Source organism: Liolophura sinensis, chromosome 11, assembly GCF_032854445.1.
Source record: "Liolophura sinensis isolate JHLJ2023 chromosome 11, CUHK_Ljap_v2, whole genome shotgun sequence".
NCBI classification, from domain to species: Eukaryota; Metazoa; Mollusca; class Polyplacophora; order Chitonida; family Chitonidae; genus Liolophura; species Liolophura sinensis.
Genome location: NC_088305.1, coordinates 14587732 through 14656344, shown reverse-complemented (window position 1 = coordinate 14656344; position 68613 = coordinate 14587732). Strand labels below are relative to the sequence as shown.

Sequence of the window (68613 nt, the reverse complement as noted above, 5' to 3'; positions counted from 1 at the left end):
CTGAGTCATTGCGCCGCATGGCCATCTTAGCCGTTAGGGATGTTTCTAGTTTATCGCTAGTACATTGGTGAGCAGCATCCTGATAGTAACTGACTTGAGAACGCTGGTAAATATTTACAATGTAAATAAACACGTTCTATTTTATTTTGTTAAGCACATTTAAGCCACTGTCAGACCACTGACGTCAGTTGACATTGTCATATTCACCATCTACTCCTCGGTCATTTACTCCAGATCAACCCGTCAATGAGTCTAAAGTCTAATGGTTGTGTCACCAAGCCTGGCACATGCAATTTGTGGTAGTATTTGTCGAACATTGTTATCTTTAGCGAGTGCAAATATGAAAACGTTTTATACCAACATCATATTGCAGGCCTATACGTTGTTAGTACCGGAATATGATTTGTTGACAAGCATTATGGTGATAAAACGTTGAAGAAATTCAATTAAGTTCTTTGGCCTGCACTGTTATTTGTGTGTATATTTGTGCACTCGTATGTACGTAACGAGAGAGCTATAAAAACAAAAACTTAACGTATTAAACACTGCATGTTTATTGATTCATTTGTACGGTGGTGGGAAGATGTTGGGGTAGAGTAAACAAGAGTGCCCATAAAGGCGTGCACCAAATAATATTGCTCTCTCGTGACCTTCTGTGTGGCTTATTTATTTGATTTATTTATTTGATTGGTGTTTTACGCCGTACTCAAGAATATTTCATTTACACGACGGTGACGAGCATTATGGTGGAACGAAACCGGGCAGAGCCCGGGGGAAACTCACGACCGTCCGCAGGTTGCTGGAAGACCTTCCCACGTACAGCGTGGCTTAAGCAAGCAAAATGAAAGACAACATTAAAGAGTTAGATATAACTGCACAACTGTAAAAATTTTCCTCAAGAATATTTCACTCATACGACTGAGAGAAAACCGGGAAAAAACACGACCATCCGCGGGTTGCTGCAAGACCTTCCCACGTGCGGCCGGAGGGGAAGCCAGCATGAACTTACAGCGACCACGTTGGGGAGAGGCTGTTAGATCATCGCACCGCACTGGCACACTAACCATCTCGGTTCCCCTTTTTTCTTTTACATATGCATATCTATATGTGTAAACATACATGTAGTAATGTATAATATTAACTCATCTTCATAATACATGTATTTTGAAACATAATTTACACAATAATTATTCTCACTATTTTGACAGGGATTATAAGAGCAATTCTACTTCAAGTTTATATTTAATGTTCATCTTCATATTGATTTGGTCGCGCAGTTTGATAAAATATTGAATGAATAAGCTATAGCATAAAAGTAAAGCAATGTCACAAACTAAAAATATAAGATAGTTTAAGTTGATAAAAAACTAGACTAATGTTAAGACGTTGTTTCAGTCCAAAATGATAAAATTTTGTAATGCTCGTCTCAGGGTGAACGTACCTTTTAGAAAGTCATTCAGATTAAGCGAATCATAGCACTATAATGTCTCTCACACTAAAACAGTTCTATCAAAATAATCACGTTTTCCATATAACAGGATACTATTGATATCCCGTCTGTCATTTCTGTCTTACGCGTGTGGACAATGGCGGCAAGCAAAAAGCAAATAACGAAGGTGAGCTCGTAAAAATGTGAACGGATGAGTGCATAATTTACAAAAGGAATGATTTAAGAATTTAACATTAATTAGAAATTAAAGTCAGATATATGTTTATGAACGTGAAAAAGATAACAAATTGATATTGTTTTTTAAACTGTTTTCTATCAGCTTGTGGCTATACCCCAAAACCCATTTGCCTTCGTGGCAATTGTGAACGACTTAGCTAGTAGAATGACACTTGCCTTAGATTTATTGTTAACAGCACAGACAAGGTCAATATGTGCCAAAAACACCAGAGTGAAGGAAGTCTTCAAAGTTAAGACCAATGCTTCGAAAATGTGTTAGCTATCACTGATATGAATCACACACAAGGTCCACATAACAGAAAAAGCGAGGTAATGCACAGCTTTTGCCCATGGCGAACCCATGAGACGGCACATTTCATTCTTCAGTCTTGTCATGGCAATGAGTTATGCGATAGTAGGCTGATAGGAGCTATTTTGAATTGATATATAATTCTTATTTCAGCCTGTTGAGAAATGAAATTTACGCTGCCCAAATGGAAGTATTAATCGGTATCTTTCTTTCCCAATTGACCTGACAGAATAACACATAGACTGTGTCTCATAGTATATTGCGCTGGTATAATTTTACTGGATGATATAAAAATATACATATAAAATACAACTTCTATGGGTAATTGAACTCACTGGCGCTTTTGTTTACGTGCGTACGTTTTGACCTGGTCCCTTCTGCAAGACAGGCACAGAATTTCTTTGTGCCCTGTTTTTCCAAAATATGGAAAAAATAACGTCTGAGACGAAGTGAGCGTTACGGAAATATTTTCTTCTGGGGTCAGTTTCACGAAGCATACTTATTCTTAAGTAGCCTTCAGCATACGTGCACTTTATATCTCTACAACATACGTTTTCGTGATAGTTAAGGGGTTACTTAGCTGAGTGTAATTCACTAAACTGGCCCCAGTTTACAGATTTAGATTGTAGACTTTATAAAGTATTGAAAGCCTTTATTTTGAATCACAGCGAAATCCATATATACCGGCCGTCAGTGGGTGGATGGATCGAGGTTTGGTCAGGTACACGTCTTTTTCAAATGGCCTGAGGTAATGCAGTGCAGATAATTACATTTCTGAAATATATCTTCCTGAAAGCCAATCCAAATTAAGTGTACAAGAATATCTTACTATAGTCTATTTCTTTTAGCCAGTCACCTATATTCAAAATTGCCTTTTGTCAATGGCACGTAACAACGCAAGCTCGACACATATGTTGGACGTCCATATTACTACCAAAAAAATGCAGTTGGAATACTTTTTCTAACATATAATGTTGAATTCCATATAAGCTTGGTTTCCACACCAAGAACTCATTGCCTCGGGTGACGTCATAATTATTCAAAAGCAAGTTGCATGCTGGGAATGGGCATGGAGAGTAATTTGTGTTACAATAGCTGCACAAACTAGCGGTTGGAAAACACTCCACGCAAAAACATCCAACCAAATCGCTTTAATATCCTAACATCGATCTGTAAATCTGTACTGTCTTGAGATCATACACTACAGGGATCAAATAAAATTCATTTATTAAGGTTATTTATACTAAAAGTATTAACAGTTTCAAATATATTTGTGTCAGTAACGGTGTTTACAGTTAACTGGATAGCTTTTCATGTTACTAGTGTCGCCCTCCGTCAAAACATAGTGAACTCCGCCCAATATCCACCTGCCACTGCTTTTTTTAATCATCATGACGTCACCCGAGGCAGTGGGCTTTTGGTGTCGAAGCCGTGGTTATGAATTAGAAAAAGTGTTCTAACTTCATTTTCCTTGCAAGAACATGGACTTCCAACATATCCTTGTGTACATCTTGTGTCGTTACGTTCCACTGACTAAAGCCTACCACAAACCTGGGGATGGTTCTATAAACCCACAGCCATCAGCAGGTTGCTGGTAGACCTTCCCACGTTCGGCCGGGGAGGAAACTTGACGTATACAATACAATTAATATTTGCCTTCTATCAATATGACGTTATATAAACACATGTGGTAAAGTACGGATGTGACTTGTCAAGGTCGGTGGTTTACTCCGGGCACTTCCGTTTATAACATCTGCCTTTCTAGTGCAAGTGAAACTTCTTGAGTAAATAAATAGATCACCTGGGGACCAGTCACAGAACGGCTATTCTATTATACTATGGATTTCCTACCACATGCAACGTTGAACGTTAAGACGTTTAAAATGAGACATCGGAACATACTCGCGTTACGATTTGCGTCACAACGCACGTGCCCACTTACACGAAGCCCTCTTAACGTTAAGAGGCTTCGTGCCAGTGGGTTCATATCTTGGGTGACGTCGTTTTAAACTAGAGGGATCTCAAAGAGATACACATCACGTTTATTAATCACATTCATTCACAGAGACGCTAATAAAATCACGCAAATAAATAAACAACACAACATGACCACAAATACAGGGAATGGATTCGAAAACTGATAAGAAATTCAAGAAACAAGTAAAGAAAATTGATTTGCACGTTTGTTGATAGCGAAAAAGTTAATGTAGCTGTGGAGGCGGGTATTGCTTAATTTGTGCTTCGTCAACTCTGTTTTACTGCCTAGTAAATATGTAAAAGTTTAAAACAGGCATAACAGAAAAGAACTCATGAATTTTTACCCAGTCACTGTTTTTTTTTTATTGTACATGTAGCTCGGTAAATTTGGAAGAGTTAGAATTTTAGAAGGAGGTGGCTTCGAAAGCTGCGTGTCGCCTTTACAGGTGGGGCGGGGGGGCACTTCCTAACAACGGTTGATACCCACCCATTTGACTTACAAGGTGGAGGAAGTATGTTTATGTTGGAAGGCTCTGTCTTGGGTACATACTACTATTGTTCAAGGATACATATATCTAGACTTTACCTAGTGTTAAATCATCCGAAAATGAAAACGCTTATCTCAACGCACTGAAATCTTACTATATAGGAATATCTTTCCTGATTAGTAGCATATATTATGCCGGGTCTGGGCCAGCATCTCGTTCACGTATATAAATGATCGCCAATCATTGTGTAGGTCGAAGCGCGTTTAGCTACACAGATCTTCGCCGATCGTGCGTACCATGTGGCTGATCCCGGCTCCCTAGCCCCGGGTCCTAGGGCCAGGGGTAGATGTATAAGCGGCAACCAAAAGGCGTAGCCTCCTCTGCACCCCCTGGCGGGCCAGTCCCCCCCCCCCCCTCCACCCAATCCCACGTTCAGCCCATGAAAGGAAAAAAATTTTATCTACGCGGCCTGCCAGCCTCCTTCCGTTCTCTTGATATACCGCCCCCCCCCACACACACACACATAGGATGCTTTACGTACACAGCTAATCACTAAGCTGGGTTATCTCGTATGCCTGATTACCTGTTTCCTCTCTGAATCGGGCTATTCCATATGTCTGCTTTTCTGCAGTGCTTACAGCGCTGTACATCATACACATAAATGCACCCCACTTGGCTGCCATCGAGGTCACAACGCGCATCTGGGCTAAGGGTGTTGGTGCAGAATGTGACATTATTTATTGAATTACTTGAATTTCTTGAGTCTATGTAAAATTCGGGGATACCCCGAACAGATTTACCAACAGTGCATAGGTATTAAAATGGGTACCAATTGTGCGCCTCTTTTGGCAGACCTATATTTGCTTTCATATGAATACGAGCAGCGTAATGACCCAGAAAGAATCCTCTCACCAATGCGGTCGCTGTGAATTCAAGTCCAGCTCATGCTGGCTTCCTCTGCGACCGCATGTGGGAAGGTCGTGGGTTTCCTCCGGGCTTAGCCCGGTTTCCACCAACTATAATGCTGGCCGCCGTCGTATAAGTGAAATATTCTTGAGTATGGCGTAAAACAACAATCAAATAAATAAATAAATAAATAAATAAATAAATATGAATACGACTATATGCAGAAATTACTTAAAAGTAATATCTTTAAAGCTCGATCCTTTTCATTTACCAAGCGGTATGTTGATGATCTGCTGGTGTTAAATAACCCCCATATTGCTGAAGCGGTGAAGGAAATCTATCCGCCTTCACTGGATTTAAAGGAGACAACAGATAGTCCTAATGGTACATTTTATTTGGATCTATATCTGTACAAAGACGAACAAGGTCTCCTTTCACGCCGCCTTTACCACAAAAGGGATAATTTCAATTTTGATATTGTAAATTATCCTTATTTAAATAGCAATATATCAAAGGGTCCTGCATATGGCGTATAGATATCTCGCCTTGCAGCATTTGTCAGATCTTGCGTAAATTGTGATGACTTTCATCAGTTGTTAGTTCAAAAACTAGTTTGTCAAGGATACTCCGTGAAACGCCTTCATTCTAGGTTTCTCAAATTTTACAATGAGTATAACACTCTCGTTGGCAAGTAATGACAGAGCGTTCAGAATCTCTGGCGATCTGCATTGTGATTAACCACATAGACGGCGCTGTTTATCCTTATGTACATATCTATCGCGTACATGGTATTTAACAACATACATGGCGATGGTTGCCTAGCATAACCGTCTATCTTGTAGACAGCTTTTATACAGACCAGCATGTCATGTGTAACATCATAGATGGCGCCTCTTGCAGTATGAGATCCTTACATATTAACGTTAAAGAGGTAATCGTCCGTTACTTTGGAATCACAATCTGTTGGGTTAAGATCTTTAACGCTCGTCATTTTTCGAACTGTATCTAGTACCTCTAATACCGCTAAACCTGGGGCTAGGGGCGGTAAAGGCAGCCATGCTCATTACATCGGCATGATGCCTTTATGAACAGTTTCAATCAAAGTCCGACTGAGACACATTGTTTAATTGTTATTTGATCTGGAACTCATTCATGGACTACGAATTTGAACTTTGATATGGAGTTCATGCCTGAAATATTCACTGTCTGCCCGGCATCATACTAATGACCGCTTCTCTCTTGCGTGTTGCCGGATCTATTTCCCATTTTTATAATTTCTTACATACCTTTGTCTTTGGGAGCTAGTGCTAAACGTTGTTTTGGAAATGGATCTTGCGATTATCAACTTGGAACGCCCATTACGGACTACAAACGGTATACGAATGTCGGACATGACGCTTATATCCGGTATCCCTCCTCTGAGACGAGCAGTCTGTTTGGATAGTTTTTTCATGAAGGTCGCCGGAGCTTTGTCCCGCCGCCGTTGCAATTACTTTTCTTTTGGTTTCTTCGGAGTTGTACCTACCCGAATCTGCTGTTTCATGTTTCTGTACTTATCGACTTCGCCAAGGATCAGCTGAAACTCGGGGTCCGAAATGTTACCGTCATTGAGCGCTGTGGAGACGTGGTCTGTTATGATATTAAGCCTACTCTCAGCCAATAAGTGGATCTCATTGTGTTTATTGGTGGCCAGGCGCTGGCTGACAAACCTACCCACCCCAATGAATAGGCCACAGGTCAAGGCCGCCCCTTCCATACCTATAGCTATGGGTGCGGCGATTATGGTGGACAACACCCCAACTCCCTCCACAACCAGTCTCATACTGGCCTCGGGTAGTGTGGTACCAATGCCATGGACCACGTTGACGGCCCCGCGGTATTTCTTATATAAACTGGCTATGGCATCCCTCTAAGTTTATAGCTGTTTTTTTCAGAGCGCTTATATGATGTAATCTATACTCGTGGTGATCGTCGGGGGAAGGGGGGCAGGCGGGGGCATAGGGTGGTAATGTTGGATACAGCTTCGAAATCTCTATGTGGACGCAAGTGCAGTGTTTAATTCTAGTTCTGACATGGGGCTAGTTTTTATTCTTAACCGTTTCAACTGAATGCCATGCTCTAGATCCTCCATTAAGCAGTTTTGTGACGACGGTCACGTCCTTACTGACATGCCCTTCGGACCATCCAATTCTCAAGACAGGAAGGACATGGAAGGTATCGGGAAGTGCTTTAGGACGCAATACAATATCCAGAATGATTACGGACCGCGCGGGTCTAGGGAGGTGATGGAAATGGTGAGTTGGGATCGAGCCAGGATTTTGAGTCAGGATCTCCTCCGATAGTATAGCAACTTCCGGAGACCCACTCACACAAACGTTGTCCCCTAGAAGTATGTACGACAGGAAGCCGCGCCGCGATTAAAAACTTTACGTACCACACCACCCACTGATGTGTACACCAGGAGTAGGGTCACAGCCAGATCAACCTCCCATTTGAGTGCATCCAATTTAACGAGACCCCATCTTTCATTCTCTGTCTGAACCAGGCAGAGTTTTTGGTGTAGATCCGGAGCCCCGACAACTATATCGGCGATCTCATTCAACTTCAGTGGTTCTTCATCGGATCTCCCCAATGGCGCCTTCCTTCGTATATAAACATCTCGCTGGAATTGGAACTAGTTTATCTCCTTCTGAAACGCCAATGAAACGCTTCTGTATACTTCTTTGTGAAGCGTGAATACATCATAGTAACCTCTCAGCACTTCATGCGCTTACGATCCAACATGAAGCCCGTCCCAGCGTTGATGTTCACCAAGAGTGGGTACAATGTTATTTCGAATAGGGCGTCCTCGTACTGGCCTTCTTGATTGTCCAGACATGATGGGAGGAGGGCACTGTGCCCTTGTTGAACATCGCTCAAGGATACAAACATCTTCAGCGTGTATGTATCACCATGAACAGAATGGCCTTCAGCTTCAATAGGGAGGCCACTTACAAGGCCGATGCATTACATATCGTCCAAACCCACGCAGATCATCTTGTACGTTCTGACATCTACATGAGCGAGAGCAAGACCTTCCAGGTTCAATTTACAGATATGTTCTCGAACTACTGCCTACCGTTAGTAACCAGCGTCTCCACAGTCCAAGCTTGGAATACCACCTCAATACAGTTCTGGCAGAGCCACCTGAACTTTGCAGTCTGGTGCGCGACTAGGGGTTTGCGGCGTGTTCTGCCAAAGACTACCTCATCGCCCCCAATCCTCGAATAGAGGTACCTCGAATAGAGCTACGGAGGCGTTCGACAACTCCTAAGACAAAAGGGCTTATGAAAGGATTTGACGTGAGTTCCCCGTCTCTCCACATACGGACTGGAGGCGCAGTGGTGTAAATCACGGTCTCGGGAAAGCATACTACTACATGACCTGGATCGGTTACGGCTCTGTTGGCGACGGAACTTTCGATCCGAGCAGGATGTCGTTCTCTAGCCGTTCTGCACGTAGACTAAATCGAACAGGAAGATGTGGCTGTTTTAGGCGCCCAAGCCAACATCGAGGACGCCATCTCCTCCCCAGTCGACTTGCCGTCCGCCATGAAACGCTACCAGGATGTGTTACAGTACGCTGGTAGTGCAGTGGAGTTTGTGTTCGGCATAGACCTATATATGGCGCCGAGCGACATGCTTCTGCAGATCGGGAAGATAGCCAACTATAACAACAAAATCGTCGTGACCACGGAGGATCAGACGCTAGGCGCCAACGAGGGTGTGAACGAACAAGTGCCACCTACTTTGCAGCCAAACGGGAGCGGGGAAAGGGGATTATGAAGCCACAAGAAGCTGTCCCCTCGCCCACGTTGCAAACACGACGGCGGGAAGGCCCACCAGACAACTCATTCTCGTTAGCGTCGTACAACCACGATGTGGAGAACACAGTTCTCGTGGTAGCCGGGGCTGCTATTGGGTTACTGCTGTTGTGTTCCCTATATTAGCAAGCCTCGTACGGTCACAAGCAACATGCTGCTTACAGCCATGATCAGATCCCAGAAATTCTCGACCAGCCATCCAACTGTTTTCCCGAGAAGGTTCAGCAGCCATGACACAAAACTGCCGATAATGCCAGGCCACGCTGCAGCCGCTTTCCCAGCCAACTTGCCAAGGGTGCGCCCGATGGCCTGAAGATGCTTTTTCACCCACTGTCGGTGACCGCTAACACCAGCGTCGAGATCGCCATGCCAAGCGCCGTGAGGTTGGAGATGATAGTGATCCCTTGCACCCGGGAGAGTGCAGATGCGCCTGGCCAGTGTGGGGTGGTCGTGCAGGATGCACTGGGTGGTCTCCCTGGTGCGGTTTATTTGGGACCGCAGGGCTTCGCGCGTCGAAGAGGCCGCCTCACGGCGGACCGTCCTCTTATCCTGGAGATCACATATCCGTTCCTCGATGCGGCGCAGGAAGAATTCATCCACGGCCTCTCCCAGTTTCTGCTTTTGACTAGCAATGTCTTCATCGAGCCTTGACAGCTTTGCGAGGTCATTCGTGAGCTCACCCCGGATAGCATGCAGCGCCTTGTCCAGCCCCCGTATTTCTCGGAGTTTGATCGGTGGGTCCGCTCGATGTCGCTATCGATCAGGCTTGTTTTTATTCTCTGGGCAGCTTTAGAGGTTTCTTTCAGCGTCCGGCCCAAATCCTTGAGCTCAATGGTGTCTACCCTGGCAGTTCATTGGCGGATGTCTGCAGGGCTGTGGCCGCCTCTTTCGGCAAGGCTGACTTTCCTTTAGGGGGCCGCGTCCCGTCGACAAAGCCCAGATCACACCGAATAGCGTTAAGCTCACTGCACCGGCTTGCTAGTGTGTAAGGTGCCAAAGGCTTACCAGTCCGTCTGCTGACGATGTCCAGGCTTGGAGGGGCCACGAGGAGCAGTTGTCCTTGCCGATCTACCTTCCCCCCAAGCTGGGGTGAATTCCTCCCCAGCCAGTGCGTTGTAGTAACCATCCACGGCCGTTTGTATCACCTCTCGCTGAAGACTCGTCCTGTTGGCGGTTCGCGTTGTGTCCCGTTGTGAGGCCGTATCGACATCAGGTAGGGTAAGGGCGTCATCAAGATCGGCGTTATCAGGATCAACGTCATCAATGTCACACGCGGGATTGTCGAATTCGCCGTAGTTCGCCATCTTCTATATTAGACAGTGCACCTCGATGTCTAACATGGTAACAGTGACTGCCAGTGAATACGGTCGCAAGATCAACCCCTTCAGAAGGCTCCGTAAGGCTTTGTTTGTAAAAGGCTACAGTCCGTTGTCATCACAAATAACCCGAGCATGATCGACGAGAACCAGCAATTGCTGGTCCGTTTTCGAGCCTTGGCTCAAATGACGTCATTGTGTCCGGAACCGCGCGTCTGGCCTTCACGATCAAGCTCAATTCGACCGACGAGAACGCCACTGTGGTCAATAACCTAGGAGGCCCCACAGTCAAGAAGACCACGATTACAATAAGAGGGAATGTAATGTCCATCGACTCCGATGTGTTCCAGTGCTATGGTTATGTGTGGTTGGCATAATGCAGCTTACCAAGGCATCAGTAACCCCAACATGCTCAAACTCCACGTCGAAGTGGGAGACGCGGATAATGATGATGCTAGAGTGCCATCGCGAGCGTATACGGCAACCGGTTCTACATCCCGCTGGATTTCGAGCCCATGGAGAGCCTTATGCCGTACTATCAGAGCGCCTTTGCAGACCGGCTAGAGTACGAACAGACATTCACCAACTACAGTGGGGTCATACTGTTGTGGAAATAGATCTTGCAATTATCGCCTTGGAACGCCCTTTACGGACTACGAATGGTATAGGAATGTCGGACATGACGCTTATATATATAAGCGACAGATGATGTTATTTAAAATAAAATCTGCTGGTTTTGGTTACTTTTTTGTGCGGCTAAACTGTCGTGTATTTCGAACAAGCCATCTCTTTATAATACAGACAGTTTGGGTCGTAACAACTGTTTGATGGCGTTCTCCGGCACCGTGGACGTGTGAAGGACAAATAGGACGTGCTCTGGAACATAAACCTTAATGTGCCAGGTAAATCGCTGAAGGGCGTCTTGATGCTGCTTGAGACTGTAAAGATTGTTTGAAGACTGTCTACAAGAAAATGATGATTTGACACAGAACCAAAGCATTCATCCGCACGGACTCCAGACTTGGCACAGCACAGGGACTGCCTGGCTGCACTTGCGTTGGGCGGTACTTGGGGAAAAAGGTGTCAGCCATGAGCGACGAGGATATGGAAAGGCTGTTCTCCCGATGACGCTCGTCTGGGCGCCCAAATGACTAAAACTTTCGGGAAAGCCGCTTTACAGGCTTATGGGATGGAGGCTAGCAGAATTCTACCTATCCCACCCGAGAGTCGAGCGAACTTGGTAGAAGAGCTAGAGGCGGATCCCTTTGTTTTGCACAAGAGCTCAGCAGTGCTGCGTGCCGGCTGTATCACAGCTATGGCAAGTACTTAACCCCTCTAAACATGGCGCTAACCACATTGGTCGGTTAAACACATCTGCCCTAAACGGGATGAAGAAGAGTATGAGCTCTACAAAAGCGCCGGGGAAAGCGGAGTCCAGGGAGACAGCGGCAAACAGTGAGGGGGAACAAACAAGCGCAATCTATTTTCATGTTAAAGATCCCAAGGGAGTTGCCGCTGGGAAGGCTGAGGCTGGAGCGCGAAAGGCGAACGCGGCTAAGATCTTAGATGAACTTCGGAAGGCGAAAGCTTCTCTGCAACACGCGCAAGGCTCCGCCCACAACTCTGTCGCAGCGCCAGATGACCATCCTCGCCCCCACCCCGGACCCCTGCGGGACAGAACCAGCGAACGTCAAAAGCTCTACTGAGTAGAGCGGCGGTTCACCTTGCTTATGGCCTGCATCAAGAGATGCGACTCATAGCCCCGCAATTTGTGGAAGACAACTGGAATGGTGGTGGTTTTGGGGCTCAGCCGCAGCTTCAGGTTGCAGGCGTTGTGTGCGGCACCTCTGTATTTTCCGGTGATGTGGCAGTGGTCGCGGAGTCCAGTTGCTCTGCAACTACAAGCAGCATGGCTGGTGGTAGCAGTGTTGTATGGCCGCCAGTCCTCTTGGGTCGTGACCATGGCTTTTGGGCTGGCTAGCTCTGTTTTCAACTTGCGCTCTTCTTCCTGCAGCCCGTCGCAGCCTACCAGGACATAGCAGTAGCTGTAGGCCTCATGGTGCTGCGTTTTCCTTGTGTTGCTTTGGGCGGGGTCGAGCCCAGGCACCTTGATTTTGGTTGTGAGAGCCACAACGTTGCCGCAGATGATGTAGGAGCTGGGAGTTGCTCGTGGTGGTTCTGGAAGGTGAGCTTGTTTTTACTCTCTTCCGGCGTCTATACCCTTACACCAGTATGGCCAATACCCGTGGGACTCGAGAAGGTCTTCCCGGAAATAGCCGTGGAGGCAGCGCTCGCAGAAGTGCTGTCGATGTTGGTGTTTGAGGTCTTTGATCCAGGTGTAGTGGAATTTCCCGGCCTTCTCCATTAGTAGCAGGTTGATCCTTGGTATGTCCTCTGGCTCCTTGCTGAGCCGATTGACAATCACCCCTTTATCCCAGTCGAAGACGTTGATGGCTAGGTTGGTCTACTTCTCCCTTTGATCCCATCTTCCCCATAGGTGACAGGAAACAGAGCTGATCGGAGTGCCCAACGGAGGCAGTGATCATCCTTGTTCTTCACGTAGACGACAGCCTTCTTGCTCCTCACAGCTGTTGGCAGTGGGATGTAGGAGCCTCCTCTCAACGGCTGGTATCGAGATGTCCAGCCAGAGTGTTTGGACGCTATCCACAGCCCACCCTGAACCCTTTTGTTTCCATTTTTATAGTGTCCCTAAGATTTTTGGGAAGGTCTTGTCTAGAGCCTCGTCTGTGTTTGGTGCCTCGAGTAGAACCTCCTGCTTGCTGCAGAATACGGGGTTGGTGTACTTTTCTTTGCCGTTGGGGTTGTCCTTTGGCAACTGGACTGGCTTGCCCGGATCTGGGGGCGTAGAAGAAGGCTCTTGGGTCCGTTCTGACACCTTCTGACACAACCATCTGCCATCCCCTGAGGTCGTTCTCTACTCATGTGCCCCCATCTGTCTAATAGGGGGAGATTTCGATAGCAGCTAGTTGTGGTGGTATGGTATAGCCATGTGTCCCCCACTTTTCTAATTGGGAATTTCGATGGCTGCTATTCGTGCACACTTTGCTCTGAAAGTGCGCCGCTTTTCGCGCCAGATCTTTTTGCAAAGGAGAGCAGCGCCACAGCCCTTACTCCGAGCCAGAGGTGTTTTGACTCCTACCCCACACCCTTGACAGGGGCAGAGGCACCTACTACCTTATGCTAGCCGGGCGTTGTGGATCTTGCAGTACTCCTTCCGACAACTTCTCCCACACAATTCCGTCTTTCCCCACAACAGCCGAGCACATTTGTTCGTCACTCTCATTGTAACAGATTGCTATACCCTCACTGATGGGCATATTTAAAAGGCCTGTTTTCTGCTGTGTTCTCTGATTGTTTATGTAGACAGACAAGCTCCGGCGTACATTGCCCAAAGTTTATGTAGGTACTTTCCATTAAGACTGAACATGGTTGTGGGGAGGGGCTCGCAAGGGTGGCGGAGCCTTTTGGTTGCCGCTTTTACATCTACCCCTGACGCTAGGAGGACACATACACCCATTATAACTTCCGTTTTTCGGGAGGGACCTATGTAATTCAGTGTGTTTTAGGGTGTAAAGTTTGTTTTTGCTGCCAGCCTGCTGTTTTTGGTGTACAGGTGCTTGCTTGGTATCAAAACGCTAGAAAATTGTCTAAGCTTTGGGCAGGTATGAGTTTTACTGATGAAAGTGTGAAATTCTGGGTCAAAGGACACAAGGAGATAGTTGGTGTTGAAGCTGCGAGTGACGTCCCCTTGGCGTTGCTAGGCACCCCTCCCAGATGCCGGCATAGAAAGGTTCAGATTTTGACGGACTACCTGCGTCAAGATTTTAATGGCTTCTTTCTCACAGGCTGGGTCGGGTATGTACCAAATCTTATTGACCACGGAAGGTTTGGGGCTATTTCATGTACGTGAACGAGATGCTGGCCCAGTCCCGGCATAATTTATACTGCTAGATTACCGCCCTGAGCTTGGTGTACACATTTTTGTCTGTGACCTCAAATTGATCATATAGTCTGATAAGATAAAATATGCCTGTCGTGACGAAAGTTAATACAGACATTATTTCGCCTGTATACTTAATCGCAAAAATTTCCTGGAGAAAGCTGCATACATTTCAGGTTTGAAAGAAAAACTGAAGCCGTTTCAGTTCTTTTCAACATAATATAATGTTGCTTCTCTGCCAGGCTACAACATGAAGAGAAAACCCAGTGTAGTGGTAGACAAATGGAGACACATAACCTCTAGTTAATTTACCTGGGTTAACTGTCTTATAAACGTTTAAATAGCTGCATAATGCCTTAAGTAGAAATATATTAAAATGAGTGATGCAGGTTATTATGGACCCGCAGTCCAGAATTACTCAAATGCTGTCGACATACCCTGCATTAAGGTCATGTCTAACACATAACAGTTAACATTACCATATTTTGTTTTCAATTTTTCTACCTAATTCTGCTGGAAAGCATTGTATTAGGGGCGATGTAAGTTTTCAAACATTTACACGAGCATTGAGAATAAAAACCTGATGTAAAATAAAACCCCATGTAAAATGACCGATAGATTTGACTGTACCACTGTCGCCGATGCTCAGATTGTTAGACGAAATAAAATACTATAACATATGGGGTAAAATCCTATTTTCCCGTAACCCTTTTTAGTTCAAGAATTAAAGGCAGCCTAATCAGAGTGAACGCGAACAACGTCACGGTCACCCATTGCCAGAGAGTTATACTAACAGACAAAATTGCAATTTATTATACATCACCAGCCTAGAATTACTCAAATATTGTGTCCAAGTTATTCTAGACCAGCATTGACTAACATATAATTTTTTTTTATATTTATAATTCCGCTTAAGGTATGCGCTTTTATTTTGTCCATTCCTTTTAGTTGATGTATTCAAGGTAGGTTAATTAGAGTGAACCTGGATTACGCCACGCACTCAGCATTACCTATAAGAGTTATATCAATATTTGTTCGGTATTTTTCTTGACTGATAAAGTCTTGGCATTTGCGTAGCAACTCTTCTCCCACAGGACTCATGAATGGCACAAACCGTCTTTTTGTAGGTCTATCATAATTGTATTACGCGTGTTTACTTTGAATGGTTTGTCTTATTTTATTGCCAATAAATAGCCTTGACATAAAGATCGTTTGGTCAGTGTTTTTATATGACTGGATATTGTATAGGCTATTGAAATGGCTTGCAAAGCTTTTGGCTGATTATATTTACATCATCATCTTGACACACCCACATAAGGTAAACAGTTTAATGGATTATAAAATAGATGAAAACTTAATTAAGCCTTTTTACAGAACGACTGACAGAAGTTTCGAGTTTGCCTTCAAAACATTTAGAAAGTAAACTAAGCGTCCTACTATAATTACCCCACATATTGTCACCCCGAATGGAATCGATGGGATATATGCAGCTGTGTTTAAAATAGTTTCAGAGCCGTTCCATTAATTGAAGTGTCTCAGCTGTGTTATGACATAAATGAAAGCAGTATTATAACTACACTGTTAGATGTTAGGAGAGCACATCATATTAAGTCATTCTATATCAGTGAGGTCTAATAGTCTAAATGACACTTTCCTCATTTACCTAATTCTGCTTAAGCCATAGACCAAGGAGATGGTGTAAGTTACTTCTATTTAAGCATTTACACCATCAGTTGGAATAAAACTCTGACCGAGATAGACTGACTGGAAGTCGTATTTCATCTGTTACGTGTGACCATTTGACAGCCATCACACAGTCGCCACTTCTCTCGTTTTACTCTCTATATCGTTGATTTTTTTACCACAACGACTTTTAAAAGCCTTGGGCATTTTCAAGTTTTGGTATGTTATGATAGCAGCCATTGTGTAGTTGGAATATTTCTGGAGTTTCTTGTAAACGAAGTAAGCATTCAGGCAATAGTCTACCTGTTAATGAGCTATCGTATTTTAAATAATGACAGTACTACTTGTTGAACGCAGACATCAGACCTATCATTTACCTACAGTAAACTGTCGCGTACGAAGCTTTATTTAAAAACAACATTATCACCGTATTTCACTCTCCTGGTTCCATCAAAACAACAAATTGTTATCATGGTGTGGACGGGTCTTCTGGAGGAAGATTACGTCTGCATCGGTAGATACCGAAAGAACCCTGACTGGTACTAATGAGCACTGTCTAAGTTTTTAATGCAAAGCAGAAATATGTCAAACAACCCAACTGAAAAATCAACAACCTATGGTTTAGAGAACATAACCATAAGCATAACCATAACAAGTCTTTCCACTTAAACATAAGAATAACCATCAGAAATCAAATCACTTAAACTTATTTATGCTTAGAATAAAGGCCATGTGTATCACACATAGCACATGTTTGATGTGGACCTATCTTTTCACTGGGCCCACACATGAAAATTCTAGGTTAGTCGTTTTTTACGCCAAGTTTACCTAGAGAACTGATGCCCTATGCTTTTGACCCAGGGATCCATAAGGATATCAAAGCTTTGCACTTTATTTATTTCATTGCTATTTTACGCCGTACTCACTTATATTTCAAATGTACAACGGTGGGAGGAAACTGGACAGAGCGCTGAGAATACCCACGACCATCGGCAGGTTGCTGGGATACCTATCCACGTCCCGCATGTAATTAACTTTGCTCTTCGAGATAACCATATGTTTAAGCAGAGCCATTATAACCATAAACTTAAACTTAATCATAGAAAACCTTTGCTCTTGAACAGAACAATCAGGATAAGTATAACCATGTTAATGCGTCGCATTTAAAGGTCTCCATAAGCCTAAGTAAAACCATAACAATTAAACCTTAACATCTGAAACATAAGCATAAACATAACCATAAAAATTAAACCTTAACATTTGAAACATAACCATAAACTTAACCATAACACTTAAACCTTAACATTTGAAACATAACCATAAACATAGGCCTAACCATAACAATTAAACCTTAACATCTGAAACATATTCATGAACATATCTATAACATATACATCTTAAAATTTAAAACGTAACCATAAATACAGCCGTAACAATAATACCTTATCATTTCAAAACATAACCATAAACATAACCCTTAACATTTGAACATAACCATAAACATAACCATAACAATTAAACCTTAAAATCTGAAACATAAGCATAAACATAACATTTGAAACATAACCATGACTATAACCCTAAGAAGAAGAAGACTTCGCAGTAAAACATAACTGTAAACAAACAAATTGATTGTCATAACAAATGCGTAACCATAACACACCATAGCACGTAAACACAAACCGTTAAAATAAGGAGCATAACAGCGCGAAACCGACATTAACACCTAAACCATAACAATGCTTAGCACCTAAACATAACCATAAGTATAACTATAGGAAGCCTTTCTACTTAAACAACCATGCCGAAGCTTATCACTGTCACATAAGCATAACAATAAAGATGAGTATTAAGCGTGATAAACTTTAACACTTAAACAACAACAACGTTAGGTTCGTAAACATAACCGTAAGCATAGCCATAGCCTTTCCACTTACACATAACCATAGCCTTTCCACTTACACATAACCTTAAGCAAAAGAAGAACCTTACGTAAGATGAAAATCATAAGCAAAGGAAAAACTATAAGACAGCTTAGCACTTAAAGATAACCATGGGCATGAATAGACTAAATAATAAGAAAGCTTAGGAGTATGGTAAATTTACCGACAGTGTTTCGGCGACTTCATTCTAAAGCTGTTTTCTAAACAGTCAGTTGATTAACAGATAATACTGTGTGCTGACACCTCAATTGTTTTCATGCAGTTTTAAAGAAATTAAATGTTTTGGGTGTCAGTGTATCCCAAGCCTTGATAATCTGATAATCGTGTATATAGCATATCACATATATACAGGCTCACTCCAGCATATGCACAGGGAAATATAAATATCAACTGATATGCACCAGATACAAGTGTCTGACATACTCAATCTACATGTAACTCATGTAAATCACGCCAGGATCCTCCATGGATTTGGAACTTAGTCTAAGTTGTGAAGGTACAAAACATAAATTTGCCAAGAGAATTTTACAACAGTCAGAACAGTTTTTGGAAAAATTATCAACAATCAATGAGATTGATGCAACTGACCAAATATGGAAAACTTATGCACTCATCCGGCAAATTTTAGAATGTTATGCGACGACTCACATTTACACATGTTTCGACGTTCTGGTTTAAAGTCAAATTAAACTTGACGAGAATTCTGAAACTCAGTGAACATTGTGTAACAAGGGTTATGAGAAACCCGACACCTCGTCGGTGAGGGCGACTCAATTCAAATGGCAGCTTAAGTTGACAGAACATTTAAATTCATATTGAGCAGGTGTCATCATGGAATAAACACAGTGTGAACGTTTGTGTGCACACCATGTTTAGAGTGAGTGAGTGAGTGAGTGAGTAAGTGAGTGCTAAGGGTTTAACACCATACGTAACGAATTTTCATCATACAACGAGGAGTCTTTAGGTTGTGAGATGTACCTCTGTTTATGCAGAGCGGATTTATACCGTCCTTTTATTTGATGGTGCTTCCCGAGAGGTCTTACCAAAGGCAAGCAAACTCTGTCACCAGACATATTATACTTAAACGGATTGACCAGTCGTTACACTATCCTCTTAATGCTGAGCACCAAGACAGGCAGCTGATACAACTTCTTTTAATGTCTTAGGCAGACCATATTTAGTGTCACCATTGTGACTTAAGACTAAAATATGTACATTTAAACACAATTCAAAAACCTGATAATCTGAATAAAAAAATAAATACACCTAATTATTTAAAATTATTTATTTCATGAAGTCATCAAAAGATGCACATAGTCCACACCAAGTTTCAGCAAGATGGTGTTAAAACTGCAACATTTAACCCCGACAAAAAACCTTACCCTGGCCTACTATAGTACTGGCTTGGATAAAATGGTCCAAAACCGGATAATTTGAATAAAATTGCAAACTAGCAGACCTAAACATAAAGCCTTACTCAACTGACAGACCAAAAAGTTTTCTCGGTCACCAACACCGACACCAATGCCGACACCAACAGGGATATCAACGCCGGCATCAACACAAACGTCGATTCCAATACCACTTTTCCCCCACACTGCCAATATCTCATAACGGCGAGCTGAAAATTGAGTAGTCACATCAGATCTATATAGTTCTTGATAACACACTTAGCACCAAATATGAACCTATGGTTTTATATGGAATGCGCCAAAGCTGTATACTTCGGCCTTTCATAACAAGCCTACACATGTCCGCCTACGTCGCACAAGTATTGCCAGTGCGACATCCGTTACACTCACTCATGTGATGCCCAAAGAATTATTTCTAGAGTGAAACATGCAGTATCGAAACTATAAACTGCTTTAAGTTTCCCCCAAGGTAAAATACGAGATATGGACATGTACCAGGAGTTCCTTATTGTGACCAGAAATCATGCCACTTTTGTTACATATGCGAAATTTTGCCGCTGCCTAACATCTCGACAGAGTAGCAGCTTAATGAAGAGGAAACCTGACAATTTTTTTAAATAGGGGTTACATAAAGCACTACAACGCAAGAATTGGTGTAAACATAAGCATATTAAACGTTACCACTTAAACATAAGCATATTAAACGTTACCACTAACACATAAGCATACTAAACGCTACCACTTACACATAATCATATTAAACGTTGCCACTTACACATAAGAATAAACTGTAAGCACAAGTATAAGCACAAGCACAAGCATAACAAAGCTATGCATTTAATCATAAGTATAAGCAGAACAAAAACAACAAACCTACACATAAGTATACGCATAACAAAAACAACAAACCTACACATAAGTATAAGCATAACAAAAATAACAAACCTACACATCAAGCATGAAAATAAGAACAAAACAAAACAGAAACAAAAAAACAAAACAAAAACAAACAAGGTGCCCGAAAACTAAAGCCAGGGTTAAAATCAGCTCCGTAACGTTTCAAGGATGAAGTACGCTTTAAAACATGACAAAATGTACAAAGTAGACTATTATTATTTAAGACATGAATATCCCTTGTGTACATCAAGATTGTTGAAATTCAACTGTGAATGTAGCCAGTCATAAAGGTACACAATTGGGTGACACAAGAGACCTCTCACACGGACTCAGATCACAGCTTCTCAGGATTTCTCCAAGAAGACTTAGCGAAGTGCACAAAACACCATGAGTGGACTGAAAAATCTGTTACCTCTGAGAAAAGATTCACAACTAGTGTGAAAATACAACTGGAAACTACATGGGACCGCAACCAAAATCTGTGGATCACCCTCGCAGAAAGAGCAACCAAGCAAGTAAACAAAACAATGGCGTGATTACAGCTTCAAGTCCCATGCTAGGTAAAACTCAGCAGGACTTGGCAATCACATTTGAATCAAGAATGAACTTCCCCACCCCTTTCCCTTGAATGCTCTACCAGTTTTTCTACCAGGTGCACCAGATTGCCCTTGAAAGATTTGCTTTGATCACTTTAAAATGGTTAATCAAGAACCGTAGTATGAAATTGCCTCAGTTTATCAGTCATTGCCAGTGTTGCAGGACAATTACGCTGGGTTATATTCTGAACGTCTAAGGTCAAGAAAATTGAACCGTGGAAATGACTGTGACTTCAGTGTGGTTATCGACAAGTCAGGTCATTGTGAAGCTTCTACAAATGAACACGAAGAAATACGCGAACATCAAAAATGAACATTTTGTTTTACCTAAAGAAGATGGAAATAAGAAATCAAGACTGATAATTCAGTTCTTCAGTTCTTCAACACATAAAACCCAGAGGGCTTAACAAACAGAAGAGAGTGAGCACATGAAGAGGAGCAAGCATATAGGACACACGGCCAACCGGTTAATAAATAAACCATTCTACAGTCATTCTACACATTGGAACAAATAATATCAGTTGGCCATAGGAGGTGTCTGTAAATCATTATGCAAACTTTATTCATACAATCAAACTCCAGGCACCCACTATTAATTATAATATCTGAACTCACCGCCAGCAACCCCGGCATAAACCACCTAAATGAAGGATCTGACCAGAAGAAAAAACTGCCGATTTATGGAACATGTCGCCTTCTACCTTCAGACTGGACGTGTCAACACAGACATGTTGACTGGTGACTCCTGAGCGCGAAAGGAACGCGCCAACTTCTCAGGGACATCAACACTATCCATCTAAGCCTTTTAAGCTACTCACAATGATAAATCTAATGTGAACAACTTCGAATTTTTGGACAGCCATATCACTCGTACAATAAATGCAGCCATAGACAACTAGTGCCGTTCTGAACGTGCCAGGCACAAGAAAAAAATCTGTGAGTTTTTATTAGAACAGTGGCGAGGCAGAGAACGCCGTATTATTTATTTGTTTATTTATTTGATTGATGTCTTACGCCGTTCTCAAGAAGAAACCGGAAACACATGCATGTAAATATTTCCAGAGTGCTTGGTTAAACATGTAACTGTTCAACGATGACCACAGCATTTACACCAAGCTTGTCTAGGTGTACGTACTTAAACACGTGTATAGTGCGGATCATAAATGATGTCATAGGACCAAGTAGGACCAAGGCCTAGAAATTCATCTTAACCTACCCTAAAATAGTTTGAATTTATTTATTTATTTATTTATTTATTTATTTATTTATTTATTTATTTATTTATTTATTTATTTATTTATTTATTTATTTATTTATTTATTTATTTATTTAAGTGGTGTTTTACGCCATATTCAAGAATATTTGTCTGATTTCACTTACTCGGTTACATTATGGTGTGAGGAACTTTCAAACGATATGCAAGATTATTCTCTGAGCGGGTTGAATTTTGGTCTATGCAGGTTGAAATTAATTTCGGTGTGGTAGAGAAATCTTCACAAATAAGGGCAAAAAATAAATGTGTTATACAAATACATATATCAATTCAAAATGATGTTGTATGTTCCGTATGTCCCGACGTTAATTGTAGGTGAAAAACGTCACAAATAAAAACAAACACGTCTCGGATATACAAACAACAAGACACTTGAACCTTTAAACCGTAAAAAAAACTTATGAATAACGCTACGATGAACAAAACAGTCCACCATCTAAAATATCAACATACAAACAATTATCGTCCATCATTAAATTGTGTTGGCTATATGCGGAGTTTACCCCAGTAGACTCATGCATCACGCATGTACGTGCATCAATAGGAGTGGGATTCGATTTTCCCACCAGGTGTTTCCTATTCAGTATTAACCTGTATGTGATAAATTAATTGGTGTTTTACGCCGTACTCAAGAATATTTCACTTATACGACGGCAGCCAGCATTATGGTGGGTGGAAACCGGGCAAAGCCGAGGGTTGGGGGGGGGGGGAACTCACGACTATCCGCAAGTTGTTGCAGACCTTCCCACCTACGGCCGGAGAAGAAGCCGTATGAGCTGGAATTGAACTTATAGCGACTGCATTGGTGAGAGGACCCTGGGTCATTACGCTGCGCTAGCGCGGTAACCAACTGAGCCACGGAGGCCCCTGATGTGATAAAAGATGAATAAGGCACTTTCGATGATGATGACTCCTGCTACTTTTTTTTCTTTCTTTTAACCGTGGGTCATTAATAATGACTACTGTGCTGTTTCCCACAACCACCTGAGCCAGCGAGGGCCCTGTCGTATTTAAAGACGTTATACACGGGGACTGTGGCTGTTTTCAGCTTAGTCTAAATCAGTTGGAGATACAGCGTGCTGTGAAGAAAATGGAGTATTTACGGCAATACTGGAAGATTGCCAAAGGTTTCTGAGCACCAATCAATAAACACTTTCCTTGAGAGTTTGTTTACCTGGCTGGTTTTATGAAAATATCCTGAATTTACGAATGTGAGACAATGAATTATACCCCTATGTCACCAATATATAGGTATCATCACTTTTTGTGGAGTACAGTCAAACCTGTTGTATGCGGCCAATGAAGGGACACGTAAAAAGTGGCCGCATATGACAGTTGGCACATGAGACAGGTTGTGAAGACCAAGCCAAATCACAACTGAATTAAGTTTCATGAAATGTACACATGTAGGGCTACATAATAATCTTATACATAATTGTTACAGCAATAATCTGTTCTGCTACATAAATTTCACAAAAATATAACAATTGTAGTAAAATAATAACTCAATAATTTCAAGTTTTGTGAGGTAGACCTATGGACTTCACGCATTTAACAGGCGATTACAGAAAGAGTTTCAGGTGAGGGCATGCATGACAGGAGAACTTTCTTCCCATCATTGTCAAGCCCTAGAAAGCCATGTGCCAGTTTGGCCTACGTAGGTATAAATGACTATTCTAACAAAGTTTTGGACTGTAAATGGCAGACTGCTGAGATGTTCAATCATATTTGCCATTACCGGTGAAATAACAACATGTACGAGTGAAGCAACAGTTGAGTTTCTCCATGTGTCCGGTACAGGCAATATTTTGGCCACGCGAAATGAAAAGACAACCCAATTTGCCTGCAAAGATAATGGCAAAGCAAGCCAGATAATTTGTCAAAGAAACTATTCATGGGAGGAGCCACAGTAGGTCAGATTATCTCTGATTATATCGGAGTTTGTACGCTGTTTATGGCATTCATAGCGGGGACCTCAGCATGGAGCTAATCCACTGCCACAGTGCAGGGGTGTCCGGACAATAACCAGCTAGGCCTGATTAAAGAACAATAGACTTCAGTGCTATTGACCAATAATGTTCACACTTCACTTGTCATCACAAAGTGGCAGGTTGTAACTTTTAATCACTACAGAAACTATTGAAGTCAGGTGGTCGCCATTTTGAAATTCATGAATGTCCGATGCGGCATTCATTACTGTTGAAAGTCTCGGCCGCTCAGGGCAGGCTGATATAGAATTTGATGGCAAAATATATTGGCCGCTGGACGCGTTGGACAGGTGCCCGCATATTACAGGTCGTTTAACATGGAACACAGTTTTCTTGAGGTTTAATGGTTTAATGAAAATATACTGAACTTACGAATGAGAGATTATTAACTATACACAGATGTAACAATTTATTACATATTAAGCGTGTTTGTGGCGAATTTACGGTAATCCTTTTATATTATTTTATTCTCTTTTTTGCTTTTAAATACCCCGAATTTATGAATGAAATGTTATTATTTATACCCCAACGTAAACATGTTAGTTCTCAGGTAGCAGACAGTTTCACTTCTAAAATCGTAAAGGAGCCTTGCATGTTATGTATCTACGTATACGCTAGTAATTGGTCCTCGTTCGTTTCTATTTTTAGTCCTAGTCTTAATTTTGACGGTGTAGTTGTGGTCTTATGTGGCCTCAGACCCCCCACTAATTGTTAACAATGTCAACGTTCAGCGCTGTAGCTCAGTCTCAAACATTGCGCGGCGTACATACCTGGCCCAGCCTGTGAGAAAGCAGCCATAAAAAATCATGACACAGGTTGACCGTCAACATCTGGACCTTTCGAAGCCGGCAGTTGGGAGTGGTACATAGCAAAGCGAAGGGGACGTCACTCGCAGCCACATCACCACCTGTCTCCTTGTGAGCCTCTGGCCAAAAATTTCAGACTTTCATCATTAAGACCCAAACCGGGGCCTCCGTGGCTCAGTCGGTTAGCGCGCTAGCGCAGCGTAGTGACCCAGAAGCCTCTCACCAATGCGGTCGCTGTGAGTTCAAGACCAGCTCATGCTGGCTTCCTCTCCGGCCGTACGTGGGAAGGTCTGCCAGCAACCTGCGGATGGTCGTGGGTTTCCGCCGGGCTCTGCCCGGTTTCCACCCACCATAATGCTGGCCGCCGTCGTATAAGTGAAATATTCTTGAGTACGGCGTAAAACACCAATCAAAAAAAAAAAAAAAAAAAAAAAAATTAAGACCCAAACCTGCCCAACGCTGGGACAATTGGCTTCGTATTGATACCAAGCATGCACCTGCACACCAAAAATGGCAGGCAATGAAAAAAGACTTTACACCCCAAATACACAGAACTACATAAACGGGAGTGCTAATAAATGGGGTCCTGATCCCACGTACCGCGAAATCACGCTTTAGAGCGAGATTTGCAGTTTGTCCGATACAATCGTGTTCACGTGTCAGTCCTATCATTTGGAATTAAATTCACACTGAGAAGCGGAATATCGCAATACGTGGACTATATCTCAACTTTGAGCTCTGCACAGTGAACGTAATATGCCAAGACTTTCTCCATTTGTGTGAAAGGCAACCCGGGAGGGATCTGTTGGCTATGGATTTCGACAGGATCATGCTGATTAAGGGTCGGTTGGAAATACGAGACATTCCCGCCCAACATTTCACTTTGGCCGGGGCGTCGTGGAGATGCGGGCGGCGCTACGATCAATCGGCTGGTTACGTCTGTTTAGATATGCGGGAGTCATCTTTGATATATAAAATTGTGATGTGAACTGTGCTTCACTTGCAAGCATAGTTTCAAGCATAGGTGCCCCTATCTTGTGAGCTACCATTTATCATATCAAGATTTTTAGCGATGATTCTATGGAAGCCGATAGGGGCCATGCGTGCTTTCGTCAGGAAGGCAAAAGTACGAAAGTGCGAGTTTTGGTGGGTCCTCGTCCTTTCCTTGTTGCGTTGTTTCGCTCTTTCGTGTGTTTTATATGAATGAAAACTCGAAACCACAAAGGGACAGAAGAAAAGCACAAAAGGGCAAGGCGAAAACACAAAAGTGCGAGGTGGAAAAACCTCGTTGTTTTGTTTGCACTTTTGTACTTTTGTTTCGTCCTTTCGCAGTGTTTCCTCGCACTTTTGCCTCGTCCTTTCGTTATTTCATATTTTCGCATTAATTTTTGGTGTAACTAATCAGCAGAAAGGACGAAAGCACGCGTGTTATTTGTCGGCTAGTTTTCGGATATCTGGGCGTTGGCTGCAGTGTTAATCGAGTGGGTTGATTATGTTTTATACGGTTAATCTGCGAACAATCCCATTTGTGGGAAACGGGTGAGAACCACGGCGCTATGAATTCTTTTATCTCTTCGTTATGTCTTCTATTAACCCTTCGTCTAATGATTCAGCCACACTTTAAATGTACCACGAATTCCTCTCAGCCTTAAGTAGAGGTAAAACGCACTTGTACTTGATTTTGATGCAGGATCGCGAAACTGGCCTGCGTTTTTGATTGTATCCACCCAAATGACGAACAACGCTGCCACTGACATTACTGCCATCACCTTAGGCAAAGCCATTAAATGCTGTGATGGTGACGTGAAGTGTGAAACTTTCGTTCTGGTGATGTCTTGATCGAGTGTTTTCCGAAACAATAGGCTATCAACCTGTTATCCTTTGAAATACAATGAACATCCCTCTTTTCGCGTGACCCGTACAACTCTTAGAGGCCTCTTATAGACCTTATTTGTGCTTGTTGGGCTGGTCACATTAGTGAGCTCGATACATTCGCTAAGTAACCCGCGCTACGTAGGCCCCAGTTGTGCTTAGTGGATTCGATACATTCAGTAAATAACCCGTGCGATGTAGGCCTGATTTGGGCTTAGTGAGCTCGATATATTCGCTAAATAACTCCTCTGATGTAAGCCCTATTTGCATATTGCTTACATTTGTATTCTCTGGCGTGTTTCAAGGTCTTTAATAAGGTGCGTTCATTTGTGATACATGTAGTTAAAGTATATTTAAATGAAAAACATGGCTGGAAACGTTGCAAATTTTTCTACTCAGCAATACGGTGCAACTAAACGGTAAATAAATCCCCAGGTACCAGTCTATATGGAGTCGCAGCGTATTTAATGCTCTGTTGAGCCAGTGAAATGACAAGATACTCTGCTGATGTGGTATTCCGACGTTGACATTTTACTTGCTGAATTGATGCGGTGTGTATACAGTCACAAGGACTGAAATTTATATAAGTGCTGTAGCCATGCGGCGTTGTATAAAGGCTGTAGCATGATAGAGGCTTCGATCTCATTTCAATTCTCATAACGCATAGAGGAAATATACTGTATAAAAAATATTGTTATAAAACCATTGTTTTATTAATATATAAATTGCTGCAGTGGTTTGTATTTAAAACCAATGAATTTTTTTATTATTACTTCAATACATTGTTTAAACTGAGCCGCGTGGAGTTTAATTTTGTTTGACCATTCGTTAAAAAGTCCATCTCATTCATGGACTTTACACGACAAAAGAACTAACCTTGAGCTGGGTTTACGGTGCTTGATACTGGCATAGTTGACGCGAAGGACCTGACCGTGAAGGATATGTATATTCAATCTACCAACTACCGTAAAATCACGAGTTTGCGTGAACTCGTGAGACTTCGGGCATTCTTATTCAGCTTATTTGAAAGCTGGTTTTACTTCGTGTTACGTTTCTCTTAACATCACATCACTGAGAATGTTTATTGCGTTGCAACATAATTTGCTTAGTGCAGACTTTCAGAACCGGTGCAATGTTGCGAAATGTGATTATTTCCGTCTGTGAGGTTCCTAGTGTAGTGTTCTGTTCATCTCAACGCTATGGGGGCCTCCGTGACTCAGTTGGTTACCGCACTAGCGCAGCGTAATGACCCAGCAGTCTCTCACCAATGCGGTCACTGTGAGTTCAAGTCCAGCTCATGCTGGCTCCCTCTCCGCCTGTACGTGGGAAGGTCTTTCAGCAACCTGCGGATGGTCGTGGATTTCCCCTGGGCTCTGCCCGGTTTCCACCCACCATAATGCTGACCGCCGTCGTATAAGTGAAATATTCTTGAGTACGGCATAAAACACCAATCAAATAAATAACTCAACGCTATGATCAGTTATCACTAAACTTGACAACTGTCGCTTGAGAGAAAGAAACCTCACTTAACTTTTAAAGAAAAAATCATTTCGGGCATGGCAATTACATCTTACGGTCAAATTCATAATGTTCTCTATTCTCTACTTTGTTTTCAAAACATCCACTTTTTTTGTTTTTGATGATTGTTTTTGTTATTTATACCCGAGGTACTCCACTTTCTATGGATTACCTCGAATTCAGAATCTGTGCAATGTTTCCCCACCTTAACACGTAAAAGTCCTCTTTTTAGATTTGATCTTTAGTGAGTGAGTGAGTGCTTGGAGTTTAACGTCGTACTCAACAATTTGTCAGTCATTTGACGACGAAGGAATCCTTAGAGTTCATGTAATGTGCGTCCTTATTGCAGAGCGGATTTCCATCACTCTTTTATGTAGCGATGCTTAACTGAGACGACTTGCCGACGACTTATACTGATATGGGTCAACCAGTCGTTGCACGATCCCCTTCATGCTGAACGCCTAGCGAGGAGGTTACAACTTCTTTTTTCAAGGTTTTGAGTGTGATCCGATCCATGATTGACCCTGGATCTACCGCCTCCCACAGCGGATGCTCTGCCAGCTGTGCCATCGGGGGCGGTTGAGTCTTTAAAGACAAAGACGTGTGATTTCCTTTCGGGTTATTGCCAACTCAATCGTAATTTGATATTTTTGTTTTTCAGATGTTCTCAGTTTTTCTCCTCAATGCTATTACATTTGGTTCCGGAGTAATATGATATGTTCACGTCTATACCACCCAAACTTATTTTCAGTCTACAGCAAACAATGAACGCAAAATCATGTATCTTCATCTGACACTATAACAAGTGCATGCGTTAAACAACTTCTTTGGCGATGCATCCTTTCAATATTTTAGGGCCATTGACCTACTTCTAAGGCTGTAGTTTTATATAAATGTAGGTTACAATAACATTCAAATGCCTGAATCTCTCAAATTTGAAACCATATTCAATCTTGGTGTTGATACATTCAATGATATATTCAATGTAAGGCTGAAATAATGCTGATGGAGCGACTAGGCATAATGATTCAACTTTTGATCATTTCTAGTCTGGCACAAAATAATCACGAGGCAATAATTTACCTAAGTCATCCCTGACATCCTATCAGAACTAACGATCAATACATTTTCACAGCACCCCCCCCCCCCCCAAATAATAAACAAACCCGCTCCGCGGAAAAGTTAATTAGAATTTGCGGGAAAAACAACGCTGACAAAGGAATCGGTTCTTGGACAAGTCGACTGGAGTCAAAAAAAGTCATCTTTCAGTAGTCATGGTTTAATTTTCAACAGTAGTTTTTGAAAAATCAACAAGGGATGACAAGTAGAAGGCAACCGGCGTGGGTAAATATTTTCCACTTATTTCTCTTCTGTTCTGGGACCATCAGCTATTTGCTTACAACACACCGACTTTAGATATACGTTTCAATTACGCCGTAGTGCAAGGGTGAGGAAAGCCCTTATCGAACGTACCGTATGCAGACATTTGACTTCTCTACCAGTTCGTGAAGATATTGAAAATATGGAATTTAAGTGGTGTTTGTGGAAACCAGTGTTATGATACAAACAAAAGTTGCAGAATTATGCTATAAATTTTCTTGCTAACTACCAAGTCATTACACATGAAGGCGAAGAATGACAAGGATGAAAAGGATGTACCTTCTAGAGAAAATTTACTTGCTTTTTGTGTGTAAAGGACTATAAACCTTAGCTGCATTTTATTTTAATCGGCTCTTGTTGGAAAATGTTCATTTGTTTCGGGAGATAGTCCAGCCAGAATTCCACTCTATTGTTGTACACCCGTTGTCCCACGGAATCTGACATCATCCCAGTGTGAAGCCTCAAGTAACGCTCTGTCCCGACTTCAAACCTAGGCCACTTTACCAAACCAGAACCGGCTGCTGGGGCATTTGGATCTCTGTACAAAAGAACAAAACTTCTACTTAAACTGTAAATACTTCATATAATTTTCCTCTCACAAAGCCTCGCTAAAATATGAGTATGATATCATTTAATTTTTTTAGTACTATTTTACACCGCACATATATATATGTATATATACTTCACTTGCAGATACGTGAAAAAGAACTCACAAACTTAAGGTTGATTAAGTTTGCAAGGAAATGACAGGAAAGACAGCTCTGGTAAAAAAAATGTTTTTTTTTAAGCATGGTAAATTTTCAATGCACTTAGGTTTCCAGTGGGGCAAGACGGAGAAAGGAGGACGGATGGACGGTGTTGCGGCGTTGGTATGGTAATCGATATACCGCCACATAGTTTAAACGTGCTTTATTGCGCAGGGGCGACAGTATGGTGTTGACTCATTGTCACTTCAGAGGTGAAGCATATTTAACAGGCCGGCCATGTGTATCTTATTTGCTACTTTTTGCTTATTTGTATTTCGTTTTTAAGTGAGCTTTTCCTGAAACATTAAAACATCCAAAGAAAAGACGGGTACATTGCAACTAATATCTTACATAATTATTTCCAAATGTTAGATGTTTTGCCTCGATTTCTGAGCAGGTAAATTTATAATGCCGCTTCCCTGAAACATCCAGCTGCTCAGCAGTGATAGCTGACTGTAGCACCCTATTGTGGCTCAAATCGCTACTCCGTGTTTAGTATGTGTCACGTATGTCGCGTGACGCAAATTTATCCGTTTATTCATTTGACTGCAGATAGTCGTGGGTTTCCCCCGGGCTCTGCCCTGTTTCAAGCTACCATAATGCTGGCCGTCGTCATATACATGAAATATTCTAGGGTGCGGCGTAAAACACCAATGAAATAAAACAAATAAATCATTTGACTGGTATTTTTACACTGTATATCTGACAAGAATATCTGACTTAAATAATAGTGATAGATTTATTTATCGGGAAATGGGCTCATAGACGAAACCACCGCACCTTTCAATATATCTGTCTTATCTGACTGAAGATCGCAGTCGAACAGGGGAAATAAGGGATCCCAAACCTGAATTCAGATGAATTATATGCTGTTCTACTAAGAATATAAGGCAAAATCTAAGAGTTAAGTGGACTTTGGTTTTATCCATGAAAAATTCATCAACAACTTAAAGTATTCATTTTCAATGGTTTAACATTTTTTGTGTGGTGGTGTTCTTAAATTGTTTATAGTCAGGACTTATCGTTAAGTACAGCGTACAATCATTAATCTAATCAACCTGTAATTGCTCTGCCCTTGCCATCCCATGCATACATATTCTTACCCGAAATTCTTAAGTTCTTACCCAGTTTTGGCAAAGTTTGTCCAATATCTCATTAAGATATCGCTCAGCTGTTTTTCTTCATCGGTGACGTTTGGGATTATCCCAGTTAAAGGTAATCCGAGCACAAACGGTATTTCATCAGCGTGGTCAGCCCCAGACCTCCAGGGTTCCATAGGCATCCAGCTACCACGGTGATCGTACAGGTACACGAACGTCCCCGATCCACTGACAACAGACGTGTTCCAGTGTTGTCTCAAGAGGGCATGGGCTCTGGTAAACTGCACAACTGAAACCGTAAACATGGCATCAGCCAGGAATTTAAGGAGCATTTCTGAGCGTGTTATACCATCTTGCCGAGCACTCCAATCTGTGTACATAAAGGTGAATGGAGCCACTAGTTTCTGGGCTAGGTTAGGATCACCCTGTGTGTAAGTAGTCAGGCTGTTAGCCATAAACGTGTCAAATATCTTCTGGCTGATTCCGGTAAAGTCGTCCACCAATTCTCCCGCGTCAAGAAGAGGTGCCAATAATAGCTTGAAGAACATGGCGGCTTCATCCGTGTTTTGGCCGATGAGGAAGTCCACTTCTGCTAATTTTCTGGCCACTGTTGAGTTCATTTGCGTAGTGATGAGTTCAGTGGGACTAAAAGGCAAAAACTCTGTTCCAAGCGCAGCAGTGAAGGCGTTTCCAGGGGTTATGAGGTGTTGACTTTCCACTATATCCTGAACGGACTGATGTCGTAAACAGCGTATGAGAATATCATTCGTAGCTGATGGGCAGCCAAGCCTCTTCCCCAAATCGCTGCTAGCTTTTAGCGGATCTGGAGAAATGCTCCATGAAGCGAAAGCGCTTCCACTCTGCGCGATAACTCTCCGGAATAGGCCTTCGGTGAATGGAGAAAGTGCCAGAAGCGTCACACTGGCACTACCGGCCGACTCGCCGAAAACTGTCACCGAATCTGGGTTTCCTCCAAAGGCTGCAATGTTCACTTTAACCCACTCTAGCGCCATTGTCTGGTCCCACAGACCGAAATTTCCCAAAGCATTGTTGTCCATTGTGCTAAGGAACCCCAAAGCACCAAGCCTGTAATTTGTATTCACAACAACCACATCGTTCCTCAGCGCAAGCATTGTACCCGGATAGTCCTGGCCCGAGCCCATGGTAAATGAACCGCCGTGTATCCACACCATGACGGTCTTAGATGACGTCACGGACGTGTTCAGGGGTGTGTAGATGTTCAGATACAAACAGTCTTCTTCCATTTTATCATTGGGATCTACGATTGGATTGTTTACCAGCGTCTGTGGACATCGTGGCCCGAAAGACGAGGCATTGTAGATTCCCGGCATGCGCGTTTTCCAAACAGGCCGCTTGAAACGACGCTCCCCAATAGGTGCCTCAGCAAAAGGAATGCCCAAAAACTGATGAGTGCCAGCGTCTTCGAAACCTTGGACAATCCCAGAACTAGTGTGTACAATTTTTCCCTCCACTTGTCCAGATCGTAGACCGCCTAATAGGCCTAGCTGAATAACAATTACCAGTTCAAGCAGCTCCATGTTTTATCCTTGGCCTAAAAAAAGCAAATCACACTTTGAGCATATTATCTCACTTGAGGATATATGTGACTTATACTTCTTTATCTTATCTTTGTTTAACGCCGTATTTAAGAATTCATTTGTGGCGAAAAATCGCTTGCCGAAAGTAAACTAAAACCCTTTGGAATGCACCTAAGTATCGTCTTGATTTACTACCTCAGCCGAGTACACGTATATAGGACTTGAAAACCATTCCGCCGCAGAGAAAACCTTTACATTTTAGAGGAAACTTTTCCACCGCGGAGAAAGCCTTTAAACACCACGGAGAAAACTTTTCCACCGCAGAGAAATCCTTTACATTTTCGAGGAAACTTTTACATCGCGGAAAAACATTTACACACCACGAAGAAAACACCTTTACATAGTGGAGAAAAGTTTTTCACTGCTTTTCGAAGTTTATAGATCAATTTATCAATTTTGTCCAACATATTTTGGTGTTTGCATTAATTTCCTTTTCGCCATACTTTATTTTTTTCTTAATAATAAGCTTTCGTTGGAAAATCCTTGAAGCACGGTAAATCTTTAGAAAATTTTAACAATTTCGAATGGCACTGAAGGGCTACCGTAGTACGATGCAAACAGTCAAACTTTAATGACACAATTGTATGCGTCGAAAACGACATTCGTAGGCCAGCTGCCAACCAGTGTGGACCTTCCAGGCCAATAATCGCAAAGCCAGTCACTAACCGCCAAAGAACTAAGAGAGTATATGAAGTACCAAATTAGGGGTCATGTAAAGATGAACAGTCAACAGTTTCCAGTGATGTTATAAAGGCGCAAGGTATCCTCTGGTCGAATGAGTGAAATATACAAATCGTGTACCATGCTACAATATAAACTGTCGAGAAAATATGTATCTCCGTTGCTCTTTAATTATAACTGTTAATATGTCAAAAGTGGGAATCTAATTCAGCCCCAGATTAAGCGGAATTAGACATATTCAAGAATTAGACACAGTGACAGATATGATGGACACTCCATCCATATTCACTTACAGGAGAATTTTACTCTTTGAAAATCTGAAGAACCTTGGTGTGAAGACGTTTTTCACCTTTGTACAAATATAAGTCCAGAAAAGATCTAAATTTTCTCAGAGTGTAAAATCACGAGAAATTTGTTCAATATCTCTCACAACCTTTGTTATATTTGGATGAGTTAGTTCGGGTCTGATCAGGATTAAATTACTACTTAATAGTTTCTGCATATATTTGTATTCATATGAGAACAGGTATAGGCTAGACAAAAAGGTTACAATACGTACCAATCGGTATACGTATACACTGTTGATATAGGGTTCCCCCGATTTTCACATAAATGTTATTGATGATAAAAACAAGCAATTCGATGAGCAACGAAACATCTTATGAATGGAAACTAGTATGTAGTGGAACTAAAAAGGCGTTGTTACCTATGATGATTGTAGCGGTATTCAGATGTATTATAGACCGTCAATATTAGTGATGAAACCATGTCAGTTAAATCTTCATGAGGAATAATCGTATAGACAGTGGAGAAATCCCAAGTATATTTGTCCTCATACGGTGCGTATATTAACAGTGACACTTTCGTCACACTGTGCGACTCAAACAGTCAGCACTATCATGACACTGTTCGACGCCTACAGTCAAACGATCATGACACAGTACGACATATGCGAAGCTTACATCGCATTTTTATGACGCTGGATTAATGTGGGCTTGGTTGAAACATCTCTTGGTCTTTTTTGCTGATATGACAAGATGGCAGCCCCAATGAAATTAAACAAACCGCTTTCAAATATCTAGGTTTTGTTAGATGGCCACAGCAGACAGATCTACACAAAGTCAAGCGGAACATGTTTAAATTTGAAATACATATAATTTGTGGAGATTGAACATTCCGTTTCACTGTTCTCTCCCTCCTTTCTTTTCTACTGCTTTACATACGTATTTCTTTCCTCTTGTTCTGTATCAGTAAACCTGTATTAAACTGCAAGGTATTTTCAGTAAGTTGATGTTGTCTCTGTCAAGTTGACTCCTAGGTTATCGTGGGAAAGTCCGTCATAATACCTCGTCGTACACCCAGGTCTTACATATCCGTGGGCATTTATATGCCACGAACTACGCACGTCTCTATCTCCAAGCCCACATTAATCCAGTGAGTTCCTGCAAGTCGGATGGCCCCATGGTAACAGGCCGCCGCGGTCCTCTCAGCAACTGCGTGTGAATATCCAGCGATGCTAACCGTTACAGTTATAAAAGACGAAAGGCTTTTTCAGAATGTCACGTTCTATATTCAGCACTTTAACTCTCCTTGCAATCTGACGAGAAAGCGATATTCTGAAGAGATGCACACGACAGCGCGAGATTCGGACAAAGATTCTGTCGGCATTTAGTGTACAACACGAGATTTAGTGGAGATTCGGTCCAGACTTGGTTTCACAAAGCACTGCTCCTTTAAATCTGACATTCTCGGTTAAGTGACACGCTGATCTCGTCAGAATAAAGCTCAGTTTTCCAAATCTCGTCCTTATCTCGCGTTGTCGCCCGAATGTCGCTACTCCCAGGCTGAGCTGCATGTAAAGCTTGAAGAATCTGATTAATTATTTCGAGGATACCGCAACATCCTGAGGAGATTAATAATATAGACAATATTCTGACGAGATTAACAATATAGTCAACATTCTGATGAGGTTAACAATATAGTCAACATTCTGACGAGATTAATAATATAGTCAACATTCTGATGAGATTAACAATATAGTCAACATTCTGACGAGGTTAACAATATAGTCAACATTCTGATGAGATTAACAATATAGTCAACATTCTGAGGAGATTAACAATATAGTCAACATTCTGAGGAGATTAACAATATAGTCAACATTCTGATGAGATTAACAATATAGTCAACATTCTGATGAGATTAACAATATAGTCAACATTCTGAGGAGATTAACAATATAGTCAACATTCTGACGAGATTAATAATATAGACAATATTGTGACGAGATTAATAATATAGTCAACATTCTGATGAGATTAACAATATAGTCAACATTCTGAGGAGATTAACAATATAGTCAACATTCTGAGAAGATTAATAATATAGACAATATTGTGACGAGATTAATAATATAGTCAACATTCTGAGGAGATTAATAATATAGTCAACATTTTGAGGAGATTAGTAATATAGTCAACATTCTGAGGAGATTAATAATATAGACAATATTGTGACGAGATTAATAATATAGTCAACATTCTGAGGAGATTAGTAATATAGTCAACATTCTGACGAGATTAGTAATATAGTCAACATTCTGACGGGATTAATAATACAGTCAACAATCTGACGAGATTAATAATATAGTCAACATTCTGACGGGATTAGTAATATAGTCAATATTCTGACGAGATTAATAATATAGTCAACATTCTGATGAGATTAGTAATATAGTCAACATTCTGACGGGATTAATAATATAGTCAACATTCTGACGAGATTAGTAATATAGTCAACATTCTGACGAGATTAGTAATATAGTCAACATTCTGACGAGATTAGTAATATAGTCAACATTCTGACGAGATTAGTAATATAGTCAACATTCTGACGAGATTAGTAATATAGTCAACATTCTGACGGGATTAGTAATATAGTCAATATTCTGACGAGATTAATAATATAGTCAACATTCTGACGGGATTAATAATATAGTCAACATTCTGACGAGATTAGTAATATAGTCAACATTCTGACTGGATTATTAATATAGTCAACATTCTGACGAGATTAATAATATAGTCAACATTCTGACGAGATTAGTAATATAGTCAACATTCTGACGAGATTAGTAATATAGTCAACATTCTGACGAGATTAGTAATATAGTCAACATTCTGACGGGATTAATAATACAGTCAACAATCTGACGAGATTAATAATATAGTCAACATTCTGACGGGATTAGTAATATAGTCAATATTCTGACGAGATTAATAATATAGTCAACATTCTGATGAGATTAGTAATATAGTCAACATTCTGACGGGATTAATAATATAGTCAACATTCTGACGAGATTAGTAATATAGTCAACATTCTGACGAGATTAGTAATATAGTCAACATTCTGACGAGATTAGTAATATAGTCAACATTCTGACGAGATTAGTAATATAGTCAACATTCTGACGAGATTAGTAATATAGTCAACATTCTGACGGGATTAGTAATATAGTCAATATTCTGACGAGATTAATAATATAGTCAACATTCTGACGGGATTAATAATATAGTCAACATTCTGACGAGATTAGTAATATAGTCAATATTCTGACGGGAATAATTATATACTCAATATTCTGACGAGATTAGTAATATAGTCAACACTCTGACGGGATTAATAATATAGTCAACATTCTGACGGGATTCATAATATAGTCAACATTCTGACGGGATTCATAATATAGTCAACATTCTGATGAGATTAGTAATATAGTCAATATTCTGACGAGATCAGTAATATAGTCAACATTCTGACGAGATTAGTAATATAGTCAACATTCTGACGAGATTAGTAATATAGTCAACATTCTGACGAGATTAGTAATATAGTCAACATTCTGACGAGATTAGTAATATAGTCAATATTCTGACGAGATTAGTAATATAGTCAACATTCTGACGAGATTAGTAATATAGTCAACATTCTGACGAGATTAGTAATATAGTCAGCATTCTGATGAGATTAGTAATATAGTCAACATTCTGACGAGATTAGTAATATAGTCAACATTCTGACGAGATTAATAATATAGACAACATTCTGACGAGATTAATAATATAGTCAACATTGTGACGAGATTAGTAATATAGTCAAAATTATGTCGAGAATAATAATATAATGATTTAGTTAACATTCTAACGAGATTAAGTCTAGATTCAAAGCACTGTGCAATATTTAGTCGAGAATTGATCGAGAAATGAACGAGCAGCGAGAATTGAAATCTCGCCCTGCTTTTCATATCGCCTTTCCTGTCTTGGGGGAAATGTACAGGAGACTGACTGTACAGGAGTATGACCGGGTCCGGTTTCCATGTTTTCCACATACAGAGGCTAATTAATACTGAAATCAGTAGAGCACAATGCAGTCTAATTCACAGGCTTGTGCCCTCTGTAAGCTGTGCGATCCTTTTCAGTTGAAAAGACAATCTCCTAGCAAAGCGAAACTACATTAAAACTCACTCACTTTTGCCATTCGCAGTCATTTTGCAGCACTAGAATCTGTGTTATATTTATGAAGTCTAAACCCTATCAACGATAATATTGTTCTAAATGACATCTACACACTCAATGACGTGTAAATCTACACCAGTGGGAAACCTCACGTGTGACAACGTCACAGTCCAACTCATAGAAGAATTGTTTTTCATTGGCCACCATCTTTCTGACAAAATTTGAGCTCTAAGCCTCTATGAAAATTCTGAGGGAGAACGCTCTTGTGGCTGTCGCATCTGCCGGATATGATTTTTCAGGGTGTGCACCTCATATAAAATGTGCATGCGTGTCAGCTTGTTTGTGACTGCAGATCCATCCGTTTGTTAGTCTCGTTACAACAGAGCATGTAGATATCTCTTTATGCCGTTTTCATATCTTACACAAAGCAAGTGAAAACAAATTCCAGAGAAAATTACCAGCTGAGGATTTGAAAAGAAAAGGAATTTGACTTGCATGTAAGTTATATATATTTGTAACACAAACAAGCCTTTTTGCCGAATAAAACATCACACTGTTGCAAATATATTTTCTCGGTAAACTAAACATGGTAAACTGCAATTTTCGCAGTGCACATTACTATTGATAAAGGGCCTACATGTTTTTTCCGCCCTTGGGCCTACATATTTATATATGTTTATGAGTTAGCTCCCTTAGATGGGACTCATGAGTCGATTGAAATGAAGCTACCTGACAAACTTCGTCGAGGTCAACGGTCGATAGATTCCTTTTTTACGACATCTGCAAATCGAACTTCGTCGTTTAGCAATAGCAAGCCCCTCAAAAGCGAAGAAAGTCAGGCAGTGAAGTGACACCGTCAACAGCAAATCAAGCAATCAGTAAACAATAACAAAATAAACAACAACAATAACTACTACTATACCGTAGGCCTAATACATTTATAAATAAATATTATGAACTGCTGACAACTTTGTCATATGCCTGGGTATAGATACAAATATTTCATAAAACCTGAATTTGTATTTTTGAATATTGGTCTATTCACAGTGATGACCTACGGATAAAACGTCAAAAGTGTGTGGTGAATTATTGAATATACAAAAACCCAACTTTTCTAAACACTAGCTTTTAAAGTGTTATCATATGCGAAGTTTAGGCCTAAATATTTGACAAAATTAGCATAATAATAACAATTAATAATGGGTAAAAGCGTAGGCCTGTACATCGTGCAATCTCTCCTATAGCCCGATTGGCGTCTTTTAAACGTTTTTTCTACTACTATTATTATTGTTTTGAATCAAACACAAACGGCTGTTAAAGAATGATAATAATAATAATAATAATAATAATAATAATAATAATAATAATAATAATAATAATAATAAAACATGCATCGTCCACAGATACAATCTCAAGATATAGGGCCTATATCCACAAAGTTCAACAAAGTTATTCTGATAATATGCCTATATTTATTGATGAGAAAGGGATGACCGATAATCGAAAGCAAGCTAGGGCGAATAGGCCGGCAAGTTTACCACCAAGGCGCAGAAAAAAACATGAATGTTTCTTTCCACCGATTCTCCTCTATACGAGTTTAATGCTTGTATTAGTCAATCTACACCAACCTTTGTCCGACATGCATAAATTTAATGTTGCATTCTGAATAAATTGTTACAATGTTCTTTCTTAACTTGGGTTTCTCCAAGCAAAAGCGTCAACAGTTGAGCTAAACGTCTATTTTAATATATTCAGGCAGGCTTATATAGACAATAACACCTCAAATGGCATATTTAAGATACGGCAAATCGTCTGTAAGGCGATATAGCGCCTTCAGAGCTTCCGGGGCCTTGGCGCCTGTTGAGGAATGGTTGTTTGCAGGTTGCAGTATGTAACAGCCATACAGCCGTCATAATTACAAACCCTGGAAGAGTTACCATCTCGTAATTAAGTGCACCTTTGCAATATACCGTGATTAAGGCATCAGTCGTAATATTTTTTATACATAACATAGAGAATTGGCTAGTCTTGAGAACTCATAACTACAAACCACACACAAAAAAAAACATTAACCTTACCTTCTCTCAAAATGTAACACATCTACCTCTGTTTCCTTCGGTTAACCTGGATGACCCTAGTGTGCCGTGAGGATCATGTGATGGTACTGTAGTGGCTAGTACATGGTGACCCACATATAGTTTGAGTCACAGTGAAATAGCGTAGTCACTTCTGCAAACAGTGAACATTCGTGCAAACACCTGTCTGAAAAGGTGAACACCAGAGCAAATGAAGAACCAGCCGATTTCTTTCAGTAAACTAGGAGAATATACAAACACTTCACTGAACTGAATTTTGGACGCGTTTTATGCTGTGTGTAAGGTATTACAGATTCCTTTCCCTATAAATCTGATAATGTTACATCAGAGAAAAAAAAATACTGGATTCGGAAATTAACAGCAGTAGTAAAAACAGCCCGATTAGATGTTCTTTGAGAGTACCATATGTGGCTGTTTATAAAGAATATGTATGCATGTATGCATGCATGCATGTATGTATGTATGTATGCATGTATGCATGTATGTATGTATGTATGTATGCATGCATGCATGTATGTATGTATGCATGCATGCATGCATGTATGTATGTATGTTTGGATGGATGGATGGATGCATGCATGCTAGGCGCATAATGCTAGGCGCCGTCGTATAAGTGAAATATTTTTCAGTACGGCGTAAAACACCAATCAAATAAATAAATAAAATGTATGTATGTCGTTGAAGTTGTTAAACAACAGATGTATCCGAAGAGATAGGTAAAAAACCTTGTGTTCGACGGGTAAGTTTAAAGTACACGAGGAGTCATTAATCCGGTCAAAACACGTTTTTCTGCCTTACGCAACTTGTATATTAGATAGGCCAAATTGACAAAATTAATCGTTACCAGACATAGGTCTAGTGTTTGTTTTTAGAAATACATGTGCTAATACCTCTCCCCGTCAGATCAATATTTTAAGATGTTGGTGTTTGAATGAAGTGTTGGTGGTAATAATCATATCACGGGTATATCGCTGGGACATTTATAATAAATATATGCTGATTTCACTGTAATGACAAGTTTCGCCTCATACAAGACTGAGAACGTGGACAACACGAAATATTTTGGGCTGCAATGATCTTTCATTGTAAATATATCATGTATCGACCATAAAAATATATTATGATATTTGAAAACTTGCCCAGTGAATAGCCTGGCCAAATGCACAAACCAGACTAATTTCTTGTGTGATGAAATTCATTTTTCAGTAACTCAATTAATCAGTCAATCAATTCATCAACTGAACTACTTATTTCACGTGCAAACATGGTTGTAAAGCCATGCATGTTACATGTACCTCTAGACAAAGGAGCACAACAACTAATAAATATTATGGCGATTATACAGAGAAGCCCTTAACAACATTCTATATTTTTCCCAGGCTGACTTATCAACAACATACAATAAATTCCTTTATTCAAAACTGTGTAGATGTGTGTTTATTTCTGGGCGAGATTCAAATGAAAATAACATGAGTAGTCAAATGTGTCCAAATGAATTATTATGGACTAATGTTAAATCAACAACCAGCCATTTTCTTATAGCTTAGATTTTTTAGCAATGCTACCTAAGAGTCCGCCTGTATGCAACTATGAATGCAAAACCTCAGCTCAATACATAAAGTACAGGGGTCATGTATTTGGTAAATTACGGTAAATAATATGCACACAAAGCACGAGCGATGGGACACCCAGGTTATGTCATTGTGCTTTATATGTATGTAAAACGTTAGCTCAGTGTGTACAATACTTTTTCAGATACAACCTCTAACATTTAACTTGACATTGATTCTGATACACTATACACTACCGGTAAGTCGTGAATTGTGCAATTTAATTTAAATCAATTATGCAATTTAATGTAATTATTATGAACACAGCGCATGAGCGATGAAACGTCCCTTTCATGTAATTGTGCTTTACTTGTTTGCAAAACCTCAGTTCACTGCATTCAGTGCGTTTGAGGATACAACCCCTAGTGTTATGCCATAACGCCTGTATATTGTACTATAAGTGCTTAAAGATGTGAAAGGTGAACGAGGAGTTAAAATCTACTGGTATGTTTCTAAGTTGAGTTTATAAGAGCATCATTTAAAAGTTATCGTCCAATGGGAAGTTTTCAGAGTATTTGAGGCTAACAAGACTATATTGCAGAAACCTGAAAATCTTTTTATACGTCCTTACTGGATAGAACAAGTTTGGCAAAATATAGACATTGTTGCAAGCATTTGTATTCAACTTGACTCCTGAAAATAGAAAGGAAAATTAAATCTCACTAAAAATGGGAGACAACCCTTTAGTCGCGTTCAGTGGCCGGTTTTGACAAGGGTATTGTACGAGCTATTTTCTAAGTATGAGGGTGAACGCCTAGAAGGTTTCAGTATATTGATGTCTGATGACAACAAACACTCTTTCCAATAAGCTGAATAGAACCACCAGTGATTGACGTATTTTTTGTGGATTACCAGGATGGTGATATATGTACTTATTCCTGTTAAAGCCATCATCGTCCGGCGATAGGATGACATCGCGAAAAGTTCCATGGCTTCGCGGTATCGTGTCATCGCGCCGGTACAAATCTCACCTTGTAGCATTTGTTAAATCCTGCGTGTTGTGCAACGATTTTATTAAACGTCACAAGTTATTACTCCAAAAACTAGTGTGTAAAGGTTATTGTATAAGGCGCCATCAGTCCAAGTTTCTTAGTTTTACAATGAGTATAATTCTCTAGTAAGTAAATATGGACGGAGCGCCCAGAGTCTCTGGGGCCCTGTTTCATGACTGGGTGTAATTCCGCTTAACCCGGAGTAAAGGACTGTATATTCACCATGTTGAATTACATCGCTATGTTGGATATATGAACAGTTGCAATCAAAGCTCAAATGAGAGACATATTTTGTTGTCGACAACTGATATTCTACTATGGTACACGATTTATATACTAATTTGACTCAGTCGCCTAGAACATACCTTGCGTCTTTTCAAACATCACTGAAAACTGTTGGCTAATACTACTTGTATGATTACGTCCTATTTTTTTACTTTATATACTATTTTAGTTCTTTGGTGGTTTGTGTTATACGTCGTTTGAGGAAGGAAAAAGAAACAGTTTTCAGAGACCTATTCGGCTTTGCAAGAGCAATGTACGTCAAGAATATTTGTGTTTTCACATATATGAAGATGCATTTTGGTTAAATTCTGTCACCTTTGGCGAAAACATCAATGATATTTTCATTTCATTGCCTCAATATAGACCCATTAAATGGTGTGGTCGCTATGTGTTTTGATGCATGTAAAAATCTAGGCAAAAACTACGAAGACATGGTATCTAGTAGTTCTTGGAAACCAACAGTGGCAGCTCTGTATTGTGGTAGATTGTGTGTCAGATCTCGCATGTGGCCGGGGCTAACTATTTTGTGGGCGAGGTTATCTCCCCTGTGTCGATCGGTTAATTGGTTATACCTGCCGCCCACCTGTTTGCTGATAGTGATGTCCAAAAATGAGGTATTGTACATTCCAGTTTTTCTTTTGACTTTACAACTTTTTTTTGTTAGTCAACTGACACCGATGATCACACCAGTCGACACCCGCATTTATGTTTCAAGCTGCCTTTTACATGCACCCGCACCCGCGCCCGCTCTCGCACTGGCAAGGAGACATCAATTATTGGTTCAAGGGTTCTGCCCGTTTTAATTGTATTTTCCGCATTTCCTTCGGTGGTAGGCAATTTCAGAGCCGTTTATTTATTCAAATATATTTATTTGTATTTGTAGACAGGTGGCACCTTCCTTCATAGGAGGTTGAGTGTAGTAGTTTTTTTTTCACTTTTTCCACACCGTCGATATGATATGAGGCTTCACGAAGACTCTTTATATGTGAAAACACAATGTCGAGTGGAAATCTCAAAGCTGCTGGCCCAACGCATGCTGTTGGCATGTGTCATAAAATACAGTTTTTTTTAATAGTTTTTTTTATAGGTGCAGCAGACCATCATCTGGCCTATGATTGCAATTAATGGTTTCAGGATGTTTTTAACAATAATCGCCCCTTACATACCTCTAATCTACACTTGATAACATGCTGTAATCGCATTGTGAACTATACTAGTTTCCGGCTTGCTGAACTTTTGCGTGCGGTCGTGCGGACAGGTGGGAATTTATATAATCTGTTCGAGTAAGGTTCTGTGTTCTCTCCGATTGACCGAATGAACCCTCGGCCATTCATCACATCCTCAACTGTAAGACCTCTGTTTGTTTTTAAAATACCCCCAATTTTAATATTTCCAATGACCTCGCAGGCACGGCTGAAAATAAGCCTTGTGTAATTTACTAAGCACCGTATACAACGTTGTCGGTACATGCACCTGCTCTTTTAATTATGCATGTAATTGTTGTTCAACGCCTGTTGCTAATTGTGCATGGCCGTTGGCGTAAAACATCAATCGAATGCTAATACAACAGAGCAGTTTGATGCACTGAAAATGTCATGGAATAATCAATATGAGTGTAGGTATCCACACAGAGAACAGCAAAATCAACAACCCGCTAATCAACATTGCACGGAATTACGACAGACGTTACCAAACAGATGAGATAAGCAACTCATAGCGCATCTCTAAATACTTCGAATCATAGGTTCGATATCTACAAATCCACAAAGCAATGAACCATTGTCACAGATATAAAAAGATGGTGACGTTGTATTGAAAGCCTGTTAGAGTTTTGTACAGTAAAGACCATCCCTAATACAGAATCACGCATTTGATTATCCATAATTATTATTTATGTCTTGGCGGCTTTGGATGAGTAGATGGGAGGCATGTTTTATTTTTTTTTAACAGGACAAACTAATTACAACTTTGAAGGATGGTGGTTGCAGCCCTATACAGAGAGAAGGCGCGTGCCTTTAAATCGCAAAGGAAAAGTGGGTTCAAACCCAGTCTTAGACGGGGAAATTGTACTCCTCCCCTCTTTGTACACCCAGAACTTTAGGGGCATTAAGCGCATCGACGCAACCTGTAGGACCGTTTGCACAGGACCGTGCATATCATGAGGGAGTTTTTTTGTCCCCCTCCCGTGCACACCAAAGTTCCTTTCACCATTAAAAGTAACTGCCATCGTGAAAAAGTGAAAAATTCTTGGACATGGCGCCAAACAACAGTCGAATGAATCAATAAACAATCCCGAATAATTCTAACCCCTGGAAGATGATATGGATATTCATTTTGTTATTGAGTTATCCCCGTAACTTTCGTATGTTCCAAAGAAATCAAATGGCATCAAACGACAATTCTTTTTGCATTTAGTACCAGCCGATGGTTGTGGCACAGGCCACGTTTAAGGGAATGCCACTTAATTGCTATATATATTGTCTAATATCAAGAATTTATCGCGTATTTGGCAGGACAGTTACGTACTTTTACTTTCATCGCCATTTTGACGGATGCCAAGTAACAAACTGTTGGGCAGTGATGAGCCTTTATTGCTAAAGGGAGATAACCTCTACACATACAAGTGGGTGTACATTGCTGGTTAGGCAATGTGTCACTCGTGAAACAAGTCAACGAATGTATAAATGTTCTTGTAACATAGCCCGTTGTTTTCTCCAAAAAAAAAATAAAAAAACAGATAGTCACTGTTAAAGGTCTTGAGTCCCCATGTTGTCAAACAACAATCAGAAAAATACATTAACGGAAGTCACCAACGGAATTATGTCAGATTAGCACTTTTATTCTCATTGTTAGGGAGAAACAAAATCATCATAAAGAACCATCATCAACTTATGACGTCACACCACTGTCGGAGGGAAGATATTCTCCACATCCACTGAGATCTACTGACTGCAAAAGTCTAGATTCAGAGCAATTCGAAGACATGGGTGAGACGAATGAAAAGTCGGATTCATACGCGCTCATTTCTAGCTTGCTTTCATGTACCTCTCTTCTATGTTCTTCATCGAGAGAGTCACCATCTTCACTGAGCTGCAAAAAAATGTTTTGTGAACAGGAAACCACGGAAAGAAGTTCCTGTACCAAACTGTCAAACGTCTCTTTGTCTGTCACGTGACACTGTCGTCTGCTCCTATCAGATACTGTTTTCCGAATCTCCGCTTCTGTGACGCTGAGTTTTGGACGTGATAATATCAACATTGCTGATTCTTTGGGAATTTTCTCGAACCCCGAAGTTTGGAAAATTAGGCCAGCATTTTCGTCGACAAAATCCCAGATCTAAAAAAGAAATTTAACAATATAGCTGAAAATGCATGCAGAGATAAGCATCTACATTTATTTGTACTAGCTCATTTCGGTTTATGCATGTCTGACTACATGCTGTTGCTCAGTCTCTGACCTGGAATATTACTCTATTAAACGGTGATTAATATATCTGTATATGTGTGTACAAATATCTGTACTTGCAATAATCATTTTAACAACTGGTATCATAAGCGGATATTTTCTGTCGCTAACTTACCTTAATCAACAGGCGTTTTATCCACTTATTTTTTAGAAACCTCAAAGTTGAGGTGAGGAGAGGAAGGATGGTATCAAGGTTGATAAAGCTGGTGGCGAAGTGAAAACAGGAGGAGCAGAGTTCTGTGAGACCGTAATTGTCAGCTGTGACCATCACGTCTGTGGAGAAAACGGTTACAACGATTACTAAAACCCCAGAATATATGGAATGTTATAAATATGTAAAAGCAACGCAGTGCATGCATGGAAAAATCGCTATTTGAAATTCCGGTGTTAAAAAGTGGAGACATATACTTTACATTGTATGTAAAACCCAATGTCAACATAATCAAGTATTTGGCAGTTATTGGTGGTGTACTCATCCGAAACGAAAAGTCTTCAACCTTTTTCTCTGAAGGGGGAATTTATTAACATTGTTATTATAACTTACCAACAATATTGTGCACACTGGCGCTGATTCGCCCACTGTGCACAAATTGGATGATGTCACGGAAAATAGCTGGATTTTCTCCCGGTAAATGTATAGTGAGGAGTCCAGGCGATGCTTGTCTTTTCTCTGACGACAAGAATTTCTTCTTTCTAAATTGTTTCAGTTTGGGCAACAAGACAAGCTTCAGTTTGGTTTGCTTTGTCGATCCCGTGAGCTCTTTCTCCTTTGCAAGGATACTTTGGTACAAAAATCTGAAAAAGTCGAAAAGAGACCATATATAGATAGATGGAACTAAACGTATTCAATGACGGCAGTTTAAATATGACAAGATTCCGAATTTTAATATCGGCATTCATTCTGTTTTCAGCCTACAACAGAGAAGATCAATAATCTAAGCTGGAAACTTTATAAAGAGACAGGTTAATGTTTCTGTGTTAAAAAGGTAGACATCTGAGATGTAAATATTATATTTACCTGCTTCTAGTAGCCATTATGGCTTTCACTCCGTAAATCGGTACTTAGTCTTTGCCAACAAGAAACATGACGTCACAGAGATCCGGTGTTTCCGTTATCAATCGGAGGTCATCAAAGAGAGTGCTGGTGTCGAAAAACGACAGTTTTCGATTTATGTTGTTATGGAGTTTTTCAGAACAACCGTCAATTTCTAAGGTGAGAGAGGGCGACGTCCCAGAGGTAAGAGAAAGGGCTAGAAAAAATAGAAAAAAAAATCCCATTTTAAATGTAAATTAAAGTACCGGAAAACATAGGAGATCTTGGGCCATTTTGATATTTCAGTCCAGTGATGTTGAATTGAATTCTGTTGATATTATATGTATAACTACATTCACCTATATATGTGCAAATAGAAACAAACAAAAAGACATACAACGTACCGTTGGAAAGGGAAGACCTTTCCGATATACAAGAGATTTGCGACTCCGGTACCGTGGAAATATCACTAAGGGAGGCCAGTGGATACATTTTGGTCAGTTTCCTATGACAAGCTAACGACTGCTGTAAATGATCACGATGTTTCGTTTTGAATGCAGAAAGCTGACTTTCTCTTCACTTGATGGAACGCTTATGTATACACCTAAAGAAAACCTGATTGTGTATTTAACACATGAAATCAATTCTGATGATTAGACACGAGCCAGCTTGTGTTTGGTGATGACAAAACAATGATGTCACCATGATGACATCACTATTACACTGGCCCTTAATTTTAGTCCATACCGGATTATTGTCACGAGAACTAATCAACAGCCGTGTTTGTGAAAAACAGTTTTGTCAGTATAATGATAGCTGATCATTGCTACCCTGTCATTGTTGTGCCCCATTTTGACAGGTATGTGTACTGTTGAGATTAGACTTCCTGTACTGCATATAAAGCATCTTGTAGATTCCTACTGTTTATAAAGTAATTTAGTCGCCCACCGCACATTTATATCGTTTGATCGTGAATTTGCATCGATTAGTGAAAGAAATGGACATGTACTATCACTACAAAATCGTAATATTTCATTGCAGTGTGCAATATATTACACATAATTTATGACAAGACAAATTTTTAACAAAACATCTTTGAAATTACAGTACGTTATATGTTAGGATTTGAATCGTTTTCTGTTTTTAATAGTTTTTCTTTTTGTATAGTTATTACATGATGTGGAGGTATATTTTAGAAATGCGAGACTTTCGCAAACAAGTTTTGTGAGAAAAGCTCAAGTTTATTCACACTTGAAGATTGCCACTGAAAGAAAACAACTATTGACACTTTCAACTGGATTGAGCAGCCCTCATCTTGTACAGGGCGCGTATGTTTACAAAGTTAAATTTGTAAAAAAAAAAACAGGAATTCAAAAATTGTGCTTGAAGGTGGTTGCAAGGCGTCCTTTGTATGTTCATTTTTATCAAGATATCGCTATGATTCAGTAAATCTTTGTGAACGCAAACATTTTTCCTTGGTGAACAAAACTCCAAACATGTCTGTCGGTGTGACTCCCTCCTTCCCTCTCTCCGCGATTCGGTAATAAATCTCACCTAATCCACATATGTTAAATGAGGACAGTGAGTCAGTCAACAGCTGTGTTCACAATCAACAGCATTTCTGATGGACCGTCAACATACTGACAGCTGATCATTGCTCCCGTGTCGTTATGATAACCCACTGAGTTAAAAATCGGTAGTCCCAATAACCGTGTTATCACTCCTACTGTGGAAATTACTGAACTCAAAAGAAAGTCCTCCACGTTTGTCTCTGGACAGAACTTTATCGACATAGTTACCGCAACTTATCAGCTATATTTTGTACTACGACGCTGATTCGACCACTGTGGACAAAATGAATGACGTCACGGATAGTACCTGGATTTTCGCCCAGTGAATGCACGATAAGGAGTCCTGGCGATGGTTGTCATTTCTCAGTTTGGATTCGCTTTGAATGACTTTGTCGGTCTCGTAAGCGTTTTCTGCTTTGCTAGAATAATTTAGTAGAAAAGTCTAATAAACTCAAACAAAGAAAATGTATAGTTAGAGGTAAACATATTTGATGACGGCCATTAAAATATCACATGACGCCCATGTATTGACATTCGATTGGTCTTGACCTGATATCTGATTTTTGAAACTAATAAAGACATAGACCAATGTCTTTTACGAAAGTAGATATATAAGACGTAACAACGATAATTACCTGCTTCTAGTAGCCATGACGGATTTCACTCCGTAAATCGGAACTTTGTCTTTGCCAACAATAAACTTGACGTCACATAGATCGGGCATTTCCGTCATCAATCGGAGATCATGGAAGAGGGTGCTGGTGTTGCAAAACGGCATTTTTCGGTTAATGTCGATTTGAAGATATTTTTGACAACTGTCAAATTTTTGTAGTGGAAGAATATTTTGATACAGAATATCCTGAAAAGGGGAGGAAAAACATTGACAATTTAAATTAAAGATAGTATTTAAGGTGAGCCATTTTGGTTTTTAAGTTCCATATATATATATATATTTTAACATATAAATAAAGATTCAATAACATACATATGGAAGAAGAAAAAAAATGCAAACAGCGTACCGCTTGAAAGAAAAGAGATATTCATCATATACGAGAGCTCCCTATCGGAGACTGTGAAGACATCACTAAAGGAGGCCACTCGGTACATTTTGTCAAATCTGTGAGGACAAGATAAATTAAGAGCTGTGAATATTTGTGATGTTTTTTCGTCAATGTTCTTAGAAAACTAACTTTCTTCTCCCTTGACGAAGCTCATATACTCCGGTGAAATTTGACCGGAGCGAGTATTTGACGTGAAATATTATGTAAATGTAATGTAAATATATTCTGACGATTAGTCAGGAGCCAGCTTGTGTTTGATGATGACAGAAGAATGGCGTCGTAATTTATTTATTTATTTACTGGTGTTTTACGCCGTACTCAAGAATATTTCACTTATACGATGGCGGCGAGCATTATGGTGGGAAGAAACCGGGCAGTGCCCGGAGGAAATTCATGAACATTCGCAGGTTGCTGGTAGACCTTCTCGGGTACGGCCGCAGAGGAAACCAACATGAGCTGGACTTGAACTCACAGCGAGCGCATTGGTGAGAGGCTTCTGGGTCATTACGCTGCGCTAGCGCGCTAACCAACTGAGCCACGGAGGCAATGGGGTCGAAATGATGACGTCACTATCACAACGGCCCTCAGTTTTAATTGGCACTTTAATCCATACCGGATTACAGCCAAGAGAGCCTATCAACAGCTGTGTTTTTGAAACAACAGATTTTCTCATGGATCTGTCAGCAGAATAATAGCTGATAATTGCTACCGTCTCACTGTTGTGCCCCAGGGAGTTACAAATCTGTTATATCCACAGTAAATTTCCTGTTTATAACAAATGTTGTAGATTCATTTTGTTTCGAAGTAAATACGTAATCGTTAACTAAAACCTTTCCAACAACTTTGGCTTCTCTTTCACAAACTGCGAAAACACTTGGGTGACCAGATAAAAAAGTCAACATTCGATCTGTAACCAACACCTGTATAGGTCACTTTGAAGAGAGCAATACTTTTTTACTTTCACGTCAATAGCTTTTGTAAAATATTTGAATGTACGTATTAACATCTACAAATACTGGACAATTTGATTAACGTTAGATCATCTAAGAAGGCTAAAAGGTTTGGAAACCACATTTCGTTGTATGGTATAAAGTGAAGCTTGTATGACGTACATAAACGTGTACATTTCTCATAAGAACATGGTTTACAGTGCAAGTATGTTTATGCAATATATAAACTTGCGTAAACAACTTCAATAAAGATAGGACAGACTACTTCATTCGTTAATATATAATGCATAATATATAATGCATAATATACAATGCATATGCGGTTATTATTAAAAGAATGAAGGGAGAACCTGTACAAAACTTTTAACACATGACATGTCACTGTAAGCCATTGTCTACGTAAACGTTCCCACTGGTTGAAGACAACTCTAAACATGTCTGCCGGTGTGACTCCCTCCTTCCTTTTCCCCACCAACAGGAAATAACTTCCCCTAATCCACACGTGTTAAAGCAGGACAGTGAGTCAATCAACAGCTGTGTTCACAAAACAACAGCATTTCTGACGGACCTGTCAACATAATGACAGCTGATCATTGCTCCCGTGTCGTTATTATAACCCAATGAGTTGAAAATCGGTATTCCCAATAACCGTGCTATCACGTCTACTGTGGAAATTATTGACTTCTGATGCAGACTGAAGCATACGTGTTTTAGTAACATGTTCCTTCAGGCAAGTGCAGGGCTAATGAAATATTATCGGCTCTTGTTTGTGCTGTCAGATGAAAAGAATGATGTAATCTTATATGAGTTCTGATGGTTTGTTTTCAAAGCAGGTTTAAAACTTAATCGGTAGATCTTTTAAAGTAAAAATTGACCTTCGATACAGAGGTATTGCACTGCGAGTTAAGACTTAAAACCTGTTGGGTTAATTTAAATGTTTGTGCTCATGTGGTATAATCAGTTAATTAGCGATTACTGAAGGTACTCATTCGGCACAATTTCTAGTACAATTTACTGGCAAGTCCGTATGTCGGACAAGCTGGCTCAGGCCTCCGTTTGCTAGCAATACAGCAAAAGAAGAACCGCCAATGCCTTTATTTTCATACTAAAGGTTCCCCAGATACAATATTTTTGCTATATTAGTATGCAAACTGCATTTTAAAAAATATTATTTTAACCAGTTCCATTTAAAAAAATCAAAAAAACATTAAAATTGGACTGTCTGCCTGTCTTGTCTGCCGCGGAGCCCTGATAGGGTGACATCATGCCGTGAAGACCTGCCGGGATTATCTATTGAGAAGCCGTGAAAAGCATTGACAAATCCGCACATGTGCTTTACCTGAAGCCATCGTATGACTACATCTATAATCACCCCTGTATGTATACCTATTATTTAGCACACTGAAAGTCGTATATATGTAAGTACAACAATTTTACAACAAATGTTTTGAAAGATACCGGAGTTGTAGTAGATCCTGGAAATGCGTGTACAGCATAGCCACTGGTCTCCAGGAATCCATGGAATTATGGTAAAACTCTTGAGAATGTGGTGCGGTTTCGCAGTCTACAGATTATTATTTTTTATGGCTAAGTCGAGCGATACGCCTACCGGGTGCGATACGATGACCTATGCAGTCGAGCCAGCTGATGGTGAGTTGCAAGTGACGAGATCAGTCAGCCGCTGAACAAAAAGTAATTATCGAGCTAATGTTTTAAGAAATTATCCCCGGAAAATAATAAAAACTTGAATTATATTGAATGGAATCAGCCACTGGTAACACATAAAAATGACAACTAAAATTTTGTCTGGGTTCCAGTTACGGTCTTTAAGTTGTGGCATGCTATGGCGTATCATCCGCGCACAGCGGCCTTGTTGGCGAGGTGTGAACCGAGCTGGAGGGCCGCCGTGTAGCCTCGTGGCCGTAGTAGGGCAAAGGTTACTGGCTCCCCACAGTTCGTGTTACATGATGTTGTTTCAAACAAGCAAGTAGCCAAACAACTTTTGCATTCAAGGAGTGAAACTATGGACTCCTGTTCTTTTTCGTTTAGCTTTTTTTGGTGGTGGTGGTGGTGGGGGGAGGGGGGGGGGATATAAACCCATCGGTCTTTTATTTTAGCAGGCATGGCTGAATTAGCATTGCCATACGACTAAGATGGAGCACTCCGTAATCAAAAGGTGTTTTTCTTATGAGATCTGGTCCATATTTTACCAATCTGTTACATTTTTAGTTCATGTTTGTAACTTTACAGTACCCTGCGTTGTGTTAATGCAGTCACAAATCCACACCTGGGCATGGACTAATCTCAAAATTAGTTGTAAAAGTATAGCGATTGTCTCCTGTGGTCTGTGTTGTACACGCAGAGAAGCCTCGCATGCCTGCTGGGAATGTACTACCTTGACGTCACAAGGTCAACGGTGGCTTGATGGTATTGGAGTAGATTTTCTAATGTTTGATCACCAAATTCTACCCTTTTTCTTTCGTTTTCGACGTTTTAAACAGTGTGATGGCTGGCAAATGGTCACATTTTCACATTAGTGAAAAATTTCACTAATGCGCTATCGATCAATGTGACAGATATTGCGCAAACATCTAACATTTATGTACACTCAATGAGGTCCCGTTCTAGCCTGTCTGATGGCTTGATTATAACATTCTAATGTCGGCCTATTTATAACTATACCTGCCGAAATAACCTACATTTCTAAACAAGTACTTGGCAGATCTGAAACGATGTAATGCAAACTGGGAAACATTTGTTCTGGATTCAGACGGTTTCTTTGGTCTAGATTCAAACGTATTTGTTTCATGAAGAAAGTTTGAACGAGGATTCAAGATCCAGTCGACATGATCTCGAGATATAGACCAAATCAAGAGGTCTACACTGAACACAATAAGAGATGAACATTTTTAGAGAATACAACTCGTTCAAAAAGTCACACGTACAAAATCGTAGGCCACCTGGAACAACACCAAAAACCATGTATACCTATGCAATGTGTTTTTTTATGCTAAAAATTCGCTACTGGCAACCAGGGCATAGAGTACAATGGAGACAGGGAAATCTACAACATTCTCTCTACGAGTATGGTATCGAACCCACGACCCAGGCATCTTCCAAGGATAATGTAAGGATATCCCAAAATGAATTTTGGGGTCCTCCGTGGCTCAGTTGGTTAGCGCAGCGTTATGACCCAGGAGCCTCTCACCAATGCGGTCGCTGTGAGTTCAAGTCCAGCGAGGAAGGTCGGCCAGCAACCTGCGGATGGTCGTGGGCTTCCCCAGGGATGTGCCCGGTTTCCACCCACCATAATGCTGGCCGCGGTGGTATAAGTGAGATATTCTTGAGTACGGCGTAAAACACCAATTAAATAAAAAGTAAATAAATCAAAATGGATATTGGAATAAACGTTAGTGTCTACATGGCTAAAGAAACAAAAGTAAATGATTCTTCATTTTTCTTTATTTCCTCTGGCCGCAGTTGATTCAGTTTGGTGAAACTTCACATTCAGTGGTAGCACTAATACAAGTAAACATAAAAACGAGCAAATGTAGGCAAGAAAAATTATGCTGATGCCATGGAAACGTCAAAAATGGCGGACAAATCCGAATCTCCTTCTAATAGCTCGTCCAATAAATCGTTTTCGTTGAAAAAACTCTGGTATTCAGAGCTTGTGGTATCCATTTCACTTGAAAACATGGTCAAGTCCATCATATTGTATGAACCATTGGCACAGATGATATCTAAACCAGACTCGTCACGGCTATGTGGACCAATCATATCAGCGAAGCCAGGCTGAATAACATCAGGTGAATCTACTCTGGTTACAAGGCTTGATTTTGCTTGATGATCAATTGCATTTGAAATCACCTTATCATCCAAAACTCGTAATGGTCGTACTTCCAATGTAAGTTTTCGAACAGGAACACACTTGAAATTAATGTAAGACAGAAACGGTTTAATCGTTGCCCGAAGTGTATCCAAGTTTTGTCCACGACAATGTCGTCGCGCCCATCGCAGAGTTGCCTCCCATTTCAAATCGTCAGCGATCTGCATACTGTTGCTGGTAAGGATAAGCTCTGCGCAGTTTTTTGTGACAAATTCAAACTCCGGCAAATTCAAAACAGCTTCGGTGTTGTTAAATACAAAACTCAATATCTGTAAATAAGTAAAAAAAATACGTTAAATAAAGACTCCTGTGAATAGCAAGCGCCTGAAGAGTTTGCGAAGGTTTAACTGGGTCAGTAACAGAGACCAACTTTAAAAGAATATATTTTCCTCTTTATTCGCTAGAGTACTAGAAACTAGTGCAGCCAGCGCAAAGAGGACTGGTTAAAATGATGCATATAAAGTAACTTTAGTTAAAATACCTATGTACATGTATATGAGTAATGACGAAACTTAGTCACTTTTATGGTGTACATTCTTAAGAAATGTCTACTGGCGGTGAAGCTCAGAAAAACGTACCTCGGATATAACCTTTTGAACGCTCTTCACGTGGGAATATCTCTCCGTGGCCATCAAAAGACGTAAGACCGTTGATATGGAGATCAGTTTGCGTGCGAATTGATCGCATTGCGTGCGAAGGTCATTCAAGTTGTAGGCATCGGCAGCAGCTAACACGCCTGCCAGGGTAAATGTAAAGAGCACACATTTTAAACTTTTGTATGTCATCTATGTAAATTGGTGGGATAACCAATGCATATATTACTTATAATAATAATTTATATTTTATTATTGTCATTATTATTATTATATTATTATTATAAATAATACATTTGTCAAAATCATTAATTCTTCCAATTGTCTTTAGCTCAATTTTACTATTGAGATCTCACAATAATGATTTTTACATACCTAGAACACTGTCTTGGTTGATGTTGATTTTACCAGTATGCAAGTACAACACAATCCTCTGGAAGGTACACCAGTCGAATTCCTGAACGGGAACACACAAATGTTTCTTGTCTTTACGCTCCTTTGATTTACGGGACTTGAGGAATCTCTTTATTTTGGATGAAACATTTTTCTTTCTTTGCCTTTTTTCCTCTTCCTCTGCTAGTTGTGCGGCCCGTAATATATTATGGAAACATCTGCAGGATAGAACACAACATTTGTATTTTAATATCTAATATGTATTTGATATTTTCGTGAATACAAAAACAAATGTAATACTAAAAGATTTCCAGTTATGTATTTAAGCCAGTCCTCTCACGTCGACGTGTCGCTTTTTTAAAAATTATTACTGATTGTTTTTAACACCAAAAATAAACCAAAATTCCAACTTTTTTGACAGAACCTATTTTTGGCATCATTTTTATGCAAAGAAGAAAATTAAGCATAGTTTTATTTACAGTTCTTCAGTAAACGATTTATTTATTTGAGATAAAAGAAAGTATCTGCTTAGTTTCAACATGCATATTGTTAAAAAAGTCAGCATGTATAATATGAAAGGTCTGGCTAAAAATGATACAGGGCTTTTGAGAATAACATACCTGCTTCGTGTCGCAAGAACAGCTTTGACTCCATACACAGGCTCGCGATCTTTACCGACAAGAAATTTAACATCACACAGATTGGGCATTTCCATTATCAATCGGAGATCTCCGGAGAGGTCTGTGGAGCTGACGATCAGTCGGTCTCCGACAATGTTGGGGCGTGGTTTTTCAGAGCCGATTTCAAGACAACGAGAGTGATTGACAACGGAGGGTTCGAACAGCCATCGGTATGTTGAAACTGAAAGGATAGTTAATTGTTAATATGAAAGTAAAATTTACGTCTTCCTTGATTGGTCTAAAAGAGGTGTATCTTCATCAGAAGAAAGACTGTTGAGATATTTGAATGTCAGGGAAAGCCCTCACGACCGATTGAAAAAACAAAATGTTTCCACTTTTATGCAAAACCTCGAGAATTCACCATAATTCATATCGTACATATTCAAACGGACTGCTCTTTCTTTGAAAAGATCTTTACGGCGAAATACATGTCATCCGAGCGAATGTAGCTTCTCCATGCAATAAACAACCTGGCAGTTTAAATGTCACTAACTGAATGAGTTAGTGACAAAACAAAGTGACAGTTTGCCGTTGCTTGAAAATACTGCGATTTCCAAAACAGACATGTCATAGCAAGTACTCATCGATGTGCTTGAAAATCAGGGTGAATATGAATAGATATGTCCTCTGGCAGTGTGTTATATGACGAAATGTGAGAAATCGAGATGTTTACATGTCGCACACACACACACTGGCGATTCAAAATCTTTAATATCTCTGATTTTACAAAATATTATAACCATTGCGGCACCATTTTCACTATATGCAAAAAAGTTTTCCCTACAAAGATTCATAAAGGTGGATTGAGTGAGAGATGTATTGATTTAATGATACATGAACGAACAAGTTGATGTTTAAACACGCTTTTGGCACATTTTATAATTAAAAACGTACGGCATATAGGGTAAAACCAGAGCAGCAAAGACAATGTAGCTGGCCATAGCTGGCAAGTGGAAATCTGGTGTCTGATCAATTTACCTTTCAGCGTTTCATGCTAATTGTTCATGTAAATGCATAAACACCAATAATTTACTCTCTCCCTAGCAACATGCCTTAAGCACGTGTTGTAAATTATAATTCGTAGTTTTGAAGCGATGTCATAACAGCTTTGAGCCAATCATCAGCACAGTTTTTGATTGCGTTAATAGAGTATTCGAGGTAAAAAAAAACCGCCTATAACCCAAGCGAGACTGAGCTTGAATTGTTTGCAGGAATAATGATAAAAATTGCTGTTAGATAAAAAAAATCAAAAAAATCTGAAAAGTAATTAAAATGTGTGTAACCTCCAAATAGGATAGTTTCATTGTCTTATGGTACTGTAATTTCTAGAAATCGAGAAAAATCAGCACTTCGCCCATTAAGTTCCATCTTATTCATCACTTCCTGGTCCTTGCGATGAACATCGATGCCCACAGCTACTAATATAATTGCCTACACTTACCGTCCTGCAATTCTGAGCAGTCTGATGTAGAGTCGGAATAAGCTGAACATTCTGAGGCGGAATCCCGTGAATCTTGGAACTCAAGCATTGTCGACATTTTGCAGCTAAAAAGGTCCTACAGGTATAATTCAAAGAGGGGAAACTTTCCACTTATTTTGCTTCTTCCGAAGATGTTGTAGTTGTTGTTGTTGTTAAGGTCTTCTCTATGCTGCAGTGTTTTTGCTTTGACTTACTTTCCTCTGCATTTTGTCCATTTATATAGGACTGGTCGTTTCATTGGTCAATAGGTGAAATCAACATTGACTGATTACTGATCATCTTGTGGCCTGATAACGTAACAATAACGACAACTTGCTGAGGTTAATAGCACTTCGCACCTCCTGGCATTATCCACCAATCAAATCATTATACGTCAGTTTGACCTGAATGATACATGATTGGCAGAACGTTGAATGACATGTGACATGCCATTAGGTGCTAAAACACCGTGTTGATTTCAAACAAGCCAAATGTATGGACAAATATATACACACTGATCGGTTTATGACACCTTTGCGTGTTAAACCAACAAGCGTCTGCACGTTAATCTGCACTTGATAGGACAGAATTATTTAGATAAAATAGTTTCCCACAACACTTTTTGTTGATTACGGTATGATTTGATAAGCTCTTATTCGTTTTCCAGTTCTTATTCTACTAAAGAGTGAAAAGTCATACGATAGTTTTTAAGACTGACTGAATATAAAAATAAGCGCATTTTTTTCTGCTGTCATTGTCACATGGTGCATTGCAGTTTGAAAATAATTATTCACACCCTGATGCATGATAACTGTGTTTTATTTCTTTTTCTTCTTGTTAAAAGTCATACTAAGAATGTCGAGACGTTTAACGCGTCATCTTGTGTTCCAATAATTACTTTAGACATCACATAAATCCCAGCGTCATTACACAAATCATCACCCTAAGACTTGTTTAGCGACGAAGATACATGAACTATTTCTTTACAGAAAATTGGACATCAATCAGTTAATGGATCTCTCTAATCGAAGGATGTAACTAACTGTATTAAATTCGTGTCTCGAAATATCACACACTTTTTTACCATTTGTTATTGATGGATTTTTATTTCAATGCATAAAAAATTATAAAAGACCTTAGATTATCCTTTTAACGATAATGCAGGTAGAAACACTCTTCGTCCCTCGTATCTTAGGTAATTAGCAGGAAACCTCAATGTCTGGTGTGGTCAGTCTCAAAGTGAAGTTTGTCTGATGTGTGGAGTGATTTATTTTCAGGAGTATTGCTCACATCACGACACGTACTTGTTACTTGTTTTCTTGTTTATGCTGGAGACAATCGACCAGGACCTGGTTAAAATTCAATGTCATTATATCCAGTTATTTCACCAATCTGATGGTTTAGAGAATAGTACTAAATTTTGCTGCTTTAATGTAAACTACATTGTCATTCATTATGATTTACTTTATATATTCATTGTTGTTTAAATCTTTTATTAAAAAGCTGAATGTCATTATTTTGAGTGGAGGAAAAGCCAGATCCACCGTGTAAACCAATAACCTCTGACAAAAATTACTATTGGTTATTCTGGATTTTATGGGAACATGTAACAGGAAAGAAAACGGACAGAAGCCGGTTCCTTTTTATGCCTCAGTCACTGTGTTTTACATTAATGTCAAGCAAAAGATAACCCAATAGGAAAATTATGTCTTATAATCTCATAAAATAAGGGGAGACGCTGTATTGGACGAGTATATGGTAAAACAAAAAAACGTGTTCTCCCAACAACATTGCTGCATGTGGCATTGTTGCATATGGTGCAACAAACGATGATAAAGTTAATATGGTGATATATGCATCTTTTGACGTTCAAACATTCTTACATCAACAACTGGTATAGTTCTCCTACATGTATATACTGATAAATTTAAATGGCACAATGATAAAGAAATTGGCGGTGTTGTTTTAGAAACAAAGCTTTTGATTCGTTTGTACCACATGCAGCAAAGCCCAACCAGTCGAAAGGGTTTTATGAACAGTTGATAGAGACTTCTGATGATCATCATCTCGACCCTATCAATCACTTAGCGATCAACATAACAGCGGGGTGCACTTACTGTGACGATACCGTTTAAAAAAATCAGTGTCTAGTGGTTAAGTTTATGAGGGTGTGGTGTGATTGGGTTAGGGGTGGGCAGAGAGATGTGTTAAGATTAACTTCTAATGCACATCTGTAGAACCCACTGTTCAGGAGTCCAAACTTATTTCCGCGATTGGTACATGTTGGCCGTTATGGCCGTTTGATGAGGCTTACATTTGTTAAAGATCACTTCTCTCCCACCATTATCGGCGTTAAAGTCTGTAGGTCACACACAGAAAATTTCATGTGTTTTCCTCGATCACTGCAGTTTCCGGCATCCCACGAAAAGAGCTCCATGGTATCAACAACGATTTCTGGTGAGTGGCATTTGGCAGTCAGACATATGCATAAGCAAGTCTCATCTCAACATGACCAGTCTTCATCGTCCTTCATATACTGACCAAAAGTTCTTATAGGCCTATGTTACTCTTTCTGTCTGGATTCTAGAAATGTGTATTGATGTTTGTCTGGAACTTAAAGTCGAAGAAAATCTGTTAAGTACCACTGAAATACCTGTTGTTCTGTTTTTGCCTCTACAAATCACCTTTTGAGGCGACTTTTTATCGCTAATTGATTGCTCAGACATGAATATAATTCACGTAATGTCTGGTCCCGGACACTGATATTCACACGCTTACAGACGATGGCGTGAAATTACTGAGTAAAGCTCGAGTGAGAGTTGACGACAGTGTTTACCTGTGGTCTAGTGTGTAAGAATATGGCCTGTGTTAAGGCTGAGAGTGAGAGTTTCGGTGGGGATGCACTGCGGGTGGTGTGGCGAGGATAACAGACACATCAGGACTTTCTGTCAGGAGTAAAATTCGTTAATGGCTTTATTAAGTGTACTGCAGTTTGTCCTCATGAGTATATTTACCAGGCGGTTACGGTTACATTAAATATGATGTCAGTCGGAAGTAAAACTAAACGGTAAATTTCATTGGATGCGTTTTATTTACAGATATAACATCACTAGATAAAGCCCCAAAATAAACAGCTCTCACTTTGTAGAGTTAAGTTTATACAACTGAAGATTTTTATATTAAAGCTGTTACGTGGAAAATTATTAATCTTCCATGGAATTAAAACACGGTAACCACTAAAACCCAAGGGAAACCAAAGGCCATTGCTTATGGCCCGTAGTGTAAAATGAAAATCTCTGTTATCCTTGCAGGCTTTAAGATACCAGAATAAACACGTAACTAAACAGGAATTTTAGGAACACCCATTTACAACTCACAAGGATATAACGACGACACGGTAACACTGACCAGGCATAATTGTATTTTAATATAGATCCATGAGAAATACTGTGGTGTTTTCAACTCAGCTGTTCATTGATTCACATCTTTTGATTTAATACGTGTGGATTAGGGGAGGTTATTAACACATTGTCGGAGAGACGAAAGGTGGGGGTCAGTATTTTAGAGTTCTCTTCACCAAGCGCAAATTTTTTTGCTGCCAACGTTCAGTTATTAGTGGAAATAAAATATAATCCCCTGAAAAAGCCTTTACCATTCCTGATAACTTATATATCGTGAAAACAATACTCCCTGAACTCTTTGCAGCCCTTCAGTCACCAGAGTAAATATGTAACTAAACATTTCATGGACATGTAGCAGTTTGTTCTGAATGTGTTTCACCCTGGTCAGAAGTCAACCATTTAACAGTAATGCCGATAAAAGGACTGTTGGCGACACTGATTTACAACTCAGTGTGGTATAGCAATGACACAGGAGCAATAATCTGCTACACGTATGCTGACAGATCCATGAGAAATGCTGTTGTTTTATTAACACAGCTATTAATTAGGTGACTGTGCCGCTTTAACATGTCTGGATTAGTGGAAGTTATTGCCCATTGGTGGAGAGAGCGAAGGCGACAGACAAGCCGGCAGACTTGTTTGGAGTTCTCTTCACCAACTGATATTTTCTGCTGATTGATTATCACAATTAGGTGGACATGCTTCATTTTGTACACTTTTTAAGTAAGCATCTGCCTTAAAGCTTCTTCGACAACAGTAAAACAAGCAGAGAAATTCGCACGAGGCGAAACCTGAACAACACAGCCCTTAGTGTTCACCATAAACTAACTCGGGCTTTATTCACAAAACTTGTTCGAGCCAGTAGTCATTTTCAAAAACGTATACTAACCAACAATGTAATAACTATCCAAAATGTAAATTAACGACAAAAAACTTTGCAAATCATAACATGTAAGTTATTAAAATTTCCAAGCCAACTTGTTAACTGGCTTGTCAGAAGTTAATGACACCGCCAAGTGTAATGGAATCTTTTTACGTTTTGCGGATATTGTACTCAATTTAAAAAATATTCAAATTTTATTTCAAGCCTCTTTTTCACTCCAAAACAGTAGTAATCAACAAAATTTGTTATACACAGTGCAGGAAATCTACTCTCAGCAGTACATATATCTGTCGCAGTGGGGCACAGCACTGACACGGTAGCCATGATCAGTCATCATTACACTGAAAAACCTGTTGTACACAAACACAGCTGTTGATTGGCTCTCGTGACAGTAATCTGGTATGGATTAAAGTGTCAATAAAAATTGAAGGCCAGTGTAATAATGACGTCATCATTATGATGCTATTGTTTTGTCATCATCAAAACACAAGCTGGCTCGTGTCTAATCGTAGGATTTGATTTCACTTGTTAAATACACAATCAGTTCATATTTCAGGTGTACCTGTATATAAGTGCTGTATGAAGTTGAAACAAGTCAGTTTTCTGGGAGCATTTGCAAAGCAACATCGTAAACATATAAAGCTCTCCTTAACTTCTCTCTGGAAATTTACCAAAATGAACCGAGTGACCTCTTTTAGTGACATCTCCACAGTGTCGGATTCGGGATTCTCGTGCATGTCAGAAATGTCTTTCCTCTCCAGCGGTACGTTCCTCTTGTTTCTCTTATTTTCCTGGTGTACATATATACTGGTGAAGGTAGTCATTCGTATGTTTTAAACCTAATTCAACATTACTATAATCAAAATGAATTTTTTTTTAATACTTTCGTTAAATTGTATTTGTTTGTTTTTTGGTCCTCAGAATATTCTCTTTCCACTATGTCGTCACATTCTCTGCCGACGCATTGGCCGACCACAGAAGGTGACAGTTGTCCTAAAAATCTCCAAGACGACATCAATCGGAAAATGTCGTTTTGTGACACAAGCACCCTCTGCGATGACCTGCGATTGGTCACGGAAATGCCCGATCTCTGTGACGTTATGTTTCTTGTTGGCAAAGATGAAGTTCCTGTTTACGGAGTAAAAGCCATCATGGCTACTAGAAGCAGGTAAATATTAAAATTCCGGCTTTAAAGGTCTAATTTTCTAGGAAACAATGGCTTATCACTGTATACGGTTCTAAAATGAGGTAATTTTGATTTCTCGGTTTTAAACTTAAAACGTAATATATGTCATTATTCAAAATGAGCATTTTGCCAAATTGAAACAGCCGCCTTGAAATGATATAACTATATCTATAAATAACATTTTGTCGATTTTTTCAGATTTTTGTACCAAATTATTCTTGCACGACAGAAAACGTTGAGGAGATCGACAGAGCAAACCAAATCAAAGTTTGCCTTGTTGTCCAAACTTAAACAAATTAGAAAGAAGAAATCATCGCCTTCAGAGAAAAGACAATCGTCGCCTGGACCACTTACTGTGCATTTACCAGACGAAAATCCAGCTACTTTCCGTGACGTCCTGCAATTTGTGCACAGTGGAAGAATCAGTGTGGGTGTACACAATATAGTTGGTAAGTTGTAGTAACTGTGTGGAAGAGTGGAGTGCCCTCCCAACACTTGGAAGAACGTTTCTGTTTTGACAATGGATTTGTGTTTAAAGTTCATGTATCCAGTATTTTGAGTCCTCAATTTCAAATGACAATTTGTTAATGCATGTTCTGTGTTGTAGTTTTTACATATTCCCCACATTCGACATATCCTGTGGTTTTAGTAACCGGTGTAACCGTTTTCTCCACAGGCGTGATGATCACAGCTGACATTTACGGTCTCACAGAACTCTGCTCCTCTTGTTTTCACTTCGCCACCAGCTTTATCAACCTGGATAGCATCCTTCCACTTCTCACCTCAACTTTGAGGTTTCCACAAAACAAGTGGATAAAACGCCTGTTGATTAAGGTAAGTCAGTGACAGAAAATATCCGCTTATAACACTGGTTATTTAAAGGGATTATTGCAAATGAAGATATCTGAATGCCAGCAATTGTTTAATAGAGTAATATTCCAGGTCAAATAAATGTACATATGCATATTTGCATGCATTTCCAGTTATATTGTTACATTTCCTTTTTAGATCTGGGATTTTGTGGAGGAAAATGCTGCTCTAATTTTCCAAACTTCAGCATTCGTGAAAATTCCCAAAGAAGCAGCAATGTTGATATTATCCCGACCTAAACGCAGCGTTAAAGAAGCAGAGATTTGCACGGCCGTGTCTCACTGGTGCAGACGACAAGGTGACGAGACCGACAAAGAGACATACGACAGTCTGGTACAAGAATTCCTTGCAGTGGTTACATGTTCACAAAACCGTCCCCAGGACCTTATTGAGGATTTTGACACTGTCAATGAAGAAGTTGAAACAAAGGTAGATAAAAGCCAGCTAGAAATGAGAGCGTATGACACCGACTTTTCATTTGTCTCATCCATGTCTTTGAATTCGGTAAATTGCCACAAATCTGGACATTTCCTTTCAGCCGACCTTAGTGGCTGTTCAGTATATCTTTTCTCCGACAGTGGTGTTGATAATGGCTCTTTTTGATTATTTTGTTTCTTCTTTACGATGAAAATAAAAGTGCTAATGTAATAGACAATTCCGTTCTTGACTTATTTTGTGTATCTATCTTATTGCTGACTGAGGAGATGCAGACTCTAAAATTCCCCACCAACACAATGACGATTAGTTTTACGGAGAACACACCGGACGGACTAAACCAACCACCTTCTGCAAGCGACTGACCAATATTCCGATGTGTGGCATGCTGGCTGCACGACTTATTGGTAAAACTGCATCGAAACAGACAGTGGTATACAAGCCGTCAAGCATTAAGAGAGTCCGTGGCCTATAATAGCAAGGTCAGTTCTAAAAACGACGTATGACACAAACCAGCAAAGAACAAAGAAAATATATAAAGTGTGAAAATTGGACACAGTAATGCAAAGAAAACCAGTCAATTGTTTTCAATGATTGTGGAAAGAAGGAAGGTATGTTCTAGGCGGCTGAGTGAAATTAGTAGTCAGATCGTGTATCATTTTCAATTATCAGTTGTTGATAACTGTAGAGACTTCTAGATGGAGATATATTTGTAACACTCAATACTTGTTTACAAATAGAATTGGCGATGTGGTAATATCTTGACCATTCATGACGGCAAAACCTCCAACTTCTGCTGCTTTTCCGTGAATGCTGTTGTTGTTTTGGTCTTCTTTATACCGGACATGGTAATATCGTGACCATACATGGCGGCAAAATTTCCAACTGCTGCTTTTCCCTGAATGATGTTGTTGTTGGGGACTTCTTTAAACCGAAGCCTTTTTGGTGAAACCAATATTAATTGCGAACAATAACTATCCATGGTAACAATAAAACATTCTGAAGAAAGGCATTTAGCAGTCAGAAATATGCACAAGCAAATCTCATCTCAACATGACCAGTCTTCATCGTCCTTCACATACTGACCATAAGTTTGTATAGGCCTATGTTACTCATTCTGTCTGGATTGTAGAAATGTGTTTTTATATTTACCTGGAAGCTACAGTGAAATCCAATTGGGAAAATATCAGTTAAGCACCGATGAAAATAGTTTTTGTTCTTTATTTGCCTCTGAAAATAACATTTTGAAGTGACTTTTTGGGCTCATTGATTGTTCAGACATGAATACAATTACCGGTTTAATGGGAAATAATGTTCGCGACAGGGTAGTCTAACGGTAGTTTTACATCAAATCGATGTGGAACAGTTTATATTGTAGGTCGAAGTCGATGCCTGAGACCGAAAATTTGGAATTACTTCCACATCGATTTGATATAAAACTGCCGTTAGACTACCCTGACAAGAACATTATTTCTATTCTATTACCTTGGTAGCAGCAAAATGTTTTCGTAATTATAGCAAAAACGCCATTGCGGTATAGATTAACAGGATAAAGCGCCCCCACTTTCTCTGACACGTTGTTTTCGTCCATCGGAACGTTCTAAAGGGGCGTGACCTAATTCTGGACGAAACCATGATGTGTTTTACAGGGGGTGTTAAAATGCGATGTTAAATATTACGGACGTGCTTCACAACTAGGATAGAATAATAAAATGAATACGTTTGTTTCTCGAAAACAATTCCGACTATAAAATATAGCACTATAAAATAAAACATCGACAGGGTTGCTTTCATATTTCAGCTAAGACGCTGTTATCAGGGTAGGCTTCGGTCAGACAGGCACGGGGTCAAATAGCGACCACGCTGACAGTGAGCCAGGGAGGTCGCTCATTGCTGGCAGCGAGAGTTCAGGCAGATCAAAAGTTTTCCCAAACTCTGTCTAACGAGGTAAAGGAGCTGGAAAACTCTGGCATCAGCAAAACGACAACAAAAGTGGAGAGCTCAACTGTTTAAACGTAATTAAAGTTTGAGTTAAGTACGAAAAAAAAAATAAATGAAACACACAAAATTAGGTTAACAATAGATTGATACTGAATTTTATTTGGTTTACTTGTGTAAATGGTTTGCGATCGTGTTGTTTTCTGTATCAAATTCATAAACACTGGGTTGAAATAATGGAACACTTCAGTTCACATTTTCAATCCAATATTAATTTCTCAACAAATGTTGATAAATAACAAAACAATAACAACATCATAGTTATGTGTTTATGCTTATTATAAGTAAGCAAATAAATATATGATCATTTATATGTTAAAGGTATCATGAGGATAAATATGATTTGCGTTTGTTGTATTGTGAAATACAATGGATGGCTATCACAATTTAAATTTGTAATGACGCAATCTGTACAAAGTTATATGTACATTAAACCAGCCCCATGCACATGTTTCACTCAGTGCGCCGTACCAGTTACGTAAAATATTCACGTCTCCCTTATGCATAAAGGTCACATGATGTACCAAATTTGAAGATCTGGGTCAACGGCAATGTATTGGCGGAAGTCAGAAAATAGCGTTCGTGGGGAGAAAACATGAGTTAAGGGACTGCACATTGTGGATTAAAAAACAACAGTTTAACTCGGATAAACATCAAACAAGGATTGGGAGTTGAAGAGGACGATCTGCAGCCAGTCCGCTATCCAGAGGATGTTAAGTTGATGTGACCTCTGCTGTTATTTATTGTTGCATTGTTGAACAGCTCATTGATTGCTCAGACATGAATATAATTCACGTAATGTCTGGTCCCGGACACTGATATTCACGCGTTTACAGACGATGGCGTGAAATTACTGAGTAAAGCTCGAGTGAGAGTTGACGACAGTGTTTACCTGTGGTCTAGTGTGTAAGAATATGGCCTGTGTTAAGGCTGAGAGTGAGAGTTTCGGTGGGGATGCACTGCGGGTGGTGTGGCGAGGATAACAGACACATCAGGACTTTCTGTCAGGAGTAAAATTCGTTAATGGCTTTATTAAGTGTACTGCAGTTTATCATCATGAGCATTTTTACCAGGCGGTTACGGTTACATTAAATATGATGTCAGCCGGAAGAAAAACTAAACGTTAAATTTCATTGGATGCGTTTTATTTACAGATATAACATCACTAGATAAAGCCCCAAAATAAACAGCTCTCACTTTGTAGAGTTAAGTTTATACAACTGAAGATTTTTTATATTAAAGCTGT

General features: G+C 39.9%; 2 protein-coding genes across 2 annotated transcripts; both read right to left on the bottom strand.

The window, feature by feature from the left end:
- Nucleotides 1-31886: 31886 nt before the first annotated feature.
- Nucleotides 31887-33259, bottom strand: LOC135478107 (putative inactive carboxylesterase 4). Its single transcript, XM_064758378.1, has 2 exons — nt 32079-33259; nt 31887-31989 (listed from the first exon to the last, which is right to left on the bottom strand). The coding sequence occupies exons 1-2, from the start codon at nt 33257-33259 to the stop codon at nt 31887-31889; spliced, it is 1284 nt and encodes a 427-aa protein (XP_064614448.1).
- A 9585-nt stretch (nt 33260-42844) lies between these two features.
- Nucleotides 42845-50347, bottom strand: LOC135478106 (serine-enriched protein-like). Its single transcript, XM_064758377.1, has 5 exons — nt 50205-50347; nt 47510-47760; nt 47081-47238; nt 46642-46836; nt 42845-42856 (listed from the first exon to the last, which is right to left on the bottom strand). Exons 1-5 carry the CDS (start codon nt 50345-50347, stop codon nt 42845-42847), a joined length of 759 nt encoding a protein of 252 aa, XP_064614447.1.
- Nucleotides 50348-68613: the final 18266 nt, after the last annotated feature.

What these genes read in the sequence shown, in the direction of transcription:
- LOC135478106 (XM_064758377.1), bottom strand. Translation starts at nt 50,347, where the DNA reads ATGCCGTTTTGCAACACCAGCACCCTCTTCCATGATCTCCGATTGATG. An exon ending in GTCATGGCTACTAGAAGCAG is followed by an intron (nt 47,761 to 50,204) that starts GTAATTATCGTT and finishes CGACTTTTTCAG; the next exon opens with ATTTTTGTACCAAAGTATCC. An exon ending in TAAAACGCCTGTTGATTAAG is followed by an intron (nt 46,837 to 47,080) that starts GTAAGTTAGCGA and finishes TTTCTTTTTTAG; the next exon opens with ATCTGGGATTTTGTCGACGA.
- LOC135478107 (XM_064758378.1), bottom strand. Translation starts at nt 33,259, where the DNA reads ATGGAGCTGCTTGAACTGGTAATTGTTATTCAGCTAGGCCTATTAGGC. An exon ending in GTGGCTCCATTCACCTTTAT is followed by an intron (nt 31,990 to 32,078) that starts GTACACAGATTG and finishes TTACGGTTTCAG; the next exon opens with TTGTGCAGTTTACCAGAGCC.